Source organism: Eulemur rufifrons, chromosome 1 (genome assembly GCF_041146395.1).
Source record: "Eulemur rufifrons isolate Redbay chromosome 1, OSU_ERuf_1, whole genome shotgun sequence".
Classification (NCBI taxonomy): Eukaryota; Metazoa; Chordata; class Mammalia; order Primates; family Lemuridae; genus Eulemur; species Eulemur rufifrons.
The window spans coordinates 30,663,040-30,735,128 of record NC_090983.1 but is presented as its reverse complement, the minus strand read 5'-3'; the positions used below and the strand labels follow the sequence as shown (position 1 = coordinate 30,735,128).

Here is a 72,089-nt window from a genome sequence, read left to right as displayed (position 1 = left end):
GAAAGATAATCACAAGCCACAGCGTGAGTTTGCAAGACTAAGAATGTACCTTCACCATAAACATAAAACAAGAAGTGTCAAAATGAAATGTCAGAGATATCAACTGTCACACTTAGTACTTAAGAGAATCGGCCATTTAATACTTAATAACCTAATACACTAAACCATACAAATGCATCTCTTTTGGACCAATCTGGAGCCTGCACTGCTGAGGCTGTTTAACGCCTGCACAGTTTCGGCACCACCCTGGGCTCGGGGCCACCTGAGTGGCGGTGGGTGCCGGGGACCCCTTCATTGCCCCAGCATTACTCTCAGTGCTGACATACTTGGGCCTTGATATATCAGTTCCCACTAGTGGGGTTTCTGTTGCCTTGTTACCCAGTGACTGGGACCCAGCTTTGCTCTCCCAGGACTGGGCTCCTTGCCTGGTACCCCATTCCCTGAGGGACCAGAGTTCTCATCCTCCAACCTCAGTCTCCTCCAGTCAAGTAGCCTCACACCAGGCCCTTGACTGACCCTCTCCTGTCCCCACAGGGGCACCTCCAACAGTTGTGAGACGTCCTTTCTGACAGCTGCCCCAAGCAGCACCGCTTTCTAATTCACAAAAGGTGCTGTGCCAGGCCCTAGTTTGGTCTCTGCCAATCGCTCGCTCACCTTGATTCCAGGGTTGAGCCTGGACCACTGGATAATGAGTCCCATCTGGCTTCCACCCCGCGTGCTCACTCCCCTGCCCCCTCCCACTTCCGACACTTTTCTGAGCCTGCAGTGCCCTTGCTTCCAGGCAGGCCCCTTCCCAGCCTGGCCCCCAGTGGGGCCACCCACCCCTGGTCCTGTCAAGGCCCAGGCCTGAGCCAGGGGTGCTTCCTGAAAACCCACAGCTGCATCCACTGCCTGGCTGTGCCTTAGAGTGAGACTGGCAGAGGCCGGAAGGAGTTGAACCAAGTTGTCTCTATCTTATCTGCCCCTAAAATGTACGCACATTCAAGATCTGGATCCCAGAGCTTATTAAAATTAAAGCCAACGCATGAAGGTTCATGAACCAAATGGCCCCTCCCGGGCAGGTCTGGTGGCTCTCCCTAGATTGGGAAACTTGCCCCAGGACACGCCTCACCCCACAGCACTGCCTTTGTTTCCCAGAGCTGCCGCTGCCCCGAAGCAGTGCTGGGCTGGTTTTCCTGACTTCTCAGAGGGGGGTTGTTCTTGGGCCTCTTTCCGCACCAAAGTTGGCCGGCCAGCTAGTCAGCCAAAGTTACTGCCCCTATTAACCCCGAGAAGGGGCTCTATGGACAAAGACTAAAAAAGCAGGTGTGAGGGCCCCAGCTTGGGAGAGGGATGGGTGGGCACATTCATCCATCCATTCAGCAAACGCTCACTGGAGCCTAGGAGGGCCGGGAACTGTTCTGGACCCTGGGAACACCACAGCGAACCAACTGACAAAATCCTCGTCCTTGTGGAGGGTACACGCCAGTGGCAGAGACAGACATAGCAAATAAATTAGTGGAAATAAGTAGTAAAATAAGACTCTAACATAATACTATAGTAGGGTCCAAAAACCTCAGCAGTGCAAAATGTGGGTTATTGTGAGATTAATGAAATGTCAGGGTGAACACGCTTCAATCGCCAGATTTTCTCTTTGCTCAAGTTATGGTGGGTGTGCTATTACAGGGCCCCACTGTATATTAAATAATTTAAGAAAATGCTAAGAAAAGAAATAAAGCAAGTCAGGAGGATATAAAATGTTGGGGGTGGAGGTGAATCAAATATTAAATAGCTTGATTTATATAATAAGTAGAATGTCTCACTAACAAAGCAACCTGGGGTGGAGGTTACGCCCCCTGCTGAGAAACCCGGAAACACCGAGGCATTGGAAGGTGCAAAAAGTAAAGGTGGGGAGAGGGACTCTCTAGAAAGGCTGCAGCAAAGGGAGTGGAGAGGAGAGACCAGAAACAGATCCTCTAGCAACTGATGATGTACTTTCCGGCCTCCCTGCAGAGAGAAGGCAGAGGACACTCCAGAGAGGTGGAAGAAGACCGGAAATAACTCAGAGGTGGGAGAAAGCAAACCATTTTCCAAGGATAAATTTTCTTGCTTGGATCATTGAAGAGCAAGAGTTATGTTGAGCCAGAGAAAAGGGACTAGGGCATGAAATCCAAGATCAAGAAGCACAGTTTTATGTTGGGCAAGAGGCCCTTGGGTGCTATCGCGGGCTTGGAGATGCGGGTGGCACCCACATCTGCTCTGGGGCCCTCGTGCCTGCGCAGAAGCCCTAGTCCAGAGCTGGCAAGGCTGCCAGGGTCAGCGGGCAGGAATTGCGGGCTGCTCTGGCCCCTTTGTCTCTCCAAAGATGTGTAGAAGGCACAGAGGGCCGGAGGTTTGCTCAACTCCTGAGCAGCTCCCACTCCTGTGCATTCTTCCTCCTTTAACCATATGATGAGCAATGGGCCCAGAGGAGCCAGGAATAAATTAGCCATTCGGCTCACTTCAGCATTAACAGAAGCCACGGAGGGTCCTGAGCAGGTAGGTGTGGGCTGCGTGTCTGGGGAGGGCCAGACCACAGGGCCACACACACGTGTGCCCTGCCCTCCTGGAGCCAGGGAGCGCCCTGCGATCACTGATGGCCAGCAAGAGAGAGAGTGGTAAGGCTGCTGGGCAGTGGAGGCTGGTGTTCAGACCACCGGGGAACAAAATGCTCTACTCTCCTTTGGAGGAAAATAGGAAGGCAGATTCATTTCCTCTTTCATTCTTACTACGCTTGCTTGCTATGGCAGAGCCACAGGCTCCAAGGAGAGACGACTTCAAACCACCGCTTCCTTTTCTAGGTCTCCGCACCCCCACCCATCACGGCATGCGTGTGAGCTCCGCCCCCACCCCACACAAACCCTCGCTGCTAACCAGCTAGGCCTAAAATCCTGCTGTCTCTCTTTCCTACGGGATCTCCTGTTGTGTCGCCTTTCCACGGTACGCTGTGGAAGCCCCCTCCGTTGTCCTTCCAGTCTTCAGTTTCCCCTCACCTTAACCCAACGCTGCACAGGCCAGTAGACATCCTGCCTCTTGCTGCCCTTCCTACCGAATCCTCCCCTGCTCCCAGGGTCCTCAACACAAAGGGGGCAGAAAGAGCATGACAAGTCTGTGCCATTTGGTCATGCCAGTCAAGTCCTTACCATCTGGTCACATCACTTTCTCCAGGTCCCTGCCAGTTTCTGGTTCACATTTTCCCCCTTTCCCCTGTGATCATCCTTGGTGACCTCAACTTTCATGTCAATGACCTGTCCAACACCCTGACTGCCCTCTGCTGGGCCCTCCCCATCACGGATGACCTCTGTCCCACAATATAGTGACCACAGCTGGACCACATTACATGGTTCTGCCTCCCCTCCAAGACCCCAAGAGTGGGTGCAGGCTCCAACATGCTCACACCTCCTGAGCCAGTTCTTTGTCGTCATTCCTTGACCCTTTATAACTCAGCCTATTGTCCCTCTTTGGTCTAGGTTTTCAATACACAGACACACAGACACACCATGCCTTCCCTCCTGGGTCTCCTCCTTCTCTACCAATTAGCACTGCTGGGCCGGGCGCGGTGGCTCACGCCTGTAATCCTAGCACTCTGGGAGGCCGAGGCGGGTGGATCGCTCGAGGTCAGGAGTTCGAGACCAGCCTCAGCAAGAGCGAGACCCTGTCTCAACTAAAAAAATAGAAAGAAATTATCTGGACAACTAAAAATATATAGAAAAAAAATTAGCCGGGCATGGTAGCACATGCCTGTAGTCCCAGCTACCTGGGAGGCTAAGGCAGGAGGATCACTTGAGCCCAGGAGTTTGAGGTTGCTGTGAGCTAGGCTGACGCCATGGCACTCTAGCCTGGGCAACAGAGTGAGACTCTGTCTCAAAAAAAAAAAAAAAAAAAAATTAGCACTGCTGAGCCAAAGGAAGGAAATACTTGCAAAATGACCTTCCCTTCCATGGTGATAACCACATGTATTGTGCACTTACTATAGGCTAGATAGTTCTAAGTATTTTGTGTGGATTATCTCCTTTAATCCTCACAGTAACCCATGAGGTAGGTACAGTTATTACCCCCGTTTTACATATAAGGAAACACAAAGCACAGAAAGGGAAAGTATCTTGCCCAGGGTCATGCAGTTGGAGGCAGGATTCAAACCCAGAATGCCATATGCATTCCTGCCATCAACCTGCTCTCATTCACACCCCCAAGTCACACAGAACAGGTGTTGGTCTGCTAAGATTTTAAAGACAGTGTTCCTGTACCTAGAAAGTTCTTATGATTCATTCTGACCTGTTTGGTGCTTCATACAGTGGAGAAACTCACTGAAGTTCATGAAGTGAGCTCCAAGTGTGAAATAGCTGAAAAGAGGGAAGCGTGGATTAAAGGCGTAAGCATGCATACTTTAAAAAATTTTTTTGTTCTTCTTTAAACTTTGAACTTGTTTTGTTCTACTTTAGACTGTGGATAACACTGTAATCTATGCTTATTCAGATGCAAATGTCCAATTGTTGTATTTACATATTGATTTCATATTTTTGAAAAATTAATACTTGGAATAAACAGCCATGCAAATATTATCAGAAATTTCTTAAAGACCTAATTCAGATTCTTTTTTTATTTATGCTTTTTATGTGAAATTTTTAAAATTTATTTTTAACTGACAAACAATAATTGTGTATGTTTTTTCGGTTCAATGTGATGTTTTAATCTATGCATACACTGTAGAAACTTTCAATCAACCTAACATATCCATCACTTTATCAATTTATCATCTTTTGTGATGAGAATGGAATGTTAAAAACCTATTCTTTTAGCAATTTTGAAATACACAATACATTATTATTAACTGTGGTCACCATGCAATGCAATAGATTACTAAAACCAACTCAGATTCTTAATGTGATAACAGAGGATGTGATGTGTTCTCTGTATCTAAGAACTGATCCCTGGAACAAGATAGCCATTGATGAAGAAACCCACTGTTACCATAAACATATAAATATGGGATTTCACGCTAAGGCAAAGGCTATCTGAGAATTGTGTTGGCTGTGGTTTACCAGGTAGTTGTCATTCCCACGTGCCTTATGGAACAATGGCATAATGACATGTAGAAACTGTATCATCACACTGAAAAAGCCCCTTAGCCACTGTCTGCAAAATAGACTTTGAATTGGCAAAGTAGATACATGTCTAAACCTCAGCTTTGTCTCACAAGCTAATTCCTCCAGCATCAAGGCAATAGCTATTAAACAGCAGCTGCTCCAGGGGACAGGGGACCAGTGTGGCTGATTCCTAGCATATCTCTGTGAATTGGTCAAAGACAACAACCAAAACAAAACAAAACCAAAAAACCTTCCAAGATATTCTAAGAGTAAACTCAAGGAATATGAGGAACGTGATAAGAGGTGGCTTAGCATCCGTTCGAGCACCACAGAGTAAGGACAAGGCACGTTACCGTGTGTGCATCGACAAAAGGAAGCGAAAGAGCCACCCAAGCAGCAGATCATGAATCAAAACTCAAGTTCCAGAGACTGTGGCTGCTGCATCTTTAGCAAAACCTGTCAATCCCAGATTGGCCTCAATCGTCATTGAAGAACAGATGTTTTTTAGGAGTCAAGTATCTGAAGGCAATTAACTAATACCAACTGACTGGGCCACTAAAAGCATGTGTGCTTGGGAAACAGTAAGTGCTTCCCAAAAGGGTGGTGGCAGAGTACAATGGAAAATGAGCTGGATGCCAGAGAGGATGTGGGGAGACTGGGTTTCCCACCCATTGCCAGGGAGTGTGGACGCCACAACATTTTTGGCAAGAATCAGGCAGTGCAAATTAAAACTTAAAATTCATATGCCCCTGGTACCAGCAGTCCCACTCTGGGTACTGTATCCTACAGGAATAAAAACACCCGAGGGCAATGATATGTGTGCAAGGCTATCTATTGCAGTGTTGCGGGCAGGAGCAAAAAACCGGAAACAACCTGAAGGTCTCTCGGTACAGGAATGACATTATAGAATGTGAGATGGCCGTCTGCTGACTGTCCACTCATCATCTGTCCCCTTCTTCCTTACAAACAGAAGCTCGATTCTGCTTAGGTATCCATTTGTCACAAAAGGAGACCTGCAGGCCCAGCTCCAGAGGAAAACCTGTGTTAATCTAAAGTGAAGTAGACTTGAACTCTACTGGTCCCACCACATCCAAGCTATATCACCTGGCTGTCACTGCATCTGCCTGGGTCCCAGTTTTCTCAGCTACAAAATGCTCATCCCACACTTGCCCTGCCTGCATGGTAAGGTTTTTATGATGTAAAAACATTTTGAAAATGCTTTCTAAGCATTCTACCAATTTAAACAAGGATGGGTTTTGGAAGTCGGCATCTGTGTGCGGATGTTGTGTCTGCATTCACTTCCAGGCCGCCTCCTCGGCGGTCCTGCGCACACCCCGCGTGGCAGCCAGCTCCCCACTGCCCCGTTTCCAGCCAACGCTGCGATTAACGTCTAACTGGAAAATGATGCCGGGTGTGAGACCCAGCTGCTCTAGCCTTAGATGGGATTTCTCTCCAGTTTCCTTGCTCATGACGCATCACTAAGAGGTTCCATCCATATTCATTATCTTTCCAAGGAGAGCGTGGAAGATCTGCTTTCCCCGGACCAGTCCACTCTCATGATCACACGTGCTGATTTAATCGGAGGAGACGGAAACATCTGCTGGACTTTCTCCATTCATTCTCATCCTTCCACAGATATCCATTCCTCCGACACATACCTCTATGATGTTCCCCTTTTCTTGACGCTGACTCTCTCACCCACACTGCCCTGTGATCACTTCATTTCTCAGAACACTCAGTTTTCCTAAAATGCAGTTTCCCATTTTCTGGGCATAGAAAACTTCTTGCTTCTTCTCCAATGGGGTACGAATTAGCAAAATTTGCTTCCAAAGCTGCTATTTCATTTTCTTTTTTCCAGATAGAGAAATGCCATTGAGGGGGGGTTGGTGCATGTGTGTTTTTAAAGACCCAGCGCTGAGTCACTTGGGGGATGAGCTGGAATAACAAGCTTGCTGAGCCAAACCTAACCCATTTGGTTATAACGAAAAGTTGTTTTCTCCTGAGAGTGATTGTGAGGCTTGGACAGAGGAACAACGTATGAGGGAACAAGTAGAGGTGAGAGGAATCCCAAGGGGACCTGGAAGACATGCCGGGGTGGCCCAGAGTTAAAGGGGAGCTGGCCCACGTAGCAGGTGCCCCCAAGCGGCCGTTTGACATTAGGTACCCAGGAGCACTAGGACTCCTTTCCTCAGAGCCCTTCAGCCCCCGCCTGACTTCACCAGCCCTCCAGAGGCCAAGGCAGAGGACCACAAAGAAATGTCACAGAGAAGGCCAGGCACGGTGGCTCACGCCTGTAATCCTAGCACTCTGGGAGGCCGAGGTGGGTGGATTGCTCAAGGTCAGGAGTTCGAGACCAGCCTGAGCAAGAGTGAGACCCTATCTCTACTAAAAATAGAATGAAATTAGCTGGACAACTAAAAATATACAGAAAAATTAGCCGGGCATGATGGCACATGCCTGTAGTCCCAGCTACTCAGGAGGCTGAGGCAGGAGGATTGCTTGAGCCCAGAAGGGTGAGGTTGCTGTGAGCTAGGCTGATGCCATGGCACTCTAGCCTGGGCAACAGAGCCAGACTCTGTCTCCAAAAAAAAAAAAAAAAAGAAAAAGAAATGTTGTAGTTAGCAGACCTGGGTTTGAATTTTGACACTGTCCCTTCTTAGTGCTATGACCTTGGGTAAGTCACCTCTTGGCCCAATGGCCTCCTCTGTGAAGAGGGAATGAGGACCAAAGAGAACAAATGCACATGCAGGCCCCTGCTCCAGGTGTGGGCCTCTATTGCCTGGGGCCTGCGAAGAAAGGGTTTGCACTACAATAAGAGAAGCTCATCCTGAATCCAGAGAGAAGATTAGTCCCCTTGAGGGGAAAAGAGAAAGCCCTACATAATAGGTATTAGCTGCAGCCCCACAGAGACAAGAAGGAATAGCTAGGTGACATAAATCTGCCTTCAGATAAGTTTGCTCTAATTTTGGCAAGGTCTAGTGTAACCCTCTGAGGCTATGTCTGTTTCTCCCTAGATGCGGAGCCATTTCTTTAAAAGAAGAAAAGGATAAGTCATTTGTCACTTGGTACACATATAAGCAAGAGTGAACCATTTGTCCCTGTCCACATTATAAACAGGGCCCACCTTGATGCCAGTGTCCTCAACAACTGCCTCTGTGTTACCTGAGGATTTACATGGTGCCCCAGAAGGGAGATCTTGGCCCTAGTCCAGATTCTGACACTGCCTGTGTGATCACAGATGGTCACGTATCCTCCTTTCAGAGACCTGTTTAGTTACATGGAACAAGATGTTGGAATCAGGAGCTGTCTATGGTTTCTTCCATCTCAGACACACAGTGACCTGGCCCTCAGGGGTAGGCCTGCACCTTAGCTCCCAAAGCTGAACTCCTCTCCCAGGCCTGGGTCTCCCCAGGGAGTCTCAGAGTTCACTGTGATAAGTTCTGAAGAACAAGAGTCCCAAGGCCATGGTCACCACAAGGGGAAGACTCTAACTTTCCTGGAGCTCTGCAGATGGATAGCAAGGCCAGTCTTGGTGGTGGTGGGAGGTGAGAACCATCCCCTCCCCACCCACATCTTGCCCAGTGGGCTCCTCCATATGCCACAGGAGGCCTAAGTCTTGGTGGCTCCAGGTGGAAGAAGCTCCTCCCTGCACACCGCAATTCCTCATTGTCCACAGACACATCTCCCCATAATGACTTTTGTGAATGTGCCCCAAGGGCAAGGTGATCGTGTATTCTGGAGAGAAAGAAATACCCTCACCACGCCTCCTGAGGGGGTGGGGAAGGCCAGGACCATTGTGCTCCTGCTGGCTCCATTATAAACAGAGACAATGAGGTCAAGGTACACAGGAGTCCATATGTTCCCCTGAAATTAGCCACAGGCCTCCCTGCAGCCTGGTCTGCGGGTAACATGGGCAGACCTCGGCATCCCCTTTCTCTTTTAGAACCACAAAACTGCTAGCAGGGCAGATACCGGTTGTGGCAAGAAAATGAGATGAGCACAGTGTTTTCACGGATCACAGGTGAGGGGGAGAACGCGCTTCTACTCCATTGCGTGCTGACAGCTAAACTAGCCCACCCCACCACCCCTCAGCTGGTCCCACGACCCGGGCCTCTGTCCACGGCCCCTTCCCTTCAATAGTCTGCATTGTGCAGGGAATCTCTTCCTTTTGTTTTTCCACCCATTTATACCTCGGCTCATTTGTTTTCCATTCTTGGGAGCAATTCATCTGCTCTTGGGCCCCACCATGTCTTTCTCCCCTTGATTCCTGACAAGCTGCTTGGACAGGTCCATTGTCTTAACAGTGGCCAACTCGCGGTATTTAGTAAAAGTTGTGTTTCAGAAAGAAAAACCAATGGGGATTCCAGTTTTTATCCATGGTAACTTCTGGGAAGTTTGGTAGTGGTGCTGCTGCTGCATGGCATGGCCTTTGTCTTCTTGTCTTCATTTGGATTTCAGGGGATGCCAAATTCCACAGGGAAACCTGGGGAAAAGTCCTGTGATGCCAAGACAACAGGTAGAGTTCTTCCCTGTTCTTCTCTGCCATCTTGGGACATTGTAAAATTATATTATTGATAGAAAGAAGGAGAAATGTTATCTTTCCACTGCCCTGTGGCAGACAGCCCCTCGTGGCTATTTAAGAGAAATGGATCAGGGGGAAAAGAGAAAAAGCCAGTGAGGTTCAGAGCAATTTGGGCCAAGGCAGGCCCATATCTGGAAGGGGTCAGAGGCTCAAAGAAGAGGTGCTACAAAGACCTGGCCTGGAAGTCCCAGAAAGGGCCCTAATTGCACATCATTTTGTCCATAAACTCCCAGACTTTGCTCTGGGTGCGCCAGAGAAATTACTGTTGCTAGGATCATTATGAGTGCAATTATCCCGGTTATTAATACACCAGCAAACGTGGGAGGGGAGGGCATGTCCAGCCCCCTCCACGGGCTCCCGAGCTGAGCACAGGAGGCCTCTTGGTGATCCACAGAGTTGTAAAGATAATTAATAGCATCTTTTGGCTCCAAAAAAGACTTGCACAGAAATATAGACAGCAGTAATGCCGCTGAAGAAGTGGTTGTAAGATTCTTAAGGCTTGGATCTCCTTTTGATCAGGAATAAAATGAAATCAACCCAGAAAGTAGAGGAAAGATACAGCTCAAGGGGGAATTATTCTTTTCCTAAAAAGTGTGTACACTTTTCCTAAAAAGTGTAAGTATTTCCACACAAAGCTTTAGGGTAGCATTAAAAGAGTCAGACTCTCTCCCTTCCGCACAAGCCTCAGATCTCGTGATGCGAACGTATGTGTACATGCACAGGAACACGCGCGCACACACGCCCCTCTTGCACATGGATGGAGAATGAAACGCCTCTGCTCTAGCTCAGGCATCCACGCAGCGGTCAGGGACCGCCACAGGCCCCGCTGATGTGTAGGGAGGCGTCTCGTCGAGCCAGACGGCACAAAATGCCTCTTCAACATGGCGGCCGCTCAGCACTCTTGGCAGAAACACTTGGCACTGGCAGGAAATCTCAGCAGGGCGGCTTGTTTCCGCTCATCAAACACCAGTAGCTTTCACCGAGAGCAGCAGAAAATGGAAGAAATGTGTCTGATCGCATCCGGGCTGTGTGTCAGCACTTTTCCGAGGCAGAGTTAGTTGGATTCTAGCTTTGAAGAAAAGGCTATTACACTCTCCTTCTGCCCCACGGTATCAGCCAAGGAAACAGTTGGCAGGAACTTACCTGAAATCCAGCTGCCCTCCCAATTCTCCTGGAGTAACCCGAGAGGGTCACTTATTGAGAAACAGAAGCTAATGACAGAGCTCACCCTCTCCCTGCTGAACACGGTGCTCCCAGCTCCGCAGGCGAAATGAAGGCCCAGGAACAATCTCCTTGGGCCCCTCTTGTGCCTCCTCTGTGGCCACTCCCACCCAATAGCTTCCTGTTCACCTCACTCTTGTTGGTCCCACATGTGGCTAGGCAGGGAGAGGGGAGCAGGGTGTAGACCCCTCACATCAACATGACTTGCACCTCTCAGCAGCTCCAAAAGGAGGACTGGTGAGGAGATGTAGTCTGCAAGTTGCCACCTGCTCAGGCGTTTGAGAACACCCATGTGTCCCCCAGCAAGGAGTTGTTTTTGTAACCTAGAACCCTCAACTGGCCCCTCACAAGACAGACACAGGGAGTAGAACAGAGACATCCTCAACTCCATTCTTCACACCACAATTTCCTACCCAGACTAGAGAAGGGAGGGGCTATTTGCAAGACGGGATTTATGTGTTCTGCACTTGGACTCACTCCTGTAGGCCACTCATGTGTCCAGAAACACAAAAGGACTGCTTTGGAGAGTGCGAAGTCCCACGATCTTCAGGGTGCTGCCTTGGAAGGTCAGAACTCTCAAGAAAAGTGAATTTAAACAGGTTGCCAATAAGGTTGAAAGACTCTCCTGCGCATCCTGAAGTCAAGAAGAGCAATCCCACGGAACCATCAAGACACGTGATTTAAGATGGTGGTGGGAGGCAGTTCTTACCCTGTTTATGGCCTTATTTTATACTTTTTACTTTGTTATTTAGGTGGAATATATAAAGTACACGAAGCCTAAGCAGACAGGTTGATGAATTTTCACAGTCACAAGCGCACATATGCCCACCATCCAGATCAAGCCAGCAGCCCCGGAGGCCCCGCATGCCCTTTCTGAGTAGATGCCAAGCACATAACCGCTCTTCTGACTTCTGGCACCACAGACTGGCTTTGCCTATTCTAGGGCCTCATACAGTGGGGTCACACAGCACGTACTCTTTTGTGTCTGGCTTCTTTCACCCAACGTTTTGCCTGTGACACTGACTCGTGTTATTGAATGGAGGGGTAGTTCAGTCTTGTTCGTTGTTGAGTTGTGGCATAAGTGACAGAGAGCAAGGCATGGGGAAGAGGACATGAAAGGAGAAGGCTGACTGCGGAGTCCTCAGAAGGAAGGCAGGGGCCAGCACGGCTGTCTTGGGCCATCTGTCCTGGGCACTCCGGTTGAGCAGGGAAGGGAGACTTTAGCCTGCCTCCTTCCCAGCCCCCAGCAACAGCTGACTGCTCCCAGGCCATCTCCACCCCCCCAAAAGCTGGCTCCCCAAGGACAAAGGGAAACCCAGAGATCTTGAGGCTGCTCCATACGCTAGTGTGAGGAGAGGCCCTTTATTTTCCTGGGGCCCTCTGGCCGACTAGCCAAACCAGTCGAGCATGACAACAGTCTGCCCATTAATGCCGGGTGCCAGCCCCAAGCATCTGTTTCTGTTTCTCTCCTGTTTCCCGTGGGTGGCGGGTGGGAGCTCACTCTGGCTCCTTTCCACTTTTTTCCCCTAATCACAATCATTTGTTTTAACAGGGCTGCAAGCGACTGTGGCTAAAAAACCCAGGCAGCGCCCGCACAAACCCAACAGGCACCAGCCTTTCCCACATCCCCTGGTTAGCCTAAAGTGAAATTAAAACAGCCCGCTCTGCCATTATCCTCTTTCCTGCTTGTTTTGCAGGGCCTCCGGCTACTTTTAGAACCGTCCTACTGCCTGATGTGGCCTCCAAATATCTGACCATCCCTCCTCTGGTTTCCAACGACAAATGCCAGGACCTAGTTTACACATACCCAGTGCCTTAAAGGTCTGAAGACCAAAGAGCTGGCCTTTGCAAGGGGGCCTGGCACAGCTGCCTTGGCAAGGAGAAAGCGCTCGCTCTGGGTGTGGGCTGAGCGAGCTCTGGTCTTAATGAAAACCGAAAGGAGCTTTGGAAAATGTGAAGGGGGCAGAGGAGCCACCCACAGCCACCCGTGGGCACCCACTCTTGCTGCCCTTTCCCACCCCAAAGCTAAGGGTCCTAGACGGCCACTCTGCACCCAAACCCCCAGACAGCACCAGGTTATCAGCCTCCAAGCCTCTCTCCCTGGATGCTCCCCCCAGCACCCCCCACACACACTCTGGCCCACAAGCCAATGCTTTACCCTTGACCTCAGTCTTTCCATTCATCCAGAGGTGGAGCTGCTGCTGGTGACTCACACGTGGGAGCTCAAGAATGGCTGCATGTGGAACGCTCGCTGCACTTGGATCCATAAGACCAGCACTTGACCTGACTGTTGCTCACTATCCGTGACCTGGGTGCAGCCCCTGCTGAAACCCTGTTTCCACATTTGTAAATGGGGGTATCCGTACCCTCCCAGCCCCTTCCATAAAATTGTTTCTCACTACAAAGTAATTTGTTTGTCATGACAGATTCAAATAATCCCAGCCATAAGGGGGTGGGGTGTGAGTGGCGGAAAATCGGCACTAATCTCAAATGGCTGCTTTTTCTCTATTCCAGGCCCAGGGTGCTTCCGCCTGTGCAAATCCCTCCTTGCTCCATCAGGGATTTGGATCTAAAGGGCACTCCCTGACCATCCAGGGATGGCAGTCAAGGGCCCAGGAATCACGCACTTACTGCGCGCCGGGCACTGTGCGGCACGGTTACCTCCTCATCTCATTTCAGCCTCATACGAATGCTTTGAGGTAGATATTTTTTGTCCCACTGTATCCAGGAGGAAACTGGGGTTCAGAGAGGCTAAGCAACTTGCCCAAGATCACACGGGTAGGCAATGGAGGAGCTAAGATTTAACTTCAGAACGACTTCTCTTCACCACCGGGCTATACTGCTGTGACGGCCTGAATTGCTGCCCCCTACCCCCCCCCCCCCCCAGTTACCCTAGTACCTCAGAATGTGACTGTGTCTGGACATAGGGCCTTTAGAGACACAATGAAGTTAAAATGCAGCCATTGGGGAGCCCTACTCCAATACGACTGGTGGGAGAGACCCCGCGGATGTGAGCACACAGAGAAGGGACGGCTGAGGACACAGGAAGACGACTCTGTCTGCAGGGAAGGCCAGAGGCCTCAGGAGAAACCTGAGCTGCTGATGCCTTGATTTGGACGTTGAGCCTCCCGGACTGCAAGGAAGTGAATTTCTGTTGTTGAAGCCACCAGTCTGTGGTATTTTGTTACGACAGCCTGAGCACACAAACACAAATTCTTCCTTCTTCTGAGAATGGCCCAAACACCCACACCGGGTCACGGCTGGCCCCGAGGGCTGGCTGGCACTCGGGGAGTCAGGGGGAAGTCTGGGAAGGATAGCAGGAATAGAGGGAGCCACCCCTGACGCCAGCCCAGGGCCCCCCTACTGCCCTAAGCTACCTTCCACCAGGTGTCCCTGGGGCACACTGTCCCCTCGTCCACCCTGCTAGGTAATACAGTCTCCCCTGAGCCCCTGACCTCCCCTGACAGAAGAGGACTGTAGATGCACATGGCCACTTGGGGACAAGCAGTGTGTGTGGGTCCGCGCTGAGATAAACAGTCCGCGATGCAGAATGGACAGTGTGCAGTCCTGACAGCATGCGAAGGAGAGACAGATGCTCCGGGCGCGGGGAGGCATCTGGCAGGGCGGAGGCAGGAGAGCTTACCTTGGGCCCATGGAGGCGACTCTGAACAGCAACAGGCTTCAGAGCTGCCCAGGTGGCCCCCTTTTCTGCCTTCTCAGACACCTCTGGCCTCCCCCACCCCTTCCCCACTTCCAGGCCTTGGCCTGAGGCCCTGGAACCCAGTGACCATTGACCCAACGCAGCCAGGTCAGGAGCCAGCACCCTACCCCTGCCCAGCCAATCCTTCCACGACCTCGCTCCTCTGTCACCCGAGACCCCGTCCCAGGCCCCTTGTATTAGTTTCCTGCTGCTGCCTCAACAAATGACCACATATTTAGTAGCTTAAAACAACACACATTCCTTCTCTTCCGGTTCCACAGGTCAGAAGTCTGACAAGGGTCTCGCTGGATTGAAACCGAAGTGAGGGCAGGGCTGCGTTCCTGTCTGGAGAGGAGGACCCGCTTCCTTCCCTTTTCTGGCCACCCATGTCCCTTGGCCCACGGCCCCTTCCTCCACCTTCAAAGCCAGCAGTGACCGTGGAGTCTTATTCAGTCTGTCTTCTGACTCTGACTCTCCTCCTCCCTCTTTCTCTTCCAATCCCAATCCCTTGCCATTGCACGTGGCTCCCCCAGGAGTACCTCTTTATGTTAGAGTCCACTGATGGCCACCTTAATTTCCCGTTGCCATGTATCATGGCATGATCCCTGGTTCTGGGGGTTAAGGCCTGGACATCTCTGGGAGGTCATTATTCTGCCTATCACACCCCTGGGTTTACATTTCTGGGTTTTCTCACTTCCCAGGGAGGACAAAATACTGTATAAAATGCATTCCACCCCCTCCCTCGTCCTTCTCTGCCCCCTTCCACCCCACTTCCCCTTCATGATAAGCCCTTGTAGCTCAGCCCACCCAGCATGAAAAGTATCTGCAGACTGAGGTGTCTTTCTGGGCCCGTTGAGCACTGTCTCCAGACATCTGTGCCTGTGGCATGTGCTGTCCAGACCCAGGGCTGGCCATGGGTACAGATGTCTGCTGCTGATGGCTCAGGAGGCCAGGCCGTTTCTGCTGGCCTCACCTGGAGGGCATCACTCTGGGTTAAGAATCTCATTTCTCAACCCTGGTGACCACGATGCTCCAATCATCCGGAAGTGATTGGTTCCTAGAGACCTAAACCCACTGAAAGGTGGCTCCTCTTAGATGCAGGGCAGACTGGGCACACGTCAGAATCCCTCTTTCCCAATAGAGAGCCACAGGCTGTTTGGTGAGCACAGAACCATAGGAAAAAGAATTTAAGTTGTCTGGAGGGGATGTTTCCATCAAATCATGAAAGCTTGATGACTCACATTTTCCCAGCATCCAAATATTCCTGTTAAGTGGCCTGCAAGCATTTTAAATAAATGCTTCATACACACCCAATCTCACCCTCACAGCTCCAAGATGACCCCAAATTTGTGACTGCTTCCTTCCTACCCTGTCAAAACACCCTCAGAATGGCCACCCAAGGGCCACATCCTTTTATGCCAGGCACACACTGAAGCTACATCTACCCACAGGCATCTGAAGGAGCTGCCAGCTTCCGGTGTGGGGTGCAGGGGGAGGTGAAAGAGTCGGGGAGAGTGGGGAAGGCACATCCTCCTGGTCCCCAGTTGAGAACTTCTCTTGTGTGCCTCAAGATAGAACTACAGAATGAATGGGAAAGCTGGAAGTTGGAAGAGGGACTCCAAAGTTTATCTAATTCAACTCCATCATTTTCCAACTGAGAAAACTGTAAAAATAGCTTAAAAAGTTAAAGGTTATATGTGATTATTACTGTTGTCAACTTCATCACCGTCACCATCACCACAATTTGGAAGCCTGGATTCCACTCATGAGCCACTTTGTTCAGGTCTTTTCTAAGAGGCTGGTTTTTCTCACATCCCCTTATGTAGAGTCCCTATAAACTCCTTCTGGCTGTTAGAAGGTGCTATGGTCCAAATGTTTCTGTCCCCCCAAAATTCATATGTTGAAACCTAAGCCCCAAGGTGATGATATTAGGAGGTGGGGCCTTTGGGGTGATTAGGTCATGAGGGTGGAGCCCTCATAACTGGGATTAGCGCCCTCATAAACGAGGCCCCAGGGAGCTCTGTCACCGCCTCCACCATGTGCAGATGCAGCAACAACATGCCAGCTCTGACACAGGGAGCTCACGCGAGACACAAAATCCACAGATCTGTGCAGACTGACTTTGATCTTGGAGTTCCCAGCCTCCAGAACCGTGAGCAATAAACTCCTATTGTTTATAAATTACCCATTCTAAGGTATTTTGTTATAGCAGCCCCAATGGACTAAGTGGGAGAAAGGGGGCAGCCCCCAGTTCAGGAGCATCTGTGTCTCCCGAGAACTCTCTCTTGGGCAGGACCCGAGCCTAAGCGCAGCCTCCCACCCCTCGACTGTGCAAGGCTGGGAGGGGAAGGCCACGTGCTCCAGCGAGCAGTCTCTCCCGGGCATTCTCTCGACAGCCCGATTGTGGCACGCTCCCCACAGGGAGTGTAGAGAGTTAGTTGTAACCGATCGCAGACACACATGGGCCACACATGGGCCACACTGCACTCCGGACCCCAATGCTCTACAGGTGTTCCTTCATTTGATCATCACAGCGACCGCTCACAACATGAGGAGCCCGAGACACAGAGAGCATGAGCAGCCCGGCCAGCGTCGAGAGCTGGGCAAGTGGCAGTGCCCAGATGAGATTCCAGGGTCCAACCCCCAACTCCTGACCACTTCTGATTGGATGAAGAACATTCTGGGACCCGATTTTCCCACCCCTTCTCCTTTTTCTCTCTCACCCCCAATCTTCCCTTCCCCACCGGCTGCCAGGACGGTGACTCACATCCACTTCTCTGCCCGCCCCCCAGGCCTGGTGCGCTATTTCTGGAGGGAAACTATCGGGAAGGAGAACCAACCAGAGAGGCTGTTTTCAATTCTAAACTCTGATGCAGCCAAAGCCAGCACCCAGCACAGGGCCCTGCCCTCCTGGTACTTCCTCAGATACAACAACACAGATGGTGTCAGTGGTGATGACAGTCAGAGGGGAGCAGGAGACTGAAACGCTGGGGACAGGGCAGGACAAACCAAGTAGGACTATAATTTGCTAAACTCTACACCAAAATCTTTGCCAGCCACAAAATTGCTATGCTCATGCCCAGATTTCCATCCAACTCAAATCATCTGTGCAGCCAGTGCAGGGCCTTCCCAGGGTCCTGGGTATGGAGCCTCAGGTGACTCCCACTCCCCCCACACCCACGGAGCTCCTGACGCCTGGAGCGCTGACAGGCTTCCTCTGGGAGGCTCCAGGGTGCCTGGAGTCAGAAGCAGAGAGAAGCTTTCAGCTGTCCCCACCCCTTGGACCGGTTTCCAGCTTGAGACAACTCGCTTGTCAAAGCCCCTTGGAATTGCCGGGGTAGGTACAATCTAAACATTCATGTAGTTACAGGATAATAATTACACCTTCCATGTACATAACACCTTTCTTCCCCAGAGCAGCCGGCTTCTCACATTATCTCATTAATCCTCCCGTCCCTGGGAGGCAGGGAGGACACACAGTGAATCCCCACATTTCCCTGAGGGAGGAGGGAGAGGAGGGAAAGAGAGAGGGAGAAGGGGCTTGCTCAGGGTCATACTCTTAGTCACAGTTTAGGAGTAGGCTGTGCTGGGGCCGTGCCCAGAAATCAGAAAAGTAATGGCTGCCCTCAATTGAGTGTTTTACTCAACTGACACCGGGCAGCCATGGCATGGTTCCCCTCAGTCCTAGCAACCGCCTTGTGAGGCTGGGATCGTTCTGGTCTCCGTTTCACAGATGGGGAAACTGAGCTCAGAGAGGTGCAGCTCCTTGCCGAAGGTGTCAGAGGCAGGATGGCTGCACAGATACTTCCCTCTTTCTCCAGCAGACACCTAACAGTCTGCTCCCATCTCCCTCCCACAGCAATAATAGGTAAACAAAGGCAGAGCAGGTTAAGTGGGGGAGGGCTGACCCCCTCCTCTGGCCCCTGGGAGGTCAGAGCAGTAGCTGAACCACCAGGATGCTGAAAAAGCAGCTCATTATGTAGCCTTATGGAATCTATAGAAAAGGCCTAATTCACTGGGAGCAGCACCCCACCCCCGCCCCTTCCCCAGTCCTAGTCCTGTTTCCCTGGCTCATCCTTTTGACACAGGGACAATTACTGCTATTCATGCCCACCCTGAGGCCACCTGCCACTGACCCATTCTCATGCACATTGAGCTAAAGATCAGGCACAAAGTGGGCCAATCTGAGGTTTTCCACCAGACCGGGGAGGGGACTCTTTGTGCACCCCTTACATCCCTCACCCCCACCTCCACACTCAGCATTCAGGGCAGTGAGGCCTCTGCAGATTCCGGGATCCCGTGGCTGGGAAGACCCATGCAAGGCACTAGACGCTGGAGACTGCCCAGGCCTGCCCATCCCAGGCCTGCTCAGGCCAACTGAGGCCTCACGTTTGTGCCCGGAGGTCCAGCCTGGAAGAATCTGGCCTTTGGAATGAAGGTCCCTGGGGTGGTGGTCCTGGGCAAACACATGCTTTGGGAGTCCCAAGTCCTGACCCCATACAGGGTGCCCGGGAAGTGGCTCGCTGGAGCTGAGCATTAAATTTTCAGGAATTTTTGTGAGATGGTTAATGTCACATTGGGAGCTTGCAATCAGCTAAGGTGGGAGTATTTGTGTCATGTTAATGACAAATGCTACACATCAGCTCCACTCCCTCCCCAGCCAGCTGTTAAACATTTACCCGCACACCACAGCCAGGGATCAGATCCAGCAACCTTCTGAGAGCACCTGAGTCTGAAAACCTAAGGCCCAAATCTCACGGCAGCCAGGCCGGGGGCCAGCAGCATGCTTCTTTACAGCACATACCTCCTTTCCTCTCGCTGGGTTTCTGGGCACACTCTGCCACCTCCGGGAAAGGTTGTCCTCTAAGCTCCTTCTGCAAAAGCGGTGTTACCTGGGCCACGGAATGATTTCTCCTCGGGGAGGGGTCATGACTGTCAGATCTTTGTGCTGTCACTCACACTAGCCCAGGCACAGAACCATGCCTTCTGCACGATTATTGCTAAAGTTTGCATTAGATTGAACTAAATTATTTTTTAAAAGAAGCTCTATTTGCTCTAGTTGAATCAACCTATAGATGTCAGGGACAAAGTTTTATAAGGAAAGTTTATCCTGCCGAGTATAATTCAACAGCTGCCTTTGAATTGGGGGGAATAGCAAGGCCTTTCCCCGCACAGCCCTGAGAGCACTGCCTGTAGCTCCGACTTCCTGATGGCACTCGGAGAGCTTCTCAGGATGCTTCTCAGAGTGACATTAAACAGCACAGCTGATTTATTTTTATTTTTATTTTTTATCCATAAAAAGCAGGGTGAAGGGAGGGAGGGAGAGAAAAAATATCTATATCTATATCTATATCATCGAGAGAGAGAGAGAGAGAGAGAGAGAGAGAGCGCGCGCGCGCGCGCAGCATAGCTGATTTTATCAGAACAATCACCATCTTTTCATGCAGGGAACGTGAGGGTAAGAGAGAATCCTCCACCGGTTGTTAGGGAGGCCCTTTTCATGGTGAAATGCCTTGTGAGTGAGCAAGACTGAAAGCAGCGACATGAGCAGCTGCCTCCCCAGGGATGTGGCTTTATGCGTGAGTATAAAGTAATTAAGGATGTGCATAAGCGGCAAGCTACTGCCCAAAACTCCAAAAGCCATCCATTAAAATGTTTCCACGGCTATCCCTTTGGGAGACTTTTTTTTCACCTTGTTCATTCCCAACTCTGAGCCCTAATTCATGTAGAGTCTTCACTTCCCCAACCCAGATCCCAAAGGTCTCCGCAGCTCCCACACCCCGTGGCTGGAGGCGGAGCCAGTGCTGGCTTCCTTCGGGCCTTCCTCCAGGACTCCAGGTCTCTTCAAAGTCTCCCTGCTGGAACCTCCTGGAGCCTTTGCTCTGGGCTGCACATCTGAACATCTTTATCTCTTCAGTTGGGTCAGTGATGGGTTTTCAGTGGACGAGTCACTTGTTAAACAAATATTTATTGAGTGCCTACTGAATGCCAGGCACTATCTGGGGAGGGCTACTTTAGACTGGGTAGCCAGGAAAGGTTTTCTGAGGAGCTGAGACCTGAACTACAAGACCAGGTTTATGGGGTGATAAAACCTTTAATTCTTACAATTATCTGTGAGGAGGGATTAACTGATCCTCATTTTACAAGTGAGGAAATGGAGTCTCAGCAAAGTTGCCTAAGGTCACAGAGCTAATAGTGGCAGAGAGTCAATATTTCAACTACTCTGGGTTCAAACCCTGCCCCTGGCATTTATTAAGTAACCTTGGCCAGTGACCTCATCTCAGAGTCCCTGCACGTTAATGACGAGTTCCCCTTTTCTGTATCAAGAAGCATATCTAGTGATGTTTGTGCATTAAATAAATATGCCTTGCGGGCCTATTATGTACTGGGACTGTTCTAGGTGCTTGAGACAAGGAACTAGACAGTGCTTGGGACAGTGAACAAAGCAAAGATCCCTACGCTGACAGAAGAGAGGCAGGGAGGGTTGGAATTTTAGTTGGGGTGATTAGGATAAACCTGATTGAGGAAGTGTCATTTTAACAGACCCAAAGGAGATGAGGGAGTTAGCTATGCAAATATTTTGGAAAAGAGTGCAAGGCAAAAGGAAGAGCCAGTGCAAAGGCCCTGAGGCTGGAAGCATGCTTGGTGTGTTCAAGGACCAGCTAGATCAGTGTGGCCGGAGCAGAACAAGGGCTGTGGAGAATGGTAGGAGGTGAGATCTGAGAATGGTAGGAGGTGAGATCTGAGAATGGTAGGAGGTGAGATCTGAGAATGGTAGGAGGTGAGATCTGAGATGTGGAATTGGCAGGGAAGGGGTCAAGAAAGCTCACACAGGGCCTTGTGGGATGTTGTAAAGACCAGTTTTCCTTTGAAGGTCACTCTCTCAAGGCTCAAGCATCTGGATTCTCTGTCTAGGGTCCCTCAGAGCCCTATGATTCTGTGGTTCTATGACAGAGAATACATCAGTGCCCACCATAGATTGACAGTCAGGCTTCCCTCAGGACTAAGTAGTCTCCCAGGAAGAGACTCTGTGGCAGGCCTCAGACTAGAGAATATTAATGAATAGGATGCTCTCTGCAGCACACGGGGCTTAGGCTACACCTGGCTTCCTAACGCTGCAAGCTTCCTTCCGTAACTCTTAGAAAGTAGGTTGCCTTACAAACCACGTGTTGGATTCAGGACTCATGTAGAGAAGCATCAAAAGTTTTTTCAGGCCGGGCGCGGTGGCTCACGCCTGTAATCCTAGCACTCTGGGAGGCCGAGGTGGGCGGATCGTTTGAGCTCAGGAGTTCGAGACCAGCCTGAGCAAGAGTGAGACCCCACCTCTACTAAAAATAGAAAGAAATTATATGGACAGCTAAAAATATATATAGAAAAAATTAGCCGGGCGTGGTGGCGCATGCCTGTAGTCCCAGCTACTCGGGAGGCTGAGACAGGAGGATCGCTTGAGTTCAGGAGTTTGAGGTTGCTGTGAGCTAGGCTGATGCCACGGCACTCACTCTAGCCTGGGCAACAGAGTGAGACTCTGTCTCAAAAAAAAAAAAAAAAAAAAAAAAAGTTTTTTCAAAATCTTGATATTCTGGAGCTGGGCATGGTGCTGTGCTCTTGTAGTCTCAGCACTTTGGGAGGCTGAGGCAGGAGGATCACAGGTTTGAAGTTTCAGTGAGCTATGGTGACACCACTGCCCTCTAGCCCAGGCAACAGAACGAGACAGACAAAAAAAAAAACTCTCGGTATTCTGCAAGACTCACCTGGTTCTGGCCCCATCCTAGGGTGATAAGGGTACACCCAGAGGCAGGCCAAGGTCTAGGCTGCTCCGGAAGGCCCTGAGGATGCCCTCTCCACTCTGGTTCTTGGCTGGGGAGGGCTGAGGGCCGGTAGAGGGGACAGGAAAGGAAGCTTCCAAACCACTCTGAGACAGGTCTGACACTCACTCCCCCACCCCTGTTATGAATCTAGTTTGTTCTGCCTCTGGGCCTTCTGGGGTTTTTGTTTGGGTGATCTGTCTGTTTTTTTTATTTCTTCTACATCTGTTTCTGAGTCCCCCCTGTTTAGTTCTTTTGCTCTAAATAGATCAGTAATGGCCTCAAATGGTGTGTGGGGCTGTGCCTTAGAACACTGGGATTCCTAACGGCCTCCCTGGGGCTCCTCCTGTCTCCCTGAGGAAGTGGCAGAGGGCCCAGGAACACAGGCCAACATCAAGGTGAGGCGTCCCTCATGGGCCTGGTCTCGGGACAAATATAGTGACAGCTCCTCTTGAATATCTGACAGAAACAGACTTTTATGTAAGCTCCAGGGAATTTCTTCTGTCCTGAAGGAATCTGAAACTAGCCAGCTTCCAGTTCTGCCAAGAAATCCACCTTCTAGTCAAGGAAAATTCTTGGAGCCAAGTGCTTCCCTGTGGCTCCCAACACACACGCTACAGGGCACCTGTAAATAAATCCATTGTCTGGGCTCACTGTGAATCCCTCACCTGTCAAAAATGTTGCTTTGTTTTTTCCTGCTCTTTACAGCTGGTACAATTTCATTAGCTACACTTCCTTCATTTTCCTCTTGCTATCCCCAACTAAAAACACCTTTACCTTTTGACATTTCCTGTTTTTGCCTCTCTGAGATCTTTTTTTTTTTTTTGAGACAGAGTCTCACTTTGTTGCCTGGGCTAAAGTGCCATGGCGTCAGCCTAGCTCACAGCAACCTCAAACTCCTGGGCTCAAGCGATCCTCCTGCCTCAGCCTCCCGAGTAGCTGGGACTACAGACATGTGCCACCATGCCCAGCTAATTTTTTTCTGTATATATTTTTAGTTGTCCATATAATTTCTTTCTATTTTTAGTAGAGACGGAGGTCTCGCTCTTGCTCAGGCTGGTCTCGAACTCCTGAGCTCAAACAATCCTCCCACCTCGGCCTCCCAGAGTGCTAGGATTACAAGCGTGAGCCACTGCGCCCGGCCGCCTCTCTGAGATCTTATTCTCCCACAGAGAATTGTCAAATAACCAAGTAGCCAGTGCTCTCACTGCTCCATTTATCCCTTAACACTCTGGGAATGAGCTCCTCTAACTGAGGTTTTCTGAATACACGTCTAAGGGGGTGTGGAGATGCACAAAGAGGCAGAGATAGCTTTTTTCCCTTTAAAAAAAAAAACCTTATTTTTAATGACACAAGTCTTTCCTTTAAACATTTGGGATGCAAAGAAATTGGTTCCCAGGAAGAAAGATGACTATTCCCAAGCATCAGGGGAAAATGTTACTTTTGCCTCCTTTGTCGTCTATCCAGGGCTCATCCAAACCCTCTTCCGTTCGTCTTTCGATACAAAAGGCTCTTGCTGCAAACACCAGAGAGCCAGCAGGCTGAGTCCTGGATTGTTTAAAACAGCCATGGAAACTCTGGTCTAAATAAAACCCAGCTGAAATCTCTTTTCCTTTAACCATGAAGCCTCACCAGCCTCAACAATCTCAGGACCTGAAGGAAGTGGAGGTGCAGCTGCATCACCGGGGCACGGGGTCAGAGTCGCCTGTCGCCACGCCTGATAGGATGGACCATGTGAGGGGGTGGTTGGGGGCACAGGGGCAGGGTTTACAAAGCACATGCCTGGGTTCAGGAAGCCTGTCTCGACCTCTCACTACCTGTGCTGGCTTGGGTAGGTTACTTAATATCTCTGTGCCTCAAGCTCCGCATCTACAAAATGGGGATCACAAAAGGAGTGACTTTAGGGTTGTTGGGTGGATTAAATTAGATGATACATGTACAGCAATTAACAGTACCTGATACATAGTATGCATCATGTAAGCATTAGCTGCCTGGTATTATCATAGCAGTAAGCTGGTATTTTAAAAATATATAAAAAGCTTATGTCTTTCCAACAGGTTATGCAAAGCAAGGTTTGAGCAAATCCTTCATTTCTTGGATATTTATATGCACAGGGGTTGCTCCATTTGCAGAGCCTTTATAAATCCATCAGCCCATGCCGGGACGCTTGTACCCTAAGCCCTTGCTGCAAGCCCCTTGTCTGGCTTCCAGGCACTGAGCCCGGCAGCCTGTCCCGGCCCCACATCAAAGTCAGAGAAAAGGGAGACGAAGGCCAGCTGCTCCCTCTCCTTCAGTCAGGGCAGGGTGTGGCCGGCAAGGGTTGGGACTTTGGCAGGAGGAGCGAAGTCCCCAGCCAAGGAGTGACTGACCAAGCATGAGACAGAATATTGCCCTCCTTCTGTCACACACAACCCCAGCACGTACCCCCACAACAACCCGACACTACACAACACCACAACACACAGAGACCCTCTGCAAAGCTGTCCTGTTCTCTACACCCTCCTTCTGCCTTTTTCTCTAGCACAGACAGACCCTAACGAGGTAGCCCTCGTAACCGTGCGTGATGTGGGGTTGGAGCAGAAGGTGGCGGGACGGTGCACACACAGGGGTTAGAGGGCTTATCTGGTACTAGCCATGGACCCTGGCAGGAGAGTTCATCTCTCAGAGCTTCTGTGTCCTCATCTATGAGATAATAACAATGCCTACATTTGAAAATGGTGTTGGGATTAACCTAGATAATAACTAGAAAACATTCGACACATCCACTGCCCATAACTAGTAATGGTTGCGGTTGTCATTGTTTGTGGTTCTTACCATGGCTGAGAATGGGGCAGGCCAAAGGAAGGGAAGAGGAGTGACAAAGAGACTCGAGGTAAACCACTGAAGGAAGGAAATTCCCTACCCCAGAAAGAAATCAGTACCCTTTGTCCTCTTGGTAAGTTTCTGAGTATCCAAAGCACTACCAGAAACTTGTATCTGCCTTGATCTCCAATTTGGGACCTTAAAAAGGGAACGGCCATTAGCAAATGTATTAATTAGAGTCTTATTATCAACTCAAATCACAGCAGAATCCTTGGTTTCTTGTGTTGACTGCCTGTCAGCAGGTGACAAGTTGGTTGCGTTCCAAGAGCACCAGCCCCACATCCTGTCCTCACAGGTGGCTGTCCCCTAGCAAAGCCCTGGGCAGGGTCCTCTTGGGACTTTACCCAGGTTCTCCTTCCCTGCTGTCCTAGGTTAACTTCCTCTCTGCCAAGGACTCCTTCCCATTTTGCTGTCCCAGACCTCTTTGAGCATAGAACCTGGGGAAAAGGGCAACTCTTTCTCGCGATTTTGCATGGAGTCTGGCCAGCTTCTAGGCCCCCTTGAGATCACTGTTTCAGGAAATGTGGGGACACCAGAGCCTGCTTCCTGTCTTGGCTGTACCCTCGGAGTGGATTGGAGTCTGGCTTCCCCGGGATCAGAGCGTTCTTCCACCTGGCGGCCCGCACAGAGCCAGCTTGTTAAAAAGCAGACCCACAGGCACCACGGGGCTTTGCTTGGAGCTTCATGTTCTGGCAACAAACCCAACGAAGGTCAGGCCAGGTGGGGCCTGACTGAACTGTCCTACGTTTCTGAAGAAAAATGTAAGAACGAAGCATAGGCAATGCCCCCGTATTCTACAGCCAGAGGACAATATGTGGCCCTGAGCCAGGCGTCGGGAGAAGGGATGCTCTCAACTTATTGCATAGCCAAGCCAGAAGCTTGCCAAGAATTACTAAATTGGGCATCCATTCTGTGTTATTTGCTGTGATAATCGTTTAACTTAATCCCCTAAACAGCCCTGTGTGGTAGGAAAATTATTATCGCCATTTTATAGATTAAAAAAACAGGCACACTGAGGTAAACTAACTTACCTAGATCCCAGGGTGGAAGAGCTAGGATTTGAAACTAGGGAGTCTGACCCCAGAGCCCAAACTGCTAACCTCTACACTATCCCATCTCTGTTGTTATTTGCCTCATCATTGTTATCACAGAGTAAAACAGAAATTTTCCCACAGTGTCCTCTCCGATGACGCCACACTCCCAACAGACTTGACTCCAGAGAACTGAAGTAACCACCTAGCAGGGTTGGTTCCCTGACGGCCTCTGCTCTCTTCTGCCCAGAAACAAAAGGTACTAGAGAGACACGGGGGCAAGGGTGGGAGGTTGGGGACCACGGGTTGAGATATAGCTTTCTACCCAAGAACTAAAAAATAAGATAGTTTGAGCCTAGGCATTACTGAGTCTTAAGTTATTTGTATCTCACAAAGGACCTAATTACAAATTCCTGCTCCAAATCCCTGCCACGAACACACTCCTTAAAGTACAGGCCACGTACAGGAGCCAGTAGCCTGCTTCATAGTCACCTTTTCACTAACAATATCATGGTGTCAAAAACAGGATTGTATTTTTTACCAAAATCACCTCCTTTTAGACACCTGACAATGCTAGCAGCAGCTTTTATATCCACAATGGCAGAGGGCCCCTGTGAAGATACTCCAGATTGATTTCATAACCATCACGGTTGGTATTTGAGAACAGATGGAAACAAAACCCATCTTTCTCACCATGCTGGAGACTTGACGTAAAATCCCCAGTGCCATTGATTTCATACACAACCTGATTTCTTCCCATAGTATTATCATGCTCCCACACCGTTTCGATTGACTATTTCTTGTAAAGGGCCAAAGTGAGAGAATAGTTTTGAATGGAAGTTATAAAATGGCCTTCCTTTTTTTTTTTTTTTTTTTTGTAACAGTCTCCCTCTGTCGCCCGAGGTAGAGTGCAGTGGCATAATCATAGCTCACTGCAACCTCAAACTCCTGGGCTCACGCAATCCTCCTCCCTCAGCCTCCCAAGTGGCTCGGACTATAGGAGCTCGCCACGATGCCCGGCTAATTTTTCTATTTTTAGTAGCGATAGGGTCCTTGTTGGGTTGGTCTCAAACTCTGGAGCTCAAGCGATCCTCCCACGTCAGCCTCCCAAAGTGTGCTAGGATTACAGGAGTTAGCCACCATGCCCGGCAGAAAACAACCTTCTTTTACAGATTTGGAAAATGAGACCCAGAGAAGTTAAATCACATCATCACTTTGTTCACCTATTGAGAAGGTCCCTGTAATTGGAGAGACAAACTTGGGTTAGAGTGCTAATTCTGCCTCTTCAATACCCCTGTGACCTTGGTGAAGGCTTATAAATTTCTTATAAAGCCTCAGTTAACTGATCTGTAAAAGGGGACCATAAGCCCCATCTCACAGACCTGATGCAAGGATGACACAGGATACTGTAGCAAGTGGAAACGCTTTGGGAAACAGATACAGTGTATTATGAAAGCGCCACACCACACCACCCTCGGTTTTCCTTTGGATATTGAAAAGATCATAGAAGCAACAGTGGATGTTGAGAATGTTGTGCTGGCTTTACGAACATTTAGGTTCTCTTTAATTAAGACCCTATCTTTTCTTTTCCCAAGGATGGGGGAGAAGCTGTCCTTAACAGACTCCAGACCTGCATATGTCACCGCTGTCAGGGAGGACAAAACCCAAAAGGAGAGGGGAAAAATAAGTCTTTTGTTTTTGCAGCTAAACAGCCCAAAAGTGCAGCTAGCAAAGTTCCATAAAGGTTTGGCTTTCACCAACTCAGAGTGGAAACAAAGCTGACCCCTCCCCTAGCCATGCCCTTTGACCCCACTGCCAGGAAGGCCTCTGCTCTCTCTGCCTGGAGCTGGCCTCAGGGTTTTCCTGGGGGCTGTTTGCCTTTGGGGGTTGGGGAGGGAGTGTCTGAGTACCAGCCCCAGTTTCCAAGTAGGGTGGGGAGTTTACTGATTAATATTCATGAGCAGTGTTTTGTGCTGCTGCACTTTCTCATGCAAGGTGGGTTTCTAGGGAGGAATATATTACAGAAATCACCCTCCTGCCACCACCTTTGGAAACACAGGGCCCAAGGCTCAAATTGTAAATATTTAACAGGGTGAACCTCCTTCCCTTCTGTTTTCCCCCTACCACCCCTTCCCCTCACCCTGTATACATTAAACTCATTCTTCCCATTTAACAAGGGCCACTGTGTTTCCTCCCAGCTCTCTTCAGTTATATCCTTGGGTCTGTGTCCATAGAGTCACAGAAAATGTCCATAAATCCCTTCAGCCACTACAACACAATTGATGGTAATTCTTCGCTGTTAAAGTTGCCACTGGCCACAGCCCAGAGCCTGGATATGCATTCTGTCTGTTCCTTCAGATCCAGACCTCGGCAGCCAGAGGCAGCCCCAGCCCCCAGCCCCTCGGATGAACTCCAGAACAAACAGAAAAGGGTAAGAATGCCGAGGTGATTTCCATTCATTTGGGGAGGTGGGGGGTATTCCTTCTTTCCCACAGTCAGCCCCCACATAGCTGGAATATTCTACCAGCAGGAATATTCTAATTGGCAGCAGGTGGAGACAGAAAGAGCAGGGTGACTGGGAAGTAGAGGCCCATCTTTGACTGAAGTTTTATCTTATCAAGTAAAATGGAAGAAAGGAGATTTGCCTTCTCTACCGCATGAGAAAATGGGGAAGACAGAAGGCAATAGTGATATTTGAGGCACTTTGTGCATGAGCTACATAGCTCTGGCTCCCAAAGTCTTCATGCAGTTGCAGTCATTGTTACCAACAGCGATACTAAAACAATGATAAGCAGTTTCTGAGATAGAGATGGATCGTATTGACTCCTCCCATGAGCAGAGGGCCCGTGATGAGCCCTTGGACTAGCTCATCTAACTCTCTCCTTAGCCTTCTGGACTAGGTATTTTCTTATCCCCCTTTAGAGATAAGGAAATAGGCCCAGCAAGGCTGAGTAACAAGCTCAAGGCTACACAACAAGGCAGTGGTGGAGCCAGGACTTGAACCTGGCTGTCTTCTGTGACCTTGTGCTAGGTAGATAGTGAGGGATTCCTGGTCTCCTAGGGACAAAAGTGGGTGCTGCTGCGATTCACCCCCCCAACCCCCACCCCCACACAAATGGGCTTTCAGAGAGGCTCATGGGAAATCTGCAGGCACAGTAAGACTCAGGTCATGCAACTCCCAGCTGTCCGATCAAAGTGGTTCCATGGTGACCTCTGAACCACAAGGGAGGTCCCAATCCGGGCACTATAAAACAAGACGCAGACCATAACCAGGCCCTTTTTTGTGCCCTTCCTTTTGCTCTCCTTTTGCTGCCACAATGGATCTGGTCGTCATCTGTAGCATATGTTTCATGCTCTGTAAACCTGTATCTTGCTCTTGCTCTATAAGCCTATCTTTCTCTCCTCAATAAACCTCATTTTTGTGCTTGCCTAACTTTGGCATGTCTGGTCATTTTTTGGCCATGAGCACGTCAAGAACAGACATTTTCAGACTAAAACCTGACACTCGGGCAAGATATTTCAGATCTCTGAGTCTCAGCTTCTCCATCTGCAAAAAGCAAAAGGACTGCACGGGACGCAAGACTCCTTCAGGCCTGAGAATATTGGACCACTATTCCTGAAGATTCTACCTGAGACTAACGACAGAGGCCAAGGTACATGTTCTAGTTGGGGAGACCCCTCACCAACGTCTGTGGGGTGGATGAATTGATGGCTGGGTCGGTCCAGCAGCACACACACTCCATGTAGGGCCCTCACTGGCTGCCACCTCCAGGGCCAGCATCTCCTGTGGGTCACAGCAGAGACCTGGCCAGTGGGGTCCATATCCAGTAGCAGGAAAGCTGCTCAGGTGAGAGGCCACAGGCTACGGAACAGGCCAGACAGACACAGCTTTTCCCAAACAGAGGAAATACTCTCGCTGGCACCCAGCCAGGCTCTGTGAGCAAACTAAGAAGAAAAGCCACCCTGCAGCCTGCTGACAGACAGCGCAGTGGCAGCTGGCCAGCGCTGTGCCCACATCCCTCAGTCAGCGCATTCTCCTCGCATCCTGCGAAAGCGCTGCTCTGGTCCTCTCGCAGGGCCCCGCAGCACGGAGGCTGGGCACGAGCAGATTGCGGCAACCTTGCTCCCAGCCCAGCCCCTCCAAAAGGCAGTTTGAAAAGCCTGCCTCTGTGGGAGTTGCTGGGGACGCTCCAAACCCGGAATGGCTTCAGAGCCTCCAGAAAGATTTCCTGTCTCACCTTCACCCCCGCTGCCTGCTCTTCCCAGAATTCGAGATGCACACATTCCGGAAGGCTCCCGCTGACATGTGAGATCACCTTCCGAGCTGTCATAAACATACGGGGGTTGGGGGGGCAGGGAGTCATACTGAGGATAGAGGAAGGGAACTTTGGCCACCGACTGACTCTCTTGGCACAACCTTTGGTGAAGGCCTGAGCAACTCTTTGCTTCAGTTTCCCTGGGGTGAAAACGAGGCCCAGTCTAACTTGTGACCAGCTTGACTGTGGGAGTAGCGTGGAGACCGCACATATAACCAGGTAAACATGACCCGGGGCCACACAGATCTGAATTTTTATAGAAAAGAAACTTTTCTTTTTATCTACTCTTGCCTGATGTTGATCTCATTACCTGTGAGCGCCTGGCCTGAGCCCCTGAGATTCAGAAGAGCGGAAGCCTTAGCTACCATTTTATCTGGCCCGATCCAACTCAGAGAAATTGCTTTTTTTTCAGCCGCCACAGAACAACCTATTCCCTGCAACAGCTGGTAAGTCAACTGCATACCAGAGATACAAGTCCCTGTGGGCCCCCTGGGACCCCAGTTACAAAGTGCCAGGGAAATGCTGAGTCTTCACTAACAACTCGAGTAACCGGTTAGTTAGTCAGCCACAGCAGTCAGGGCTTGTCTCTGGATTCCCTTCTTCCTTCTACATGGTGTAGAATCTTCTCTCTGAAGACAAAGAAAACAGAGGCTCTAGAATGTTTTTTCAGGTTCCTCCCAATCATATCTTCTCGCTTCGAAGCAACCCCTATTTCCTGTATTACCCAATGGCAGGAAGAGTCTATTACCAAGCGGACTGTAAGCATTTAAAAGCACTGTTCATCTGAAAAAGTATTTCTGTGAGCATGAGGACAGCTGGAGTCTACGCAGTCGGGTTGACGTATGACTCTGAGTGAGTCATGTGACCCGTCTCTGCTTCATCTTTCTCTACCTGTGAAAAGGGAGATGTGCCACCTTAGCTCTTTGGGATGATAGAGAAACACATGAAATACCAGCGCACTCATTTTGGCAGTAAAGATAAAACCCTATTTGAGGGTTTCATGGATATTTTAAAACTGTTTTCATTTGCTCCGTGAAAAAGAGAAAATTATGGTTTGTGCCCACTAACCTTTATATGGATTTGGTAAAAGTAAGTCAGGTGATTTTCCTTTACCAGGCATGATCTATGACTGCGGTCCCCAACCCCAGGCTGTGGACCAGTACCAGCCCGTGGCCCCTTAGGAACCAGGTGAAGCTTCATCTGTGTTTACAGCTGCTCCCCATTGCTCACATCACCACCTGAACTCGGCTCCTGTCAGATCAGCAGTGGCATTAGTTTCTGCATTATGGTGAGTTGTATAATTATTTCATTATATATTACAATGTAATAATAATAAAAATAAAGTGCACAATAAATGTAATGCACTTGAATCATCCTGAAACCATCTCCCCTCCAACCCCAACCCCCAGTCCGGAAAAATTGTCTTCCATGAAACCGGTCCCTGGTGCCAAAAAGGTTGGGGACCACTGATCTATGAGGTCCAGGGTGCTTCACAGACCAAACTGTACCGCCATGAAACCATCGCCCCCAACCCCATCTCCACGCACTCACACTTCCCCTCCACCATGACTGTGTGGTCTTCAAACATAGCAGCTGGCTTTGAGTGGTTTTCCAGGCCAGTGATGGTTCTGTGCAAATCCGTTCATCTCTTCTTAAGTGGTCTCCACGGAGGCCACATTCACATTTGAGCAGGGGAGGCTGGTTGGGGTGAAAGCCACACATCTAGTGTTGTGGCAAAAATAAAGCTGACAGGCTCACATGGGGCAGGGACCTGTGACCTCAGGCACAGCTGGGCTATAATCAACTGGGCCGAGTGGCCTTTCCCCAGGGTTAAGACTAACAAGTCCCAAGACATACTTAACCACCACTTAGGCTATTAGATAATGCCATGTGCCTGCCCAGACCTAGGACTACGTACAGCTCTTTAAAACATTTTTGTTTTTGTTTTTGTTTTGTCTTGTTTGTGCATTTTAGCATCTCTCTTTATAAATGTGTTTTTGGACAGCTTTTTCTTTTACAATCTAAAATTTTTTTCTTATATACTGCTGCAGTGCTCTACAATCGTGCCTGGGAATAGCCACTGCACTCCCACATGGCGAACATAGTGAGACCCTGTCTCTAAAGGAAAAAATAATTCTATTACTGATTTGCATATTCTGTATGCTACCTTGAAACAAGTCAGCCTAGAAATATTGAACTTATCTAAAAAAAATATATTGCTAAACTTAAAGACAACAATGAAAAATATTAATGGGAATTGTGGGGCAAAGTTTGTATGATTTTTCTAGCAACAAAAAATATGGGAAAACACTGCTTTTTTTAAAAAAAAGTTGTAAAGGTGTAAATACATGAAGGGGAAAATCCATAAAGTTTCAGAATCTAGGCAAAACAAGCAAAAGCAAAACAAAACAAAACAAAAAAATCTTTACAACTCGATTACTGATGTCACCATGAATTAGCCTCTGTCATCTCCACCCACAGTGTAATGACAGACAAATTACATGCCTGAGGTCACACTCCAGGCTGAGGCCTAGGCTGCCTTTTTCCTTTTTTCCTAAATCAGACACTACTGAGGCAAGATGAATCTAAAGGAAACTTGGTAAGGACAAAAATAATTTATGGGGAGCACAAATACTCTATTTGTTAGTTTTAATACAACATGCTTCATCTTGCACCTTGCACAAGGTGTGCTTGGATCAGAATATCAGGGATTAATAAAGGATCCAATTTTTCCCTGCCTAGAATCACAGACTGACACATGTACAAGAATGCTGAGATTATATGGTCCAGACTTAAGGTATCTAACAACGGCCATGTCAGACCAGAAGGCAGCTGGAAACTTGGGCTGGTGCCTACTGGTGCAATATCAGCCCCAATCTCGTCCAGCTGCCTCACTGCCCAGATAGGAGCTTAGTACCCAGAAAGGTGTAATGACCTGGTCATGATCATACGACTAGCTAATGGGTGAGTTTGTCCAAAACCCTTATTCTCGGTCCAGTGCTTTTCTCCACTACAATATTCTATCCTTTATCTAATGTTAAACATTAAGTATAAATATCAAATAATGAACTACTATGGTTTCAGAATAGCTTTGGCTACTGTACTAAAAATTCCAGGAATAGAGCTGACTTCAGGTGCAGTTTAAAAGGACCAGTTTCTTTCTTCCCATCTCTAGAGTCAGCTGCTGTGGGTGGAATCCGCTTCCTAATCGGAGGGGCATTGCCCTCATGGCGACAAGATGGCTGCTATATCTCTAGACCTAACATCCCTTCAGGTTAAGCCCATCAGGAAAAAGTTCTTCTCTCCTCTTCCCCCGCTCCATGCCCAGCAAAGCCTCATTCCATCTCACTGGCTCTGCCTGGGCCACATGCCCATCGCCCACCAATCACTATGGTCTGGGGAGTGGATGAACTGACTGGCTGAGGGTTAGGTCCCATGCTCTTTCCCTCCTACCTCCAAACCTGGGCTTAAAGCAACACATGTTACAAATTATTGTTACAGGTGATATAGTATATGGGAAGATGAACTGCTGAGAAAACTTCTAGGACACTGCTTAAAGACAGAATGTGACAGAGGACAGGAAAAAGTAGGCGGGCTCCATTAAAAACTGATTCCTCTATACCATGGGCCTGTGGCATTTGCAAACCCTCAATCTAATGGAAAAACTGGCTCCACTGTATTACAGAGAAAGAATACAGGAGTCCGAAAAAAAAAAGGAGAAACAGTGATCAGGTTGGGGGTGTGGATAAGATTTATGGAGTTGCTGGGTTTTAAATTAAATTTTAAAAAGCAGGGGAAGCACCTGAACAGATAGAGCAATGAATGTTTTTGTCCCCCCTCTCCCACCCTGAATTTGTATGCTGAAATCCTTACCCCTGTGTGGCCTTTGGGAGGTGGTTAGGTCATGAGCTCCACCCCCATGAATGGTATTAGTGCCCTTATATAAGAGGCCCAAGAGAGACCCCCTCGCCCCTCCCACCATGTGAGGACACAGCAAGAAGGTACTGTCATGAGCTAGAAAATGAGCCCTCACCACACACCGAAGCTACCTTAATATTGGAGCTCCCAGCCTCCAGGACTGTGAGGAATACATTTCTGTTGTTTATAAGCCACGCAGTTTATGTTTTGTTATAGCAGCCTGAGCAGAATAAAACAAGGAGAGAAGTATTTCAAGCAGGCATGAAAACCTGATGCTGGCAACGCTGTGTGAGAGACAGAAAGCCTTCACTCGCCCACTCTGCCCTTCCTTCCCGCTTTCACTTAGTCACGAATATTCATTGACCTGTGTGCCTCACACATAGCCGGTCCTGGGGCTCTCACAGTGGACAAGATACAGTCCCTCCCTCAAAGAGCTTGAGGCTAGTGGTGTACGCAACACGGAGGCTGAAAAACTGTTATTAATCCAACAGGGAGAGCACAGAGTGCTGTGGCGGCACAGAAAGGACACCAACTGAGGGCTGGGAGAGGGGACAGTGGATCTCCGCTGAGATGGAGATGAGCCATTCCTATCCAGGCAAAGAGGGAGAGAGGGAGGTTCTGGTTGAGGAAAGACTGTGTGCAAAGACTCAAGTGGGATGTAAGAGCAGGTCAAGTTGGTTGAAAGCCTTAAAGCCAGATGGGAAAGCTTAGATTTGATGAGACAGGACATAGGAAACCACTTCAGACCCCCTGCAGGGTCTGACTTCATGAAAATGGTATACGAGTGAAACTGTTATGCCAGGGAAGGATTTGATAGTCTTTAGGATACTATCTTGCCGACTAGGAGGTGGGAATTCTGAACTCAGGATATGAAGTCCAAATGGAATGAATGAACCTTAAGGTAGAAAATCAGACAGCCCAGCAATGCACACGAGAAGTGCCAGCAGTCTTAAGGAAGTAGAGGGGGTGATATGGGAATGAGATTCAAGGTGAGCCAGGAAAGGACAGAGCCATGGAAAGCAGTGACAGAATGTTACTTCACCAAGAGTGTTACCGCAAGTGTTACAGTGGGTGGTCCCAAAGACAAACCAAGTGGCACACGGAGAATCAAGGTTTATTCGCCCTGGCGCCCTGGCGGGCTCAGAGGTGTCTCACCACCAAATTCTGAGCCCTGCCTACCCGATTTTTTCCCACTTTTATTAAGTTGGGGTGGTCCGAGGGGTGGGGTCTCAGGTGCCTAAGGTAATAGGTTAGTTGATGTGTCAGGTAATAGGTTAGTATTATGCTGATGCACCAGGTAATAGATTAGTTGATGGGCCAGGTAATAGGTTAGTATCATGCCGATGACGGTCTTCCCTGAGGGGTGGGTATCAGGTGGCTGGTGAGGGTTTTCCTTATCAAGAGAGGCAATAACAGAAGCCAGAATGCTCTGGCAAAAAACCCACGAAGCTGGATAATGCCAAGTGTTGGCAGAGGTGTGGGTATACAGGGACCCTTGTACTTGCTGATGGGAGCGTGGGCTGTTGCAGAAATTCTGGGGAGCAATCCGGCACGTCTGGTGAAATTAAGTAAAGGTAGAACTTATAACACAGCAACTTCACTCTTAAGTATAAATCCCAACTACATTTTCTAACCTACAGAAATGCTGATTGCATGGGAAATTGGAAGGAATCTGAGCTTCCATCCCTGGGAGAGTGAATAAGTAAGCGTGGTAAACACACATCATGGAATGTGATACATACAGCATTTAGAAGCAACAAATTAAATGTACTTATAGCAGCCTGGGTGAATCTTTAAAAATTGGTGCTAAAGAGAAAAAAAAAAAAGGCAAAAGATGAAATGAGATATGTAGTAATACCATTTATGTAAATAAAAACCACAGACATAGAAAATTTAACACAGCAACTTGCTCGACTTCCTCTCTGCCCCCAGCACTCTTGATGCCCTTTTCTGGACTATTTTTCCCATAGCACTTACCAACTTCTACCATACTGATAATTTTTTTAATTTTTATGCTTGTAGATTATTGTGTTTCATCCCGTTAGAATACACACTCCAGGGACCCTTGCCAGTTTGGTTCACTAATATATCCCCAAATGCCAGGCACAAAGCAGGTACTCAATTGATACTCATTGAATCCATGACCAAGACAACAATGCACATTTTGCAAGAACGTATACAAACCAAAAGATCCACTTTAAGGACCAGAGAACAGTTGCCTATAGAGTAAGAAGACAAAGGAGTAGGTATGGGGAATAAAAGAAAAGGAAGAAGTAAATCATAAGAAACAAAACAAAGGGGGGTTGGGTGGGGGGAATGTCAGAATGCAAAGAAGAGAGAAAGTCATGCAGGGCAGGGAGCAGGTGGGCCACACCAGGAGCTTGGTTTGGCCAGGGAGGGCCGATGAGATGGAGCCTGACGGGGCTGTGTTATGTAGGACCTCAGCATGGTCTTCAGCACGTTGGTGGCTTCTTAGTCCTATTCTGTCCAGCCTCCCGCTGGCTGGCCTGGGCTGGCAATCAGCCTCCCCTGACTTTTCCAAGACATCAGGTCTTGCAAACATAAGCCTGATGACACTACCAGTCCCTGTCCTGGGAGACCATTAGTCTGAAGGATTCCAGGTGAGTGGCTCTCAACCAAATTCATCTTAGCAAAGGTGTGAGCTGGAGGAGTTTGCCCTGGGGACCATTCAGGCCCCAGAGAAGTTTGGCCAGTTTTTGGATTTGGAATTCCCAACTAGTTCACATACATTAGCAGGTTTAAAATAAAACAAAGACTGTATTCATGCTAGAAGGTATCTTACAAGTCATCAGTTTCCCCACCAGTAGCATGAGAAATACCCGGGGAGCTTTGGAAACCACGAATTCTCAAGGCTGATCCCCATGGGGATTCGGAATTCAACTCCCTGGGTAATTGTAGCCCAACCTGGACCAGACCCTCCCCCACACCACAAACACACAACTGGGCAGTCGGAATATCCGGAACAGCCAACCAGGCTCTCCCCAGGGTCACAGGAAATCCCTGCTGCCTCCGTCCCCCACCGGGAGTGCTGGAGGGGGCTTCAGGAGGCCTCGCAGTGGGAACTCTGGGCGCAGGTGGGCAGATAATGGGCCAACACCCCTCCCAGCCCGGCTCCCAGATCAGCATTCCAGGCCCACCCACCTGGGCCCTGGGTCACCAGGAGACCTCACGCGTACACACAGGCTCTAACCTGCCCTGAGCCCAGATCCGGCTGCGTTTCCCAAGCAGCTCTCTCAGCCTGCTGTGAACAAAGGCCATTGTTCTCCCAGGAATGTACTGCGGGGAGATGTCTGTCCATCCTTTCTCTCCTCTCCCCATCCCTCCCGTCTCTGCGCTCACCTTTAATCCCTGGGAGGGAAGGAATTCTAAATATGACTGTTCTTGGCCACTTTTTCCTCTCCAATTTGAAAGTCACACGCTCTTGTCTGTGGCTATTTGTGAACGAATCCCTCCTCCTCAGTGGATACCCTCAAGCAGTTGGAGGCACATTTTTCCACACCGGAGGCTGAGGAGGTGCGGGAAGAGAAGGGATTAAAAAATAATAATAATACACATTTGGAGTTGCCAACCTTCCTGTGGGAATCGTCCTATTATTTAAAGGATGGGTTCTGTCTGTCCCTGCCCCCACCTGATGAAGCAGTAAATTGTAACAAGAGAATCTGGCTAAACAAGTTTCCGATTCAAACGTTATCTTGTGGACAAAGAACTCTTTGAATATGGTCTCTGTGTTTGGCTTCTTGGTTAGAGTGGAAAGTTATGTTTTCACTGTTGCTGGAATTCTCCTGTCCCCTCAGTGTCCAACAACCGCCATTCACAGAGAAGGCAGCGTCGGGTCCCAAAGGGGCAGGGGGAGGGCGCGTGCCCCGGCCATTTCCTGCTAATTAACACGTGGGCATTAGAGACTATTTCTCTCTAGGAAGCCGCCTTAGATAAGAGATCTATCCCCCTCAGTCATCAATAAGCAGACGGCCCCTTTCTAGAAGAGACTATAATCCAAACATGCTTGGGGTGGGTGAAGGATAGAAAGCTACCATTTTAAAAGGATTCCAAATCTAAACAGAATGTGTCTGGTTACTGACAAAATTAAATTACCCTCTGCTGGAGGAACTTCCCCTTCTAGTGAAAACAAAGTTATAGTTACAGATAAAATAGAAACTTGGGCATAAATTCATAGAGGCTTCTAAGAGCAAGCATGATTGTTAAATTTATGAGCTCAATTTTATTATATGTTTGTCCCACTTTGATTTACTTCAGAAGTGAGAAAGTACAAAAAAAAATTGGGGGGGGATAGTATTTGAAGGGTCAAAAGTCCAATAGACTCTGGTTGAAATCACTCGGAGGCCAGGTTTTATTTAACTCTCTTCTCTGGGCTGTTCTGGGAAATATCTCTTTTTCTCCCTAGAAACATGATAACCAGGCTGCCCAGGAGAGCAGGAAAAGGTACAAACTTTTCCTGGGCTATGACAGACTCTCTTTCTCTGGGAAAGATAACGTTTAACACCCTGCCTCTGTGGACACGTCTCATCAGACATTCTCCTTACCTTTTCTTGCTTATAGAAATGAGGCCAGTGCAGTGAAACAGGAAGTAGCCTGTGAGGATTCCAGTTTTCACATCAGCCAGCAAGAGAGCCGTTCCACTTAATCGTTTTATTTACTCCACAGATCTTTGTTGCGTTTCTGCTTCAGGCTGGCACAGTAGGCTCTGAGAGGAATCTAAGTGTCTGCAAGGAAACTAATGTTTGCACAGTACATTCTCTCTGACAACATGTTTTCACCCGCAATAACTCAGCCCGATGCCAGTCGAGAAGGAAAATGGTCTCTGGATTTAAAATGCTCAGACTGACTGGCAGGGGAGGTTGGATTGCACAGAAGAAACCTCCAGAGAGTGGGAGAAGCAGCCCTTGCCTCACCCAGGCCTAACCCTCGACAGACAGCGATAGTGCTGCCACCCGGGGAAGAGAGATCAGTGAAACCTGGGCCTCTAGGTGCTCCCAACCAGAAAGTCTAGAATTTCCAATTCTGTGGGCTTGGTTTGTTACGTGTGCAGCTGGAATGATCTCTTCCTCTGAGACCCAAGGCTCAACAATAACGCCCCACTCTTTCCTTTGAAGCCAGGTTTGAAATCTCTTCCCTGACAGAGAAACTTTATCTCTTACATCCTCTGCACGCCTCGTGGTTACATCCCTGGACGTGGGGCCGGTGAGTCCAGCTGGACCCTGCCGCGGCCCTGTTCTGAGGAGAGATATGTCATCGACACGGGTTTATGTCTGAGGGAAATTTGCTTTCATTTTGCTTTTGATGAATGTGCCAAGACGTTACATTAGGGAAGATGCCCCACCGGCCCCCTGTTTGTGGGCCCCACTGCGCTGGGTGGGTCTCAGGAAAGCAGCTGACTGAACATGCACGTTCCCAGTGCTTGGCAGGGCCGCACGGCTGCGAGGCGATGGCTCTTCCATCACACTGTCATGTTGCAGGAAACACCCTGAGCAGCCCAGCTGCAGCGCTGTTGGCAGCAGAGAGCTGACCACAGTGGGGAAAGGCACCCGGCCAACCCCTCCTGTCCTTTACGGCCTTGCTGTCCCTGTCTGTGGTAGATGGTAGGCTCTTAATGGTCATGAGACCACTGGTCCATCACTGGGCTTGATCAGACCTTCAGTCGCCGTGCTGAGCTGTCTTGAGAGGACTTCAGTGTGCCCTGAGTCACCACCATCGTTACCACCAATACCACAGCCACATCCCTTGATATGCTCCAAGACAGTGGCCTCCTTTCAACCAGTTTGTCATTCCTTAAACCCCTCCTATGCAGAAATTGTGGCACCTTGACTGTTGAAATGGCAGTGGTTTTAAAATTCAATTCAGAACAAATTGAATGAGCATCTATTATCTTCATTTATTTCACATTTACTGATTTCCTGTGTGCCCAGCACTGGGAATACTATAGTGAATTAGCCTGGCCTTCAACATTTAGTGAAAGACTGTCCAGGACCATGCTTGCCATTTATTCTCCAATCTTCCTGAAAAACTCCCAGATGCCCTCTCCTAACTTATTTGGCTCTCCCACGAAACAGCCCTAACAGTTGGCTGGAGTGTTAGGAAAGGAGAATACGAAAGAGTGTGGGTAAAGTCAGGCATCTGTTCAAATTGCAGCTCTACTCCTTACTTATTATGAAACATTAAGCTACTTAACATCTCTGAGCTCAGTTTCCTCATCTGTAAAATGGCAATAATAAATCCTTCATTAAAGGAGTACCATGAAGATTAGCAAACAAATGACATGTGCAAATTACCAGTTTGGGTACCTGACACATAGTAGTAGACCCTCTTAAATGGTAGTTGCTATTGTTATGGTGGCTATATATCATCATTACTATTGCTATGACTATGATCATCAATATCTTTGTCCTTTGTGAGGGATGGTAGCCTTTTAGTGACAAATAATGTGGAGATAACCTTGGGGGATATCCCTCCTGGGAAGTACCAATTTGAACTTTTCATTGGAGATGGCAGTTTTTCAGTGACAAAAGCAAAGTTTCTATCTTTCTGGAGGAAAAATGTAATTGAGTTGTTTTATTTTTTTACTTACATGTGATCATCAGTTGATTCTTCCAGCGGATCAGTCTTCTTCAAAAAAAAATTAAGGTGTTCTCTGCCAAATCTGTCAAGAAGTTCAAATGAAAGACCCTGGGTTGGAGGCCCACTCTCACTTACCAGAGGCAGGGAAGCAGCACAAACACTTCTTTTTCCTAATTTTTTCTTTTAAAGGGTTGACAGTTCATGATAAAAAAAAAAAAAATCATCATCTAAAAATGCTTTATATGTGAACAAGTATTGTTTGTTTGTTTTTCTTTTCTTCTTTTTTTTTTTAGCTTGAGGAAGTTAGAAGATTACAAGGGAGAGTTACAATTTGACATCTCCTTTCTTCATCACCTTAGACAAACAGAAAAAAATAAATAATGTTCTGAATCCACCCAGGAATCAGCCCATTCAGACCAGATGGATTGTTTATAGCTGAGCAAAGATATAGAAAAACTTATATGTCAATTTGGCTTTTATTGTACAGAAAGAATTTTAATTTTTAAAGATAACCTGTAGTTTTTGATTATACGGCCCAGAAAGGTAAACGAGACAGATACCCTCTACACATAAAAAAATATTTCCTTCACAATAACCATAAAGTACTTGCCATGACATCCATTTTCAGATTTTGGTATTGGGCCCAATTCACAATTTGAGTACAGTTTTCCTATTTTTATTGCCAATGCATTGAGTACATCTATTTCTCACTGTTTAAATCAAAGGGAGAAATTTCATCTAGGATTATTTATTTTTACTCTCTAATTTTAATTCATGTGCCTCTGGAGAATATATCTTTTGTACGATTCTGTTTCCAAAAACCTAAGGAAAATAGAAAACAAGATGCTATTGGTTAAGGTTCTTTAAAAGGTTATTTGGAGGGGTCTCTCCTGGACTTTTTTTTTTTTAAGTCATATTTCAAGTCTTTGATCTTGACAGCCCTGAAATATTACCCTGCAATTACATCATAACTATGAAATGACTTTTGTTGGCTAGTGACATGACTTTTTTTTAAAGTTTCCACTAAATACACAAATATTACAGTGAAACGATGTCAGAGTATTCCAAATGATTAGTGATGGTATTAAAATTGCCAGTATTGCTATATATTGTACCCTTAAGAAATTTGGAATATTTATGACTAGGCCTTCATCTAAGTAGTCTGATTTTTCTTTCCCCCTTTTTAAAGTGATTGGTAATTTCTGCTTTTAGCCTTTTCCACGTGCTTTGCTATTACTTAAAGACATTTAAACCACTGATTTTTTTCCACTGGGGAAAAATAGCTTATATTCATGCAAAAGTCAATAGCAACTGAACTAAACATCATCCAAACATTTATTAATTCAATAAATATTTATTGTAGAGTCGTAACACATCATACAATACAAATTCAACTATGTGCACTTGGTCCTTCTCTCCCTCACCAAAAAAGAAAGAAAAAGCAAAAAAATAACACCTTCAATAGCAGCTGTTCCAATCACCTATCCACTCAATGACTGAAGCCCCAGCTCAGCTGGTTTTACCTCCCTCGGACCTCTCAGAAAGGAGGCTGAATGAGAAGCTAGCATCTGAAAAATAAGTGTTTAGGGTACATCAAGGCTGCTAATAAGTGTCAGCTGATTCATCTGGTTCCCAACCAAAGACAAACAAAACTAAATAGCAACCTGATCCATTGTTGCAGAAAGACCTAGCTGTGTTGGACTTAGTGAAGGACGTTCCTGTACTGTACTTCATAGGCCACTGAAGGACTTTTCCAAGGATAATCTTGACCGTAAGTTTTATTTGCGTTACCACTCATGGTAGATGTTCAACACAGTGCACCTAGTAAAGGTGCGTCTGCTTAGACAGGCTCTGTGCTGAAGTTACAGGGGAAAATTCTGACCACTTAGTGGACATGCTAGAGATACGAGAGCAAGATTATACATACAAACATACATGCACATAACTGGAGAATGAGCCACATTTTCATAGAGAGGGCCAATCTTGACATGTCGTTTTCTAGCCTAATAGTTTAACTCATCTTCACTTATTAGGGACTGTGAGCATGCCAAATGATATGAATGTAAAAGGTGAAATACAACAGAGATTTTTTTTTTAGATTTCTTTTTTTAGAAATAATTATTGATACAGTTGGAGATTTTGTTGGTTTTTTTCTTTGTTGGTAGTGATGGTGGTAGTTTTTAGAACAAGCTAATGATTTAAAAATAGAAGTGTAAACACAGAGAGTTTATTTGCTGATCACTGGGCTACGTTAGCCAGTGGAAGGCTTTTATCCATAACGTGTATTTTATATATATAATGTAAATATATGATGTGTGTGTGTGCGTGCATAGTATAGTCATGAACCATAACATCAAACATTAGCTGATACATACATGCTGGATTCAGTGAATTGCCTCCCTGGCCCCAAACAGTCTCAGTTTTACCAAATCTGAAACACATCATGCCAAGCATTTTTCCTTTAATTGTTTTAACAAAGGATATTTTCAAGAAAAGCTAATCTACCGGTTTCTAATTCAGTTACACTCTACTCTCCTAAGATGTTACCTTGCTTGAGCTAGCTCTAACCAAAAACATCTTTTTACTCTCTCTTTCAAGATTTCACTAATCTGCAAACAGGTAGTCCATCAAACAGCTTCTCACCCCCTCCCTACCCTCAACTCATGTTTGATTTAAGCTCAAAATGAGCTTCATTTAAGCAATCAGACTCCCCAAGAGGTTGGAATACATACTATCCCATGACCAAGAGGAGAGAACCATGAAGCAAGCATTGAACTTTCTCACAATTCAACCTAATCCTTTCTTCTCTCCTTATAGGGATCAAACGGAAGTTGCAAAGGTTACTTGCAACACCTCATTCAAGCTATTCAAGCTGACCTTTTCAGAAACAAGAGTGGCAAGATAGGAACATGACTTTTAGACAGAGGGCCATCCTGGCCGGGACGGCATTGCTGTGAGGATTATATCAACAGATCTTAGTAGCTTTATTTTAGAACTAGAAAGAATGGCCAGAGAAGCAAAGAGCACCCTCATTAAAGCTGATTTACTGGAGAGGCTCAAAATCCTCCTTTCCCCTTTGGTATCACCCAAGTTATTCGTGCCAATTTGTGAAGCTGCACATCATTATTTTAATTGTCTGCAGCCCTCGGGTGAGTTTTAATAATCTCACTGGCCTGGTTACAAGCGGGCCCTGGACACTACAGTAAAGACTTTTCACAGGGATGTTTGGTGGCCACCAACTCAGATGGAACCAAAGGAACTAATGGAACATAGTCATTGATAAGCTTTGGAACAAATTTTGGTTTTTTTTTTTCCTTCTCTCATAACATAGGAGCTGATTGTCCTCTGATGTAACAAAGATAAATTGGAATCAGGCTCTGGCAAAGGTTTTTATTTGATCAGCAAAACACTACACACAGAATAGCCCTGCTTTCCAAAGGTCTCTCTTCTGTAGGTTCATCCTGCTGAAATTTTCCCATTTCTCCAACCCTCTCCACAGCCTTCCTAGAGGAAAAAGCCCTAAACAGATGCTCCCATTGTACAGAATGTCAATTATCAGACCATGTGTCGTCGGTGGGCTCAGCTTCAGAGAAAGTGCTGAAATCGGCTGCACATATGTCCTTTCTATTGCGATTCCTTTCTCCTTCTACTCCCTCAAACATCCCTCACACTGGGGAATCCACAGCGTGGATTCAAACCCCTGCAGAACACCCAGTTGGGCAGTTGCTGAACCTCCGGAGCTGCCTGCAGATTCCACCCACAGCCTTGGGTGTGCCCTGCCTGAACTTCTGCTCTTTACTCAAAGCCACTTGATGGAATGGAAACTTAAGACATTCTTTGGATGCTCCTGGTATTTGAATCACTTTCTAAACGGGTTTGACATAAAAAAAAGCTTGGAAACTTTTTTAAGAAGAGAAAGAGGGAAAAGTGAGAGAAAAGATGAGAACTGTCAAAAAAGTAGGTGCTCCTGCAGTAGCTCAGAGGAGACCCACAGTAAGACAAATGATGCCTCCTGGAGGGCGAGCGTGCTGGGTCCCTGGGTGGCCCCATCGAGGACCTTGATGATGGTTAATATTGCTGCCATCCTTTTGTCTGGACATTTCTTGTAACACCCTTCAACATTGCCCTAAATCTGTGTAAATTCTAAATCTCTGTGGCTACACAGAGCAAAATGAGGTCCAGCCGAATTAGGAGCTGGGCTTTCTGGAGAATCTCATGGACTATAGGGAGGTGTAGCTAAGGGGTAGCCCAGCAAAAGTTCATCTAAGCAAACGGCAAGATCTTCACTGCCCACTGGAGTTGCCAGGGAAACTGGCATGCAGGAAAGCCCAGCCTGGGCCTTATTAATAAATAGCTCAGGTTCACTGTCACACACAAGGCTGGGGAATCACCATGACGTGGCAATAGATGTGGGGTGAGCCAAGGAGGAGGGAGTGAAATAACCATAGTTCTGTGGACACAGTAAGGAGACAGTTAGGGACTCTGGAGTGAATGTAGAGAGCTGGTTCATATTGAGATACCAGAAAAAAAAAAAAAAGAAAAAGAAATCTTACAAATCAACACTTACCCCTGCTCTAGAGATAAGAAAAGTAGTGATGAACCAGCCCAAAATAATTTACAAAGGAGCCAATCTTTTTGGAGATATGACAATCTATAAAGGCTTTGATTTCCCAACATTCTCCCTTCTGCTCCTTACACTGCCGAGTGATGATGATTTATTAAGCCACAGTGAACTGAGGTTAATTTAATTTTGGGGATTTCTCAACATGCCTTCAGATAATTGGAGACACTCTGGGTTGTGAAACTGAAGCTGGGAGTCCCTGTTGTCCCACAAATCCAGGCCCAGTGGAGCAGACTGATTGCCTCAGGGGAAGAACAAAAGGTAGTACTAAGAAACCCCCTTTTTCAGGTAAAGCTGAATAACAAGAAAAAGAAGAAGCAATTTTATTTAATAAATGATTCCATGGCCTCTGAGATCCAGCCTTCCACATCCAACCACGGGGCTCATCCTGCCTGCGCTGGCCATGGCCGTGGCGGGCTGGGTCTGGCTGGGCAGAGGGCAGCTGTGGAGTCAGACAGCTGGGCTGGGTACCAGCCTTCAAAGGTAAGACAAGCAAGTTGGCGAGTTTTCCTAAACAAAGGGTGCACACGTGCACAAGTACTTGATTGAAGACAAATTTCTATAAGCATTTCCTTCTGAGCAAATTTCAAGGCACAGGTCAGCTTTTTCTCATAGAAGAGAGATGAATGGAGACAATTACACTCACTGGCTTGCTTTGTGAGGTCATAATTTTTCATTATTTGCCAGAAGTAATAACATACACATTAGGATGGATGAGTTGTCTAACGTGAACACCATGGAGCTTACGGCTCAATCTCCTATGAGAAAAAGTCTCTGAAATTCTTCTGCTCTGAAATAAGTCCTTGCTATGTCCCCAGACCAGGCTTTGCTGACAGCAGCTGGGGATGTTTTCAATACTTCTCAGCTCAAGTCTTCATCTGAAACGGAGATAGGCTCAGCTTTAATGCAAGCTGCAAAGCAGGCTCCTCACTGAATGTCTTCAGTGCTGTGCGACGCCCTGGGGGAGACCCAGAGGAACAGGACCCAGTTCCTGCCCTTGAGAAGTTCACAGTTTAGTGGGGCAGCCAGGCACCGAGGCTGCTCACATGGTACTGCTCCTGAACTGGGGCCATGGTTGCTAGGCAGCTGGTTCAGAACAGTTATTCAAGTCAGGAAGTCAAGTCCTGCTTTTAGCTCTGCCCCTTGACATGTGAGATAAGTCACTTGTCTCAGGATCCTCAGCCTACAGTGTAATACATATAATTAGAGAATTACTTAACATCTCTCCCATAATGAGCTGCAGTTGCATATGCCCGGATATATTTTAATGATTCAAATTAAAAGGGAATACAGTCCTGTTCCAAGAACCCATTCCCATCAGTCTTACAGGTCATTATTACATTTCTTTGGTGTCCTCCAAAATGCTATTCATAAATTCAGCATTTGCTGAGAGAATGAGCAAAATACTCAAGAATCAGTGTTGGCTCCTCATGCTACAATGTCTAGCACTTAAAACACTGTGCCCTCCACTGTCATGGACATGTCATTTTTGCCCACTTAGGATCCATTGCCCTTTTTTCTAGTAATAGCTTCTCATTGGGCTTTGGGGAACTGTGGCTTCCTGTTGGGTACAATCATGGTGGTGGGTCTCTTATACAAGTCTAAGCTAGGCTAGAACCATAACATTGGAATTTCAATCTTACACGTTCTTGATTATGATCAGAGGTCAACAGAGTCTGCAGTGTCCTGAAGAGATTATCCATTGGTTCCTGTTGCCTAAACCCCAGGATTTACTCTGGCTCCTGTCCTCTCTAAACCTGTATTTTCTGTTTCTCTTTATTTCTGTGACCTATTTGCATATCTTCACAATAAATGTCATTTTACTTAAATTCAAACTAGAGTTGGCTTCTGTTGCTTACAAGTGAAGTATTCTAACTGCTACGCATGCCTTCAGTAAAAGTCCAGGTTATTAAAATGGCAAACCAAAATAGAAAAATAGAAATTGCAGAGCTAAAAGAAGTCTCCAAAATCTGGACAGTCTGACCCAGAGAAGTGAAGTGACTTGATCAAAACCCTAATATTGGTTGGTAAAAGTTAAGCCTAGAACCCAGGAAACCTGGCTCCCTGTCTAGGAGCCCTTTCAGCCTTTCACTCTATTTCTTGTCCTCAGATCTTCTCTTCTGAGGTTGTTACCTACAGCTGCTTTCATGCTACCACAGTAGAGCTGAGCAGGTAAGACAGAGGACATACAGTCCACCAAGCCTAAAATATTTACTACCTGGCCCTTTGCAGAAAAAGTTTGCCAATACCTGCCATATACCATACATAAATGAATGAGTGTGACTGTGTTCCAGCAAAACTTTTACAGACACTATAATTTTAATTACATATAATTTTAAAGTTTGTCAAAATGTTCTTCGATTTTTTTTTCAAACATTTAAAAATGTAAAACCCATTCTGAGTTCATGAACCCTACAGAAGTACACCTGGATTTGATCCACAGGCTGTAGGCCACCCATCCGTAGTTTAAGCCAGTTTGAATCAGGGTTTCTGCTACTTGCAATGAAATATGACCTAACTGATATCATTAAATCATCCATATATTTATTGATTAGCTACTATGTGTGAAACATACATACAATGAGGAATAAGATACAATCCCTTCCCCCAAGGACCTCACAATCCAGTTAGGGACTCAAGGGCTCCCACAATAATAGCCACCATTTACTGTGTACGTATTACATACAACATGCTAACTTCTTTGTCCTTTAAATGAATTATCTCATTTAATCCTCATTAACAATGCCATAGGCTTATTCCTATGTTACAGATGAGGAAAGTGTGACTCAGAGAGATCAAGTGTTTCTTGTGCCTTTTTTTTTCCTCAGGGACATACACACAGTAAGCTCAAAGTTGGAAAAAACAGGGCTGGGCACAGTGGCTTATGCCTGTAATCCTAGCACGCTGGGAGGCCAAGGCAGGAGGATCACTTGAGGTCAGGAGTTTGACACCAGCCTGAGCAAGAGCGAGACCCCGTCTCTACTGAAAATAGAAAAAATAAACCAGACATGGTGGTGCACACCTGTCATCCCAGCTACTTGGGAGGCTGAGGCAGGAGGATCGCTTGAGTCCAGGAGTGTGAGGTTGCAGCAAGCTATGATGACTCCATTGCACTCTACCCAGGGACAATAGAGCAAGACTCTGTCTCAAAAAAAAAAAGAAGTTGAAAAAAAACTAGCAAAAGAATGAGATAAAGGAAAGATTAGGCAGCTAAAGAAACAATTAAGAAGCAAGATATCATCACCTTCTATAAATGAGAAAAAAAAAAAAGGCACAAGAAACACCAGCCCAAAAAATCAAACCAATATATCTGGGAAATACTTGAGGTAATATAAGTCAGCACAGAGGGAAAAGAAAATGATTAAAGCAACTATAAATAAATAAATAGAAATAGGGGATAAATTGGTATCCATACCTGAAAGAGAAGCCTCCTCTGTACCCCGAAAAATAGAACAGAAAAAAATATTTGATGATATAATGCAGAAAAATTTTTCCAAACTCAAAGAACAGTTGAATCTGCAGATTAAAAGGGCCCACTCTATGCCAGAAAATATCTGAGTACTTAAAAAAAGGGGGGGGAGCACTTTAAACTAGGAGAATTTGATATAGAACCATCAACGAGAACTCTTGTTGATGAAGAAAGGATTCTTCAGGCATCCAAGGGGAAAACCTAGGGCCTGATGGGGGAAAACTGTAAGCTTGGCTTCATTCTTCTAAATAACAACATTGAATGCCAGAACGGTCATGAAAGAATGCCTGCAAGGTTCTGCAGGAAAGAAAAGGTGACCCAAGAACATCACACCCAGCAAGCAGTCGTTCATGTACAGAGAGGCAACAAATGAAAGAATTTGGGGAACACAGCACCAGTGAATCCTTCTGCAGGGGCAAAATAGGAGGAAAAAACTACTTGACAATGAAATACAGCCAGTCAAGAAATTGACCAAATTAGAGAATTAGTAATGTGAAAGTCTTGATAAAAGGACTAGCGAGAAACATTGAATCCAATTAAATGTAGAATAAGGACTAAACCTCTGGAGAAATAAATGGATGCAAATCAGAATGTAGATGCTATAAAACCAAACAAATTAAAAATTATAGAAGCATCAAAATTCGGAGAGAGGAAAAAGCATGAGAGTGCTAAATCATCTTATCACCTGGCAAGAAGTCAGTCAAAAGCACCCACCCAACGTTTCAATTAATTTTCATCATCTATTATTTTTTACTAATCTTGGAATGGTCTTTTAGGAACTAACATATCTTGTCATTCAGGAACTAATATTTGAAGTTTATTAGTTTCACCTGAGTTCCTTTCTTCTGTTAAATTCCAGCCAAACTAAGCATAATGCTTGTAATTATTTTTAAAACGATGCATAATATGATCATGTTACTCCAAAATTATTTATGATCGATTTCTCGTTATTTTTGGATGGCAATAGTGATAGTAAAATAGCTAATTCTTATTATGGGCTCATTATGTGTCAAATACTCTCTTAAGTACTTTACATGTATCTACAAATTTAGTCCTCCTAAGATCCCTAAGGAGTAGATAGTATCATCACCCCCATTTTACAGGTAAGGAAACTGAGGAGTGGGGATGCCTCCCACAGTTACGCAGATAGCAAATGTGAGAGCTGAGAGTCAAACCCAGGGATTTGGGCTCCAGAGTCTTTGTTCTTAACCATCACCCTATATTGCTTCCCCACAAGTGGGTAGCTAGGTCGCTTTCCTTGTACTCGAATGACACTTGAATCATGTGCTATTAAAAAAAAAAAAGCCATTACCAAAAAACAAAAAAGCTTCTACTTAGAAAACAAGATGAATACTCCCAGGTGTTAGCATTACCGAGGCCAAGAGAGTGGAGCCTAAACCGTCCTGGCCCCCTGACTAATCTAGGCAGACTCTTTGGTGGGGGGTTATTAAGAGAATTAACTCCTTAACAACTAGTGTGGGCTTTGGAACAATAGGTGGTCTGAAACTTTAATGATAATCACTGCAAAGAGGTGAATTGTAAAGAGGAGATTCAAAACAGCATATCTGTGTTTTATTGGCTCTGGGCAGATTAGCTGGAGGAAATAAGGATCCTTAAGGGATAACCTCTGTGAGAGAAGAAAATGTGCAATAAAACAAGAGGTGGAAGAAGTCCCAGGCGCAAGCAGTCACACATCCAGGTTACTGTATCTCTTAGCAATTTGCTGGGCTGACACAGCTTCCTTTTAAATGACATAACTTAACCAGCGTGATCCATCCTGCCGTCCAAGGGCTACATAATAAGGGTGGTAATGGGGGCATCTCCCGGGACGGGGGAGGAACAGCTGTGTGTGTCACCTGGGAACGGCACCCACCTATAAATCCCATCTCTTTGACAACGATTCTAAAGTCCCCCTGTCACTGTCACTCACCCACAAAATTAATGACTAAAGGGGAGGAAAGGAAATGCCTAGCCCCTGAAATAGAGAGAGAAAGGCTGAGAGAGGGACAGAGCAAGTTAATAAATAAAACAAGAGCCTGAAGGGAAGAGCTGCTTTGTCAGAATATAAATATTTCCCTTCCCCTTTTATCTTTAATGTAGTGTGAGAAGCTTATTAAAGGGAAATGCATCTCCGTCCCTGGAGCCCTCGCACAAGCCTTGCGGGGAGCTGCCTGCAGAACGGGGTTGCCTAGCCCCACGCTTCTAAACTCTTCCCTGCTGAAAGTGAGCGCATAGAGCAGAGCAATGCAGAAGGGCTGGGGGAAGGAAGGGAGGCCATTGTGGCCACTAGGATCTTATCTTGATGGGCCTGGTGTCATGTTATGTTAATCGCTGGGAGATGCTGAGAGACTGAGGATGAGGAATGCCTGTCTGCTCAAAGGCTTGGCCTGAGATTCCAAGGGAAGCTGACATTGCTAGACTCAGCCCTCTGCTCCATCAGAGAGAACAATATCCAGATTTACACAAAGGAGAATTTGTCTGTCTGTCGGCGGCGGGGGCAGGGTCCTGTGGGTATTCGTCTGAGGAGCCCTCCATGGCTGTACCTGTCACATCTCCAAGAAGACAGCCAGCATAGGCAATCCCAGCATCCAGCAGACAAAATCCTATTCCAACAACACAGAAGAGGTTTGTCCTCCACATCTCCTTCCTAAAAGCCCTAGAAGGAACATGGGACATTGAGAGCCTGCACACCAAGGCAGGCTAGCACAGAGCCTTGCACGTGTGTCCAGTGAGTTTGAATGGCATGACAGAGGCACTGAGCTGGGCTTGATCACCACTGTATCCTGTGGGTCCAAGCACGGGGCCTGGCACACATGGTTTTGGATGGATGAATGAACATGCATTTGGACACAATGAAGGTATCTCCTTTATTGGCCATTTTTGCTGTCTTTCCAAAAGATTTTCAGTTCTGTGAGAATGTGTGTTCTTTGGGGCCAGCACATCATTGCTGATCTTTTGGAGATATTCAGCCACATGGTTACCCAAGGATAAGCTATCCATCCATCAGGTGCCAGTATAGCAAAGACCCCAAAGGCAGGGGTGGGGGTAAGGGGGGAACAGCTAAAAATTGCTGCCAAAAGGTGCTTCTCCTTCATCCCTGTTGACAGCTCTCCTGGGGGAGCTGGCCCTGGCTGCTTTACTCCTCTGCCCCTGCAACAGACCCATGCATTTCAATTTCTACAGTGTAATCAATGGAGAGAACAGAAAGTTTTTAAAACTGCATTTCTAACTTTCTTTTGTGCTCAGACCAGGGTATTAATTTGTCTTCTTGCACTTAGCCAGGGTCTACTGCCATTTCAAACCCATTAGGCACCACATAATCACTCCTGCTGCAGAAGGTACTTTGAATCCGCATTCAGGCCCTCCATCCTACCCATTTGTACGTCTTTTGGGGCCTCATCCTTACTAAGTTTGTGTGCATGATTCCCTTTCCCACTGAACCCCATTAGGTTGGAATGAAGACCCAGCCACACATCAGAGGGCTGGAATCATTGCTATTCCACCATACTCACCACTTTCAGGACAAATTACGTCTTACGGCAATGTCTATGTTACAGGGAAGTGTATAATTCAGGGGTGGTGAGCCATTCTTAGCTGGTTCCTAGGGAATTCCTTGCCGACTGTTCTGAACATTACCTGGAAGCTATCAGTAATGCCCGATTTAACATTCCGCCTCCTGCCCAGGCCCCATCCAGCCTCCCCTCGGCCTCAGCTGCTTTGGGGCCCTGGAACGTTGCGAGGGGGTGTTTCCAGTGTTCCCACAGCAGCATGGAGGAGGAGGCATGGGGGCGGGGTGGCACACAGATATCTGAGGGCGGCTGTGTGGGAGAGGAATTAAATGTGTACTGTGAAGATCAATGGAAGCCTTTGGGAGGCAGATTTCAGTTCAATATAATGAAGGACTTTCTAACAATTAAAGCTGTCCAAAAAATGAAACAGGAACATTTAAAGAGAGCCTTCTCTCCCTAGAGTTCAGCAGAGCTAAGATCCCTCCAACCATAACTGCTTGTTGGCCAGGGGCATGCACACCTGACACCTGACACCTGACAGTGTGATCAAGTGGTGCCACCTGTTCTGAAGCCAGACGGCCTGGGTTCAAATCGCAGCCCTAATAGTTACTCACTCTATGATCTTGGGAAAGTTATTAAGCCTCTCTAAGTCTTCATTTCCGGATCTAAAACATGCAGATAAAAACACATTAGACCTTCTGGGCAATTGTGAGGGTTTTATGTTTATCAAAAGAGTCTGTGTTTTTTAAACAGTAAGATGCTATTCTAAGCCTTTGGGTGCTCAAAGCCCAAAAGAAGTCATAAAAGGCCACCATTTTTCACTTGCTACAACATAAAACAGCATTTTTGTATCGAATTGTATATTTTGGTTTGTTTTAAAGATAGTAAAGCAGACTTTATTCATGGGGGGGTCATGGTCATAGGTATAGGGACCACTGCAATGGGGTCTTGTAGTAGGGGAGGGAGAGAGATTGGACTCAACCCTGTAATTAATTGTTATTTTACATACATACATAAACACAAACATCAGTGTTTAAGCTTTCAGAAATTGCAATGAGGAGAATGATTTTAAACCAAGTTTAACTGCATAGAGTAAAGAAAGGTAGAAAACAACAACTTATTCAACAAATATTTTTAAGCACCAACCCAGTACAAAGCCTCCTGGAAAACACAAATATGGTTTAGCTGCAGATGCAGCCTGCCAGGGGCTTACCATGTAGCAAATAACTGCTTGTGACCCTTCCACTTGCAAAAATGGGCCGTGTTCCACAGGCCCTGGAAATCTAAAATGATCTGTGGGGCATGTTGAATTGGCTTGTATCCCAAATGAAATAAATGGTCAGGACGATAATATAAAGCAAAGCTAAACATGGTGGAAAATGTATCATTAGGACTTGAATTTTTTCTCTGTTTTCCATGAGAAGTTCAGCTTCTCTGAAGATTATGATCATGTTGATAAACGCAATGTGCCTATCGCCTAGGAATGAAAAATAACTTTTTTTTTTCTTTTATTTATACCTAGCACAGTTTTGGGTCCTGAAAGACCTATGCCTAAAAAGGACATGACTGGAAAAAAAACATGGGATGCCCAAAATATCTTCTATGGGGTGTAAGCATCCAGATTTGGAAAAGAAAGCTTTCTCTTCAACAGTGCTTGTGGTATGCAGCAACTTCCAAATACCCATCTGGTCAATTCTTTGGAAATATTCAGATGGAAATGGGACTTTCCTCTAGCCCTGCCATTCCTTCAGTATTTTCACCCTCAGCTGAGCATGGAGGATGCTGGCAGCCTTCTGAGAAACCAGAAACTTTCGCTCCTATCTGCCTAGACCAAATTGCCTCTTTAAACAACGGTTTAAATTACCAATAGTAATTACTCCTTATTGAGCATTTACAGCACGCCAGGTGCCAAGTTCATTGTATTATCTCATTTGATTTTCACAATTCTATGAGGCGGGTGCTTTTTATGGATGAGGAAACTGAGGCCCACAGAAGTTGTTTGTCCAAAGCCACGTAACTAGCCAGCTACTGAACAAGGATTCAAATCCACAAAACCTGGGCTCTCAACCATGACTCTCAAACTGCATCTCTGAAGAAAGTGGAGTTCCCACTATACCAAAACTAAGAGCTCTCAGAGTAATAAATGGAAAAACTACTTATCACTCCCAGCAGAAAAATGTGAGACGGTTTCTGAACGGGACATTGTATATGCCTTACAGTGATCCAGCATCCCACCAACATCCAGGCCTTGGGCAGCTGGCTATAGAAGAGGTAGATAGAAACACATCTTCACTGCGGCTTCCACAGAGAACAGGAGCTCAGCCTGTCTGTCTGCCCCCTGGGGGCTTTCTCTAGACCAGATACATGTGGGTTTAGGTGACCCTCATGCTGTTAGCAGAGGACCAAATTTCTTCCCTTCTCTTCTTTCCCTCCCACAAGGCTTTTTCCTTCAAAGAGAGAACTGGGATCATAGCCCTGTTCTTTTACTTACTTGGAACTCTTTATACCTTGGTTTCCCCATCTGTAAAATGGGTCAAATAAACAGCCACCACCTCAAAGGGGTGTGGTGAGGATGAAGACTCAAGGAGTGAGAGTAAAGGAAGTAGCACAATGCATGACCGTGGTAAGCACTCAATAAATGTTAGCGGTTAATAAAAAGAGTAATAATACGACTAATACCAGACACTGGAATCACTCAGCCGCTTAGTTTTAACTGTTCAGCTGGAGTTAAGGCAGGACATCACCAACCCTGGGTGCCAAAACACAGCAAGACCAATATGGTCCTCGGAACTAGGGCTTTAAAATCATGGGTAATCTCTTGGAGGTGTGGACTAGCTTTATAAATTTAAGGCTAGGGGAAGAGGAGGAGTGAAATTTCACAGGTAAACCAAAGCCCCGTTTGCTAGAGTGAGAAGTCTGTCGCTTCTTTTGTTTATCTCTTCTCTAAATGTTTCCTCTCCCGCCTCCTGGGCTGGTTTCAAAACTCCTCTGTTTTGGTAGCAGCTCTTCACAAGTCTGCTGGAGGCCACAGAAACAGGCCAACAGTCCTTTCCCCAGCTCACACAGCCTACAGGGACAGCCAAGTCCCTCCCCTGCCTCTGGGGTCACGCTGGACCCCAACAGGGTCTCAGCAACCCCTTTCCAGTCCCTTCCTGACAAGGCCCAGCTGTCAAGGGTTGGCTCAGGCTATGCACAGCAAGCAGAGCTGCAGCTCACCAGCTTTCCATGGGGCTCCTGGGCGTAAGCCACTCTGGAAGCCCCTGGCTCAGGCCAGTCACTCAGATCTTTCACTCTGGATCTCACGCAAGTCATTTCCAGTTTGAGGTGAGCACGAAGCACAGAGAAAAAGTTGGCCCATTATGCACAAGATTCTTGGATAAAACACAGTCCCAGGAACCCAAACATGTGGATTCTAGTTCCAGTTCTTCCTGTGAGCCCTTGGACAATTCACTCCATCTTGGGCTTCAGTTTTCTCACCTGTAAAAAAAAAGGGGAAGGAATTACTGGACTCTGAGGTCACTTCTGAAAAATAAATCCCTGACCCATTCTCCAACTCAGCCGCTGCTTTTTAAATCACAGGATAGGCTGGCTGTGAGCTCAGGGCCAAACTCCCATTATAATTTTGAGACCAACTCAAGGTCATCTCAGAAAAACAGATTCATTTGTTAATGAAGACTAAAGATCCATAAGGCAGGGACACACATCCCCAGCACCTCACGCAGTGCTCGACAAACCGTAGGCTCTAAAGACATTTTTTTAAATGAACAAAGGCCATGCGGTTTTATGACACCCTTTCAGCTTGAGCTGTACCTTACATATTCATTCAGTCATCACTGCACACCCGTTCTGTGCCTGGCACCCACCTCACTGCAGTGGGACTGCCTAGGATTTAAATAAACTTCTGTGACTACTTATAAACAAAATAACTGGTGACTGAGGCAGGGAATTAAAAGCAAGGAGAGATTCCTCAACATATTAATGAGAGAGTTAGCTAAAAAATAAAAGGCTTCTCTGTTCCCATCCCAGAGGCTTCTGATAGCCAGCATTCTAATAAAAGTTGCTTTAACCAGCTTCACACTTTCAAAGCCAAAATTAACACCATACAACGGAAGGCCCCGAATGAATTCAGAAGGTAAGACCCGAGCCAGGGAGGACTCAGATTTACTCGTGAAAAGGAAACCTCAAAGCCCTCTTCAGTCTCTAGCGTACTACGCCCTCTCTTAACTACCTCTTCATTACGCCACCTCCCTTTGGGGACCCGGCCAGGTTACTAAGGCCCAGCCACTGCTGGGCTCCTCCCTCAGGTAAAGCTATTCTGAAATTAAATCACAAAGAGGGGCAGCCAGTCTGCAATGATCTGTGTTTATTTAGTAAATGGGTTGATTGCCCTCATTTGTGGAGATTAAGGGTTAATTTCCCAATGCAAAGAGAACCGATATCTCCAAGGGCAGCCCCAGATAATTAAGAGGAAAAAACAAAATTCAAATGCCTCCCGACCGCCACCACCCCCGCCCCTTCCCATCCAGTTTTGGCCTTTCGGTGGCCTCTCCTGCAAGGTAGCCACAGGCCCTGGGTTCACTGAGGTTCCAAGGAAGGATTTGGTAAACAAAGGCTTAGGAATTCTTTATGCCCCTTTAAACTGACATCTGGCAAATTCGAGATCACATAACAGTTTCTCTCCCCACCTCTCTTCTGGCTTTGAAAGGCAAATGTTTTGAGGTTTGTATTCTCTCCCATTCACCGAGTTTTTAATCAAGTGGAGTCAAACCACTTTGTCTACACCTTAATTGAAGAGCCTGGCTCTAGAGTTTAAAGTACTATTTATAATAATAGGGAGGAGGCAGGGAAAGGGAGAAGGGAAAGGGGACTAAGTGGAAATGTGAAAGGCAAGAAAAGTGATGGGCAAGTGGCTCGTAAGGGCACGCTCAGGGTATTGCGAACCGCCTTCTCAGCACACGTCGTCGGTGGCTGAGACAGGCAGGAAGCTGCCATCAGAAATCTGGAGTAGAGACTGGGCTTCCACATATCACACAAGAAAATCCCCACTTGAAAAGTCCTACCTTAGGCCGGGAACCTCGGAAAGAATCCTAGGCTGTCAGAGCTGGGCCAGATCACAAAGCCCAGTTTCTTCCATTTGCAGATGAGGTAACAGACCTCATGAGGTGGACAGACTTGCCAGAGGCCAAAGGGCTGGTGGCTGGACCAAGACTCCAAGAATTCTTCTCATTCCCCTGGCTGTAACTGAAGTCTTTCCTCTGTTCCTCTGGAGAGAGAAATGTACCACATCCATCTCAAAACGAACTTCCATACACTTGGGAAGATGTATGGAAATGACTTCATATACTTTTTCCAAGGGAAGCGAGCAAACACTTTCACCTTGTCATCTCATCAGCTACTTTGGATCCTGGGTGCACACTGAACTCACCGGGAAGCTTTCAAACAGAATCTCTAGGGCTGGGGCCAGGAAGGTCTCTCTATAACCACCTCCTTCCTCCCCTTTGAGAATCACCTTTCTAATTCATTTGGGTTACTCTTCATACTGGTTCCTTTATGCCACTTAATTTAGTTTATGCATCTCAAGTTTATGTTCAATTTAAAAACAATAGCAGTGCCTTGTTGACAAGTGATTGGCTTGTGGTCTGTCATGTTTCCCAGGTCTTTTGTCCCTAGCTAGCCCTTCACCATCCTGTATGTCTGCAATTTATAGGTCTTTATTTTCACTGAACTTCATCTGAATGATGAATTGCACAATTTGATACAACAAGTTGAATGTCTACCTTGTGAAAGGCAAAGGAAAAAAATAAGACATAGTTCCCACTCTCAAGGACCTTTCAAATAAATAGGTGGGGTGACAAGGCACCAAAATAACTAAAATACAAGAGAGAATACGGTAATATCAAAAGAGCTCTCAAAGAAAGGTGGCAAAAGAAACTGACATTTGATGAGTGCCTACCATGTGCCGGGCATTGTGATAAAATAGGATTAGGCTTGGCTGTGAGGCACAGGAAAACCTAATAATGTTGGCTAAAACAAGACAGAAGTTTATTTAAGAAATCCAGAGGTCTCCTGGGTAATCAGTGTCAACTGCAGTCCCCGGAGGTATATTCTCAAATTCTTTATCCAAGCCATTGAGCGAGAGGGAGGTGGCTGCATGGCTGAGCCTCGTTCACCAGCCCTGAATGGATGCCTCTCCTGGGCTGGCGCAGATCTTCTGTCGTGAGCCATTCGCAGCTGTTGGCCAATCCCCCAGGAGAAAGTCAGCCTTTTCCAGGCTCCAGCACGGTCATTTTACTAATGACAAGTAAGGTTCTCTCCAGCAACAGCCAAGCAGTTAGACGGCTTCATTAATGGGGATGGTAGAATACCTAGGGGAGAAAGGGAGCCAAGAAACAGCTCCTGGTACCTGGTCTTTTTGTCTTCTCCTTCTGAAACAGGTGTTCCTTCTCTTCTTCCTTCCTTTCTCTCTCCCTCCCTTCCTTCCTTCCATATTTTTCTGCTATGAAAGGCCTCTACTCTCCTGTCTTTCCTTCTACTACTCCTGTTGCCACCATCTAACTGCTCTCTCTACTCACTCCACTGCCGCACAGCTTCCTGGTTTCTGCTCGTTTCTTTCCCGCTGGATATTTCTCAGCTTCAGCCAGTCCACTTTACACTCAGACCCCCAAATGAAAGGATCTGATTAGGTGGCCACTCTGTATCTAGCAGGCACAACTGTTGGACAGAGGTCTCATTCCACACAACTTTGCAGCTGGGTCATATCTTCTATTCCAGACTCAGTCATCTGAGGTCAGGGTTCATGTGGTACAAGGTTATAAGGATGGCAATGTCAGCCTGAGGAAATGCTATCAAGTCAACTGTGGGAGTAGCAGCTGTCACATTTCAGAATAGCCACTGTGACCTTGTTGAGATTCATAAATAAGTTCCCAGACCCAACATCATACGATGCAACCAGACATTTATCCAACCACCTCTCTCTCTCTCTCTCTCTCTCACACACACACACACACACCCACACCCCTCGCACACCCCACACATGCCATACTCCCTTATAGTTCTCATTATTTCCATCTTTCAGGCCAAAAGCTAATCAACTAGAAGGAGGACTTTATGGAAGACTAAAGGCATCCTATAAGAAATCAGTGACACAACGCGCTGCTTTGGAATACAAGTCTGGGTCAGCAGTTCCCAAACCTGACTAATTCAAAAGAATCACCCAGTGAGTATTTAAAAATTAAATCTCCAAGCCCCATGCCAGAGATTCTGACTCAGTATGTGTGAGGTGGGGCTCAGGCTTCTGATTTTTTTCTTTTTTTTTTTACTCCTCAGGTGATTCTGATGACCAGCCAGGTTTGGGCTCTACTGCTCTAACTCCCATCTTTAATCTTCTAGAAGGTTCCCTGGAAGCTTTCATCATTACTGTGAGTCTGGTTCCAGCAGTTTCTCCTAACCCTCTGCTGACTGTCATGGCTTACCAAGATTCTCTTAGGGGAGAGCCTGATGTACCACCAAGTTTCCCACCTGCTCTAGTGAGCAGGAATACAGCCCCTACATCCCCTAATCTAGAAGCCCACTAGTGCAGTTTCAGCAATGGGAACTAAATTATTCCTTGGGAAATTAGCAGAAACTTCCAAGTTGGTTTGAAACTTGTATAGGTGTAATGTTTAGGGGTCATCACTAATCTGGGCTTGTTATCCCAAGCCTAGAAATTCTGGGGCTTCTCTAAATTTTGGAGTGGCTTTTGATCAGATATATAAAAGGACAAAAATTAGTGGTGCTAACCATAAAGACATCAAGAAGCAGTGCAGTATGAAGTGAATAATGTTATATAGATCTAAGTTTTAGTCCAGACTGGCTACTGTTAAAAGGAACTTATATCTTGAACATCACAAGATTTTTATGAAATTAGAGATACTGTACCAAAAGCACTTGGTTCTTTATAAATGGTAGTAATTATATTTGAAATATAATTATTTTTAATGCTCAAAATAATTTAAAGAGCGTATGATCTATAAACCCAGTGCTGTACTAGAGCCAGCTCTTAGGGCCTTGTGGAGCTGATTATGTGCATCTTATCCAAACTCCAAGTTCGGTGACATCACATTGTCTTGAAATTGGCCATGACAGCAGTATTTACACCATGGAAATTGGCAAATGTACAAATCAGGGCTTTTTTTCCCTGGAGAGTCAGTGGTTAAACATTTACCAGCATACCACCATAAAAATTGCATACAATCTTAGCAAACATCCAGTTATAAAATATGCAGCCTCTATTCTATCTCTGGGATTTGCATCCATACAACCAAAGGAGGATCCTGCCCTGATGATTTTTTGCCTGTGGATCACAAAGCATTTTGTAAATACTACCTAATGAATTCTCACAACAAGCTGGGGGAGCTGGGGAGGTTAAGTGACTTGCCTGAGGCAGGACAGGAAATCAATGGTGAAAAGAAGAACTAAACCAGTCGGGCACCAACCACCTCTGCAACCTATACATCAGTATTGTACAGACCAGCATTGAAGGAATGTGTAGCAATTACCCACATGCTTTTATCTCATAACCTGGACAGCCAAAGTCTCTTTCTACAGATACGGTCCAAATGGTCTGTCTTTTGAATACAGATCTGACTCCCAAGAATGGCCTACCCTCTGTATTCGGAGGTTTTTTCCAGAATTGACGATGATGGTCTTTTATTAATCAACCTCTTTCAAATTCTTTCTCCCTTGAGTCCAATGACATGTGTTTGGAAAAACGGTTGGCCTGAATTAGGGTTCTGTTGTGACCCTAACAGATGCAAGTGGCATCATAACCAATCAATAGTGTATTTTTATCTGTGACTTTTTCTCTGGACTCCCCAAGGACAGAGACCCAAGAGTTGCTTCTCTCCGTGGCCTCATCTTCATAATACTCTGAGAATAAACAAATGAATATCCCTTGTAGCAAGCAGCCTCTGAAATGGCTCCCAATGATCTCCCTCCCGATGGGTTTTCACAAGGTATAATCCCTGCTACCCTTTGAGTGTAGGTAGATCTAGTGACTTGCTTCTAATGAATAGCATATGGCAAAAGTGAGATGATGTCACTTCCAAGATTAGATTGCAGAAAGATTGTGACTTCCATCTTGATTGCCATCTATTACATACTCTTTCTCTTTTTCTTTTTTTCTTTTTTTTTTTTTTTTTTTTGGAGACAGAGTCTTGCTAGAGTGAGTGCCATGGCGTCAGCCTAGCTCACAGCAACCTCAAACTACTGGGCTTAAGCAATCCTCCTGCCTCAGCCTCCTGAGTAGCTGGGACTACACGCATGCGCCACTATGCCCGGCTAATTTTTTCTATATATATTTTTAGTTGGCTAGATAATTTCTTTCTATTTTTAGTAGAGACAGGGTCTTGCTCTTGCTCAGGCTGGTCTCGAACTCCTGACCTCGAGCGATCCACCCACCTCGGCCTCCCAGAGTGCTAGGATTACAGGTGTGAGCCACTGCGCCTGGCCTTCTTTTTCATTTTCTCTCTCTCAGCCCTTGCTCTGAGGGAAGCAACGTACCGTATTGTGAGTGGCCTTATGAAAGGCCCACATGGCAAGGAACTGATCTCTCTGGCCAACAGCTAGTGACAACCTGAGGCCTGCTAACAGCCATATGAGTTTGGAAGTGGTCCTCCAATTGAGCCTTGAGACAATTGCAGCCTAGACCAACACCTTGATTGTGGTCTTGTGAGAGACCCCAAGCCAGAAGGCCCAGCTAAGTGCACCCAAATGTCTGACATACAGAAACTGTGAGATACTAAATGTTTGTTGTTTTGGGATAGTTTGTTATATAACTAATAAAACTCTCAACCAACCAGGAAAATGTTGGTCAAACAGATTCAGTGACTGAATCTGCCATATAAATCATCTCTACAGGATGGGGCCTACACACCTAAGCATGGTCCTCCTCGTCTGCAATCTAGACATCTCTAACTTTCATAACACCTGAAAGTGTTTTAGGAGTAAAAATGTTCCCATTTTTGGAATGATCTAACACCCCAAACAAAAATGAACACAAGTTGATGGCAACCTGGCAAATAGAAATTCCAAGTCCTCAATGTTATAATGCCAAAATTGCCTGGTAGAAGAGAGGTCAGAGAGGGAAGCATGTGCTAAAAGCTGCCCTTTGTGGTCTTGCATGAGTAATTCTTGCAGCTGGAGTTTCATTACAACCACAGGACTGTGGCACCATGAAGGTGGCCATTTTCAAATCTGGCCTTACATCAGAATGTAATTCAACTAGATAAACCTAGGAGTGGGCCAAAATAAGTAGCATTTGAAAAATTGGAGCCAATGAATAGCATCACTTTTCTGTGAGACCATATGACTACAATGTTAAGAAATAAAGTCCTTTGTTATTTTAAAGGGCAGGGACAATTGGAAGTTTTGCAGCAGACAGTTACAAAATTTTCCACCCTTGGCTCTCCAAAGAAGATACCAGTTAGTGGCTTTGGGGGTTGGGTGTGGACGGTGTTGCTTGGAAGAGAAAATTAAATTGATCCTGGACACAATGTAAACCAATGTTACTACTTTTGTCATAGAGCCTAAAACAGATTATTTATCCCCTTACATTGTGAACTACTTTTTCTGATCTTACTCCCTTTTATTACTTAGCTCCTTAAAATCATAGCATTCTGTATCAGGCAAGGCATGGAAAGCTATAGCACCCTCTCACAAACAGCAAATTCTAGTGACATATTATTTTTGGAATAATTTTGGATTGAGCTTTTTAAAAATTGTCTTTAAAAACAAATAATCTCTTTGAAAAATTGCCTTTACTTCTCTGCTTTTTGCACATGTCCATCTGGGACAGAGCAAGAGGATTCACATCTGTGACACTTTCCATCTGGGATAGGTTTTCTGCATCTTATGCATGGATTGTTTTTAAAATATTTCATTGTACTTTTTTAAGGGCTTTCTTTTTTTCTTTCTAAATTATTATCTCAATTGCCTAACATCAGAGCTGTCTGGGGCATATGAGAAGTAGAAGCTCATCAACTAAACTGGTTTTAGTTGCACTTGAGACCGTATTTTTATCCTGTCGGTTTCCATTTTATTTGATGACAGTGCTTGCTATTTCTCCTTCAATAAGCAAAGATGACTTAGATCAGTGGCCTGATGAATAAGCATGAAAATTTGATTTAGAAAAGGAGGATATCCTGAAGCTCTTGGAGAGAAAAAAGGAATCTAACCCCCCACCACACACACTTTAAATGACAAAGCAAAGCAGCAGCATCGTCTTTAAATAGCGTCTTTTAACGGAAGATCAACTGCTCCCCCGAAGTTAGGTAATAGGAATAATAATTTAGAAAGAAGAGGGGGAGCCCTTTTAAAAATACAAAGAAGCAATGAAACATTTTTAAAGCAAAATCATTAATCCTTTATATTACCTTCAGGCAGATACCCCCAAAGAAAAAAAAAATGGTCCAGGTGTGAGGAGGAAACTGATGGTTAGAAGGAAAAAGGTGACTCCCGCTGAGGGCCAGGTGGAGGATGTGAGCAGTCTAACACCCTACCTTGGCGTGAAGGATTCTGTCCTTTAGACTCATTAACAGAAGTGGGAGACGACAAAGAACTGTGAAGTGGAAGGAAAGAGTCCCAGCAAACTCCAGTAATAGAAAATAAAAGAAAAAGAGGAAGCCAGTCTCCCACGGAAGGGAACCCAATTAACTATCTTCGATTTCAGAATCAGTTTTTTCTTGCTAGAGAAGAGACGCACCGGAGGCAACAGAGGCGGCAACCTCTGCCAACATTCGACCTGATCAGAAATCCCTCAGAGCTCCAGCACCCCGAATTGGCAGAGGGCTCAACCAGGAATAACGTTTTTTAAAGATAGGACTGGTGTGTGTGTGTGTGTGTGTGTGTGTATGAGACAGAGAGAGAGAGAGAGAGAGAGAGAGAGAGGGAGAGATTTGATTTTTCATTTCTTTCTCAACATGTCACTTTCCAGCATGGGAGTTCATGATATTCCTGGCACCCCAGAGAGAAGGGGAGAAGCCCTCTGGTAACTTCCGACCTCGCCGGGAGTAATCAGAGAGCGCGCGCGAGCGAGCGGCCAGTGCCCGGAGCAGCAAGATTTGACCTAGAACAAAAGAACGCTTGCCAAGGAGAATACGCTACCCAAGAACAAGGATAACCCCTCTTTGTGTTTTGAAAACTCTTTAATAAGCAAATGCCCTGGTTTCTAAGACGCATTTAAACTTTTCTACGCAGATTCTAAATGGAGGATCAAATAATTGCTCCCTGCAACGAAGATGGGATCCCGAAAGGCCACACGCCGCACAACTAAGGAAAACAGGGCAAACCAAAGACGCGCTATAAATCATACAGACTGTTCCTGGGCACTCGGTCTCGGGTTACTTTATAACTATTCCCCCCAGCGCTGTCTTAGTTTCCTTAAAACCGCACTAAAGCCACACCAGCTCCCCAGACTCGGCCGTGCGCGGGCGGGGTGGCCTGGGGCCCAGGCTCCCCGCGTCCCCGCTCCCGGCCCTCTCCTCCGAGGGGTCTGCACTTCCTCCCGCTTCAAGTCGGCCCCCTCCGCCCGACTCCGGTTTCTCCTCCGAGGCGGCCCCTCCTCCTTTTTACAACTGGGGGGAGGGGTGAGAGGGGACGGTGGCCTCACGTAGTCTGTTCGGGTCTGGGGAGAGAAAAGCGATCCGCGAGGCGCACCCCCTTCTCGCCCCGTACTAAACCCCACATTTAGGATCCGGCTACCCAAAGGCCCTGGTCAAACCCAGCATTTTCAGCCCGGGCAGCGCTAATGTGACTCCGGGTCATGTCTCTGTCAGCTGAGGCGCCGCGCTATTCTCAGCTTCTCCCCGCAAAAGCCTTCAGCGAGTGCGCCCTTCTGTTCAGGAATGTATGTTTTAGCGTACCCGGAAGAGGAACAAATCTTTCAAGCAAAGTCCCTTTCTGGAGGGTTTTCCCCCCCTAAACGAATTCAGGGTAAAAGTTTTTCCTAACTTTTCCCTCCCAGTCCCCTGCCCCTCCCCTCAGGAATCCGCCCAGAGCGCAGCAGACTCCGCCTCCCCCGCGCCCTCTCCCGCCCCTTCCGACTTCCACCCAATCCGGAGGCGGCTACAGAAAAAACAAAGGCCGCCATTGGGCCGCCAGGGGACTTGGGGGCCCGCCCCCGGAGTGGTTTGTGAATGGGGGGAGGGGAGGGGGCGGGGCGGCCCGGAACTGGGTGAGCCCGACGCTTCTTCTGGCCACCAGCGCGACTCCAAGGCGTTAGTCGGCGCTCCCTCCCGGCGGGAGGCGACGGCTGGTGCCGGGACTCGCGGGCCAGGGCTGCGCGGGGCTGGAGAGGCCGGGTCCAGGCCGCGGACACAGGGGACTTCGGACGCAGTGTATAACTGGATTTCCAAAACGAACTCGCCGAGCTCTCGGCTCCAGGGCCGCGATCAGACTCAGAGCGAGAGCCAGTCGTTTGGGTGAAACTTGGGGCCAAGCTTTTGGGGCTGAAGAAGGAGCGGGGTGTGGAGGAGGCGGCAGCGAGCGGAGCCTCTAGGCGAGAAGGCGGAGCAGCACCGCCGAGGCGGCGGCCGTGGCGAGCAGGCGGCGGCGCCGGGCGAGGGCCGGACTTGGTGTAGGGGGCGTGCGCATTACTGTGCTCTGGGGGTCGAGAGACTTGGGCAAACTTTGAAGGGTAACCGGAGACGCTTGTTGCTCCTCGCGGCAGAGAAAGCCGCACCGTTACGTCTCGGCGGGGAGGGCCAGGAGGCCTCCCTCGGCGCCCCCGGCCCAGGAGGACGAGTTTGGGCCCGGAGCGGCAGCGCGAGTGCTGGGCGGAGGCAGTTGCGGCGCCCCCGCTGCTGGCGGTCTTGCCCCCGCGGCGCAGGCACACACACCGCGGCAGCGCCCTCTGCTCCACGCCGCCCACGGCCAGGCACCGGGAGGACTCTCATGCGCCAGGCGCAGCGGCGCCTCTCGGCATCCAAGCCTCTCCCAACCGTCTCGACGCACTCGGGCTGAGAGCGCCGTTGCACCCGCGGCCGGCGATGCAGGGCCCCGGCGCGGCCGCTCCGCGCTCGCCCCTGGGCCTGTGCGCCCTGATGCTGGCGCTGCTGGGCGCGCTGTCCGCGGGCGCTGGGGCGCAGCCGTACCATGGCGAGAAGGGCATCTCGGTGCCGGACCACGGCTTCTGCCAGCCCATCTCCATCCCGTTGTGCACGGACATCGCCTACAACCAGACTATCCTGCCTAACCTGCTGGGCCACACGAACCAAGAGGACGCGGGCCTCGAGGTGCACCAGTTCTACCCGCTGGTGAAGGTGCAGTGTTCTCCCGAGCTGCGCTTCTTCCTGTGCTCCATGTACGCGCCCGTGTGCACCGTGCTCGATCAGGCCATACCGCCGTGCCGTTCTCTGTGCGAGCGCGCCCGCCAGGGCTGTGAGGCACTCATGAACAAGTTCGGCTTCCAGTGGCCCGAGCGGCTGCGCTGCGAGAACTTCCCGGTGCACGGCGCCGGCGAGATCTGCGTGGGCCAGAACACGTCCGACGGCTCCGGGGGCCCGGGCGGCGGCCCCACCGCCTACCCTACCGCGCCCTACCTGCCGGACCTGCCCTTCACCGCGCTGCCCCCGGGAGCTGCAGATGGCAGGGGGCGCTCCGCTTTCCCCTTCTCTTGTCCCCGCCAGCTCAAGGTCCCCCCCTACCTGGGCTACCGTTTCCTGGGTGAGCGCGACTGCGGCGCCCCGTGCGAGCCGGGCCGTGCCAACGGTCTCATGTACTTCAAGGAGGAGGAGAGGCGCTTCGCCCGCCTGTGGGTGGGCGTGTGGTCTGTGCTGTGCTGCGCCTCGACACTCTTTACCGTGCTTACCTACCTGGTCGACATGCGGCGCTTCAGCTACCCAGAGCGGCCCATCATCTTCCTGTCGGGCTGCTACTTCATGGTGGCAGTGGCGCACGTGGCCGGCTTCCTGCTGGAGGACCGTGCCGTGTGCGTGGAGCGCTTCTCGGACGATGGCTACCGCACGGTGGCGCAGGGCACCAAGAAGGAGGGCTGCACCATCCTCTTCATGGTGCTCTACTTCTTCGGCATGGCCAGCTCCATCTGGTGGGTCATTCTGTCGCTCACTTGGTTCCTGGCGGCCGGCATGAAGTGGGGCCATGAGGCCATCGAGGCCAACTCGCAGTACTTCCACCTGGCCGCGTGGGCCGTGCCCGCCGTCAAAACCATCACCATCCTGGCCATGGGCCAGGTGGACGGGGACCTGCTCAGCGGGGTGTGCTACGTGGGCCTGTCGAGTGTGGACGCACTGCGGGGCTTCGTGCTGGCGCCTCTGTTCGTCTACCTCTTCATCGGCACGTCCTTCCTGCTGGCGGGCTTCGTGTCTCTCTTCCGCATCCGCACCATCATGAAGCACGACGGCACCAAGACCGAGAAGCTGGAGAAGCTCATGGTGCGCATCGGCGTCTTCAGCGTGCTCTACACGGTACCGGCCACCATCGTGCTGGCCTGCTACTTCTATGAGCAGGCCTTCCGCGAGCACTGGGAGCGCACCTGGCTCCTGCAGACGTGCAAGAGCTACGCGGTGCCCTGCCCGCCCGGCCACTTCCCGCCCATGAGCCCCGACTTCACTGTCTTCATGATCAAGTACCTGATGACCATGATCGTGGGCATCACTACCGGCTTCTGGATCTGGTCGGGTAAGACTCTGCAGTCGTGGCGCCGCTTCTACCACAGACTCAGCCACAGCAGCAAGGGGGAGACTGCGGTATGAGCCCGGGCCCCTGCCCCACCCTTCCTACCCCTAACCCCTTGCAGGGGGAGAGGCTCAGTAGGGAAAGAACCGCTGGTGGGGGGCTTGTTTCTGTACTCTTCTCCCCCTCCACTGAGAAGTGACCTGGAAGTGAAAAATTATTTGCAGATTCGGGGCGAGGGCTGATTTGGAAAGGAGGCCTGGGTGGAAAGGCGTTTTGGTTGAAAAGACTTCTGGCAAAGACTTGAAGGATGATGGTATTAATAATGATGACGATGTTAATCGTGAAAGGTACGGGCAGGCTTGGGCCCTATCGAGAAGATTTGAGACTAGCAGAGACCACTGTGAGTTCTTCCCAGCCCCGCGGCTGAACTGGGTCTGTGAGCGATCCCCCTGCAGCAAGGCAAGTGGCCTGTCCTCACTCCTGTGAGGGAGGCCCGGGGAAAGGTACAGCTCTGTCTGTGGCTGCCTCTTTGTTGGGAAGAGGGAGGACCTCCTGCGGTGTCCTTGTCAAGCGGTGGTCAAACCATAATCTCTTTTCACTGGGGCCAAACTGGAGCCCAGATGGGTTAATTTCCAGGGTCAGACATTACAGTCTCTCCTTCCCCGCCCCCTCCCGCCTGTTTTTCCTCCCCTACCCCTTTCAAGTTTTGTAAAATAAGCATTTGGGAGTCTTGGGAGGCCTGCCTGCTAGAATCCTAATGCGAGGATGCAAAAGAAATGACCATAACATTTCGATATGAGGCCAGGGAGGCGAGTAGTAGGTATTTCTGCTACTTTTTCATTTTCTGGGGAAGGCAGGAGGCAGAAAGAAGGGTGTTTTATTTGGTCTAATACCCAGAAAAGAAGTGATGACTTGTTGCTTTTCAAAACAGGAATGCATTTTTCCCCCTTGTCTTTGTTATAAGAGACAAAGAGGAAACAAAAGTGTCTCCCTGTGGAAAGGCATAACTGTGAAGACAGCAACTTTTATAGGCAAAGCAGTGCAAATCTGAGGTTTCCCTTTAGTTGTTAATTTAGTTGCGATAAACATTCCTTTTTAAGGAAAAGTGAAGGGCAGTATGCTTCCATACCCCGTTCTGTCAGAGGTTCTGACTTGGCTAAAGGAAATGCAAGGGGTTTGTTGTTTGTTTTAAATAAATTTAATTCAGAACACATGATTCAACAGGCTCTGTTATAGTGTTCAGAGGACTCTCTCCCTTCATTTTTTTTCTTGCTATAAGCCTATGTTTAGGTTTCTTTTCTATTTTTTTCCTCCAATTTGGACCCTTCAAGATAAAAGAAAAAGCATAATGCCTTCAGTCTCATGACAAAGAAAAGTTAAATTTTTTATAGAATCATTTTGTCCTGTATTTTTGGTTCCATAAATCTGTTTATAAAACATCCTCTGTATGCTGACCCTGTCTCTGAGTGGGTGGGTGGGGAGATGATCTGCAGATATGATAGTGAACGATGAGGAAAGTTCCGGACCATGGGCCCCATTTTTAAAGAAAGTCATTAAAAGAAGGTAAACTTCAAAGTGATTCTACAGTTCTTTGAAATATGTTGGAAGACTTAAATTTATTAATCTTAAATCATGTACTTTTTTTTCTGTAATGGAACTCTGATTCTTTTGCATAGTGGTGTAAAGCTGAGCAGAGAATCATGGGAGCTAACCTTTGACACTGCCCTCCAATCTTGCAACATTATCCTGTTTCTCAGAATGGTTTTTAAATGCCAATCATAGAGGGTACTGTAAAGGGTACAAGCTACTTTATATATGTATGTTCAGTTGTGTGGAGCTGCTTTTTACATTAAAGTTAAAATTGATCTTGTGTTTTTTAAACCTTCAAAACTGTCTCATCTGTCAGATTTTTAAAACTCCCACTACACAGGTTTTGGCATCTTTTTGTGTTGTATCTCTTAAGTGCATGTGAAATTTGTAAAATAGAGACAAGTGCAGTATGTATATTTTGTAAATCTCCCATTTTTGTAAGAAAATATATATTGTATTTATACATTTTTACTTTGGATTTTTGTTGTGTTTTGCCTTTAAAGGTCTACAATGAAGCCCCACTTTATCACATGTACAGATCACAAATAAATTTTTTTAAAAATACAAAGTGAATGTTTATTTGGTCTACTATTCCTGTAATGTCAAAGCAAAGAACAAATAGAAGAAAAGACAGTATGGAAAGAAGGTGGGGGCAGACACCATTGGGTATGTCCCCCATAGAGGAGGATGGTATATATTATTGAGGTCTTTTTTTCCCCTGCCTTTTAAAATACAGAGTGTAATGAATGCCTTGACTGTCCTTTGTTTTCTGTTGTTGCTGCTTCCTGCCTTCCTCCACAACACCCTACCACACATACCCCACATACCCGGACTTTTCCCATCCTGCCTTGGATGACCTATTGAAGGTACAGAATAAGCATCTCTTTTAGAGATGTACTGTCTGATCCATGTTTTTACTGTCCTTAGGAGATGAAGTCCATATCTGAAAGAGGACTGGAAGATATTTTTGGTATTTTCTGCTTTTCTAGCAATTTTGCCTTGGGAAGAATTCAGTGTTTCTTTTTTTTTTTAATGAATTGATATTTTTGTATTCTAATGCAATTTATCCAAATTGATAATATTTAAATGCTTTGGGTTCAGGTGGTAGGGAAAGTCAGTCGATGCTTCCCAATAGGAGTAAAGGACTTGCTTGTGGAGCCCTCTAAACCAAAGGCTTCACTCTACCTTCTAGGTACGCTGCACCCCAAAGGTCAAGCAGCTCCCCAGAAGGCAATGACTCAGCAGCTCAGGCAGGAATAGTCTCCACGCCTGACCCTGGGATGGCCTCTGAAGCCACTGAAGCTATTCTTTCCTCTTGTAGACGAGGCTAACTTTGGAATCAGATTGGACAGGGAAGCCTTTGCTATCCAGAAACTTTGATATTAAAACAGTTCCTCAGGGAAATGGTAAAGGCATTTTAATACTTCCAATTTCTGGCCTTACTAGAATTTTGTTTTTTCACTCACCTCTCTTCTATAATTCAGGTGCCTATTTCCTGGCTTTTTATAATACAGTGGCTTCATTCTCTGGCAGCCCTGGGGACCCAGCAGCAGACTGGGTGCTGCTGTTTCTCTTGCCTGCTTCAGCTCAAAGTTTGTGTAGTTCTAAAGCACTACAGAAATGGTTCTCTTTTTGTTTTAATTAGCAGGCTCACACACATGGCTGGTGTGTTTTACAAACGCATGGAATGAAAACCAGTGACAGACAGGGCTCACCAGGAGGAGGAAGCCACGTGAGTATGCTGTGCAAAGCAGCTTTCCTTTAACATCCTCCTGGGTTTTGAACATCACAATGGGTGTGAGGTCATCTTAACCTGTGAAGAGTTTGGCATCAAGGAAGGAAAAAAATAGCGACTTTAAGTCTCTGACGGTTTATTCAGTTTTTGCTCATAAAATGACACCTTTTAGGTTAAAGCATGCCTCTCTTAACACCATACTAATACCGCCTGTTAAGAATGTTTGCTTTTAGAGTTGGTGGAAGGCTCCCAACGGGGTTTTTTCCTTGCAAATTAACTGCTGAAGACACTTAGACCCTTCTATTAGAGCTGTGTCATTGCTTCTATAAATGTGTCCCCTTCCTCTCTGTAGCACTGCC

The 72,089-nt window shown here is 47.3% G+C and overlaps 1 protein-coding gene across 1 annotated transcript; it reads left to right on the top strand.

Moving 5' to 3' along the window:
* Positions 1 to 65,986: 65,986 nt before the first annotated feature.
* FZD7 (frizzled class receptor 7) lies at positions 65,987 to 70,563 on the top strand. The gene has a single exon (XM_069468666.1). It carries the CDS (start codon positions 66,758 to 66,760, stop codon positions 68,480 to 68,482), a length of 1,725 nt encoding a protein of 574 aa, XP_069324767.1. The 5' UTR covers positions 65,987 to 66,757; the 3' UTR covers positions 68,483 to 70,563.
* The last annotated feature ends 1,526 nt before the right edge of the window (positions 70,564 to 72,089 follow it).

What these genes read in the sequence shown, in the direction of transcription:
- FZD7 (XM_069468666.1), top strand. Translation starts at nt 66,758, where the DNA reads ATGCAGGGCCCCGGCGCGGCCGCTCCGCGCTCGCCCCTGGGCCTGTGC.